The following is a 72,089-nucleotide window of genomic DNA, read 5'->3' as shown; positions in this document are numbered from 1 at the left end:
AGTCCGGCATTCCGACGACACTACAGATCTTTCTGTGTTTCTTCCTGTGCTAAGGCAGACTGTCGCGGAACCTAAGGAAACGCTCGTCGCTCAACAGCACTCATTATCTCGGCTCTTCAAGAAGCCGTCAGAGAACTCTTCCATATTACCAGCGCCACCATACAGACTGTCCAAGATTACACGCATGACTAATATCACCTTTGCAACTTCGAATGCTGCAAGAATATTCTACAAACTGAAAGAGTTTGAACTTTTCCTGCACGCCAAGAATGTTGACATTTGTGTGGTCAATGAGACTCACCTGAAGACGGGATTAAGGGTCAATATTGCGAACTATACGTGCTACCGCGCATATCGCCTTACTATGGCCGGTTGGACGGTCGTCTGTGTACGGAATTCGCACTTGCAGCCACGTAGTGTGTAATCCACCTCTGTTACAGTGGAAACGATCCACGACGTCGTGACATTTGCCTATAGACAACCCAAAGGACACCTCCATGAAGAGGACACTGTAAATCTCATCTGGCATGGGGAAAGGCATATTACTGCTGGATACCTCAGTGTCAAACACGTGACACAGAATTCCTTTGAGATAAACAACAGTGGTCGGACCCTATTCCAGGTAGCTGACTGCTTCCAAGCCCACGAGCCAGACGTTCTGGACCTCTGCATAGTCAAGAGCATCCCAGTAGTCATCAGAACTGAAGCCGTCCATGTGCTCTCTTCAGATGCTCGGGGCAACTTATGCCCATCGCCAGCCGGTTTAGCACTACCAAGACTGACTGGAGCGACTATGGTCGGAGACTATACCGTACCCTCACAACACATCAATTACCAGCCGACGCTGATGTTTGTGCTGCCGCTAACTACATCACAGTGGCCATCACAGAAGCCATCACTCTACCCACACTTCACCCGCCCACGGTGGACGCAGGCCGCCTCCCGCAAAACTACCCCATGAGGTCCTTCTTCTTATACGAGAAAAGAACCATTTGATTAAAAAACAGATGAACAATTTGGGATTCGTGACGGGCATTCCATCCCTCTCCAGCTGTTATGGGCGGTAGAGAACGTCATCCAGGCTTACAACAATGAGGAAATCTGCGGCATGATTCTCCTGGATGTCTCATGAGTTTTGACAGCGTGTGACACCGAGCTGATTCGTAAGGTTTTCACGTATGGCTTGTCGAGCCACTTAGTGCACCTACTTGCTAGTTATCTGTATGGTAGGACCTTCGTTGTGTGAGATGGAGATGCCACCTCCGCGAGTCGCCATGTCCTTGCCAGAGTCCCGCAGGGCTCGGTGTTGGGCACAGTCCTATACAATGTTTGCACTATGGATTTACGTAACTCACCTCGAGTTGAAAAATATATCTACGCTGACGACACTGTCCTGATCTGTCGTCTCCGAAGTCCAGAGGCGGCTCATCGCCGTCTCCAGGCTGTCTGCAGCGACATCGAGGAAAGGGGTTATAGCTGGAGGACTTCGTTTAATGCTGCTAAGAGCCAGGCAATACTTCTTACGAGACGGCGGCTTGTGGTAGTGGACAACATCACATTATGCGACACCCCCATTCCTTGGACACCGAAAACCAAATACCTCGCGAGTCACCCTGTTCGGCAGTCGACCTGGAAGCATCATCGCCGGCAGCTGGAAGTAGGCGTCAGCTGCTCTCGTAGCTCTTTACACCCTGCTAAATGAACGGTCCACATTGTCGGTGCAGTGTTGCCTTCGAATATACAGAGCGTCCATCCGAACTATCAAAGACTATGCCTACCCAGTGTGGAGGATAGCTGCCAACAAACATATAGCGAAATAGCACCATTTACACAATAAAACACTTCGGCGGATTTTCCATGAACCACATAACTTCCCAGTCTGTTATCTTCAGCAGGCAGTGAAGGAACCAACTGCATTCGCGCAAAGCTGTATCAGAAGGCACAATTACCCTCATGCGAAGATACCGTTTTACGCGGCCCATGGTCCTACTTGATAGACAACAGGGCCATGTGAGTTTATTGGCACAATTAATACCTTTTTAAGGCACCCGTGAAGAAAACCAATATCTCTAGGAGCCCCTTCTACTTACCGTCATAGATCACATACGGCACACATATCTTCGGGTAATTTACTGCACACTCAAACTACCAATGCGAGCAATCTATTCAGAGCTGTCACTTGTAATCAGGTGATTTATGAGAAAAGGTTTCCGATGTGATTATGGCCGCACAACGGGAACTAACTGACTTTGAATGGGGAATGGTAGCTGGAGCTAGTCCATTTCGGAAGCCGTTAGGGAAATCGATATTCCGACGCTGAAAGGCCGCACATGGCGAGGGAGTACAGTGTCACAGTAACGATGACGGGTGAGTGTACTGTGCTCAAAGATGTGGAGGTCAGTACGCCTGTGCATCATTATGCCTCCCCCACACCATCACACCTGGACCATCAAGATGATCATGTTCGGAAATGTTCTTGGGTGCGTGAATGCATTACGTGTTCTCACCTCTCGCAATATGAAACTACGTCCAACACCCCTGCAAGGTGTAAGGGAGAACACGAAAACGTATAGATCTCTGTGTAAGCACGCTGGTGCACATACAGTTCTGCTGGACACACAGTTTTTATATAAGGACTGAAATATAAAGTACACTTTTCTGACCTAGGGCTACAGACTTTAAGGACAAACTGTACGTGCAACCTCTGGACAAGCGCATAACGCTATCTTTATCCCTTGCAAATGTCGATCACGCTTTTACCTTTTCCAGAAAATGGTGCATTTCAGGCAACATAGTGGGAATTCGTCTTGAATGGGTAACAATACTAACTTAACACAACAATAATTATTGCTATAGATCACAAGTAAGCCAAATATACTGAGAGACGAAAAAAGTCAGCCACCCAGAATTTGAGGAGGAAAAGAAATGGCATTTCAAGGGTTGAAAGGGTACCTAATTTTTTTCGGTGATTACAAAATCGAACCAAATTTACGAATAACTTGGAAGTATGAGCGCATTTATCGGAGTGACGCTGCGCCTCCTCTGTCCTGCACGCATACACTTATTCGATTGCGAAGCGTGTCGGTTCTGGGCGCTTCAGTCCGGAACCGCGCTGCTGCTACGGCCGCAAGTTCGAATCCTGCCTCGGGCATGGATGTGTGTTATGTCCTTAGGTTAGTTAGGTTTAAGTAGTTCTAATTCTAGGGGACTGGTGACCTCAGATGTTAAGTCCCATAGTGCGTAGAACCATTTGAACCATTTTTGAAGTGTGTCGTAAGGCAACTGCACGCTCTCTTGATGCATGCTGGCCCACAACTGCTGTACGTTGATATCCTCGGTCGGAGATGGTCCCACGCATGTTCTATCGGAGACAGATCTGGGAATCTTGCTGGCCACGGGAGTACCTCAACAACGGGCGAACAGTTCATAGAGACCCGTGCCACGGGTAGAGGAGCGTTGTCATGGTGAAAAATGGCACCATGGTACTCTCGCACGGGAGGTACCACATGAGAACACAGGATGTGCACGATGTACCGCTGTGCCGTAAGAGATCCCTTAGTCACTGCCATCCGTGAGCTGAAGTAGTACCCGATAGCTTCTGACGTCCTCCAAAACAGTGGAAGTATGGGACGTCTCGCCAGGTCACAGCCGTACTCGCTCGCTTCAACGTCTGACTCTGTTAATGCCACTTATGTACGCTACCAGGCCTGGTAACAACAGTAAACACCGACAACATTAATGCACACTGGTATCCATTCCATTGGTAAGAGAAAATTGCAATCATTTACACACCGACTATGGTGGGTAAGTGTGTGAAGTTTGATTGATATCCCACCAACTCTTGCAAGCGCTTAACTTTTTTTTCAGTCAATGTAGACGAAAATCGTAATACGAGTATTAAGGAAAAAGTAATCATTATTGCGGATATTCAAAGATAAGGCCGTGGGTATCCTCTAAATTAATTACTACTGCGTATATCAACATCCGTGCAGACGTCTACAACCAAGCATCTGCGTTAAATCAACTGCGGAACCCTAAAGCTGAGTTGTCGGATGGCGATTTCCGCCACGGTCCACGCCAATGAGAGTCCAGTGTCTTGTCAGTGTGCCTCCTCGCTCTTCGCCACTGCGTGTCATGCAAAGATTTACAGCCCGGAGCGCAGAAGGTTGGCTGCAGCCGTGTGACTACGGCCGGCCGCCCACGGAGGAGACGTCGCGTGGGACGCGCGCGTGGCGGCAGCTCAGGCGGGCGCACAGGTAGGTAGGCAGGCGGGCCTGTGGTGGAGGCGTACGCAGATCAATACGACCCCAGCCGGCCGCAGGCGGCGCCGGCTGCGGCCCGGGGCGCGCGGCCGTGGGACCGCCTCTGGTACGCGGCGGGGAGTCCCCGTCTCCAGGTGACAAAAGCAAGCTTACGAAGTGCTAGCGACACCGTCAGTGCAAACGGTAATGAGGGCTCGTGTCTCGAGAAGCCTAAAAACTAATCCATGTCGTTCTCATGAAGTATGACTCATAAGACCCTCCAGAAGATTTCTTACATGCTGAGCTAGAAAATTGCACAGCGTGAATTCAACAGTAGTCATATTAGCATGAAGTATACACAATGCCACTTCTGACGCCAGCTGTTAATGCGTCAGGATTGGATAAAGTAAACGGCCACCCTATGGACCGAACGGTGGGAACGGATCCCACTTCTGACACAAAATGTAAAAGAGTTCGTGCCGGGATGGTGGGATATAATTGATACACCCCACTTCTGACACCAAATGTAAAAGAGTACGTGTACTTCTGGTCACCAATTGTAAAAGTCTACGTGGTTTGGGGATGGGGAGAGAAACTTCTGACTCCAATGTTAATGTGTAAAATGGCAGGGAAGGGGGAAGAAGGCTGTTAAATATGCCTCGTTGCGGCGGTGTCCAGGAGGTCGATCGGACAGGATTAGAGTGTGAGCTGCCGCTAAACGACAAAACAGGAAATTAAGGACGTAGTTCGATAGGCAGAGTACAAAAGGTGCGCCTATGGTCGGAAGTTAGCAGTTTTAGGCCAATCTAGGAGGTCGAACAATTAATTAAATGGGCAACGGAAGGAGAAGCGGTTCATGTTAACTTACGTTGGTGGCCGGTCGCCAAGAGCAGAGCCAAAGGCTCTGCCTTTCAAAAAGACGTCTGTTCTGCTCGAGGTCTAGATTACAAGAGAGAGAAGCAAGTGTATTCTGCTCCGCAGGACGGTCCACCGTCCACACACGTGATCTGTATCCCGCGCACGCTATTGGCTAAAATCAATGGCGTGAATTTGCTAGCAGTTTCAGCAGAGGGCTCAGGGTGTCTCCTGTCAGCAGCTTTAACTGGACAGATTCGCCTCGGTTTTGAAAGGCAAGCGACTTGTGTCACGTAGACACGGCGAGAATTACTCTGGGAGAAAACTTGTAAAGATTCCACTGGACCTTTGAAATAAATTTTTTAAACTAATTCCCTAAAATATTCCTTGACTGTACAGTATGCAAATGATCTTTCACAAAATCGAAGTAAATTCTACTCGTATGTAAAGGCTGTTAGTGGTAGCAAAGGTAGTGTCCAGTCACTACTCACGGATGAGACAAGAACTAAATTGAGAGTAGCAAAGCAAAGACTTAACTCTGTTTTCAAATATTCCTTTGCAAACGACAATCCAGGGGAATGGCCTCAATTTAATTCGCATACCACTGAGAACATTAGTGAAATAGGTACCAGCGCCAGCGGCGTTGAGAAACGACTGATATCGTTAAAATTGCGCAAAGCCTCTGGGCCAGATGGTGTCCCTGTCGAATTGTGTATCCAATTTGCGTTGATATAGCCCATCTGTTAACTAATGTATAATCAAACTTACATCCCTCGGACAAAAACCCCTGCCCAGCAGCTGGAAAAAAGCACAGGTCACACATGGCAGCAGGAGTGATCTACGAAACTTCCGTCCAATATCCTTGACGTCAATTTTTTGTAGAATCTTAGAACGTATTCTGAGCATAAATATAATGAGGCACCTCGAACAGAATGATCTCCTCCATGCCAGTCAGTATAGATTTCCGAAACATCGATCATATGAAACCCAATTAGCAATTTTTGCAGGTGACAGAGAGAAAACCATGAATCGAGAAGATCAGGTAAATGCAGTCTTTGTCGACTTAATGAAAATCATTTGATTCATTACCACACCTACGCTTGTTTTCAGAAGTATGATCGTACAGTGTGACTGCGCTGACGATCTTTCTGTAGAGAAGATACAGCATGTTACTTTGGCTGGAGAGTCATCGACAGATGTAGAAGTAACTCCGGGTGAGCCCCAGGGAAACATGTTGGGACCCTTGTTGTTAATGTATTTTAATGATGTTCATCTGAAGTGAAGTACAATACAATCTGAAAGAAGCAGCACAAATATTCACTCAGAACTTGATACGATTTCGAATTGGTGGAAAGATCGCAACTTGCTTTAAATGTTTGAAAATGTAATACTGTGCACTTCACAAAACGGAAAAACGCAGTATCCTATGACTACAGTTGCAATCGGTATATTCATACAAATACCTAGGTGTAACAGTTTGTAGAGACATCAAATGGAATGATAACAAAGGCTCAGTTTTGGGTAAACCAGCCAGCAGTGTTAGAACACTAGGGGGGTTTGGGTTGTTTGGGGGAGGAGACCAGACAACGAGGTCATCGGTCTCATCGGATTAGGGAAGGACGGGGAAGGAAGTCGGCCGTGCCCTTTCAAAGGAACCATCCCGGCACTTGCCTGAAGCGATTTAGGGAAATCACGGAAATTCTAAATCGAGATGGCCGACGCGGGATTGAACCGTCGTCCTCCCGAATGCGAGTCCAGTGTGCTAGCCACTGCGCCACCTCGCTCGGTAGAACACTAGGGAAACGCTGTTAGTCTACCATGGAGACTGCTTACAAGTCACTACCGCGACCGATCACAGAACAGTGCTCAAGAGTCCTGTGTCCCTACCAATTAGGAATGTGAACTTTGACAGTTTATGAGAAGATATCGTGTAAGCAGGAGAAAAGACTAATAGTCCGTTTCGGAGTTCGACACCAACAGGATCCGTTTCCTGTGCTGCTCGCATTGGTGGGGATCCCACTATTGTCATGCGAACAGGAATCGAAGGATTCAGGAGTGTCGTACTGGAAGAAATTAGCTTATTGAACATATACACAGAAGAGAAGCCCGTACGGTCGCAGGTTTGTGTGACACGCTGGAGATTGTCACACAGACTTTAAAAGAACTGAACTGGCACACACTTGATGTTAGAAGAAAAGTAACTTGCAAAGTTTCAGGAACTGACTGGGTAAATGATGACTCTAGGCATATACCACAACGCCTTATATATCGCTTCCACAGGACTGATGAGGCAAGATTAGATTAACTACTGCACGCACAGAGGCAAGTAATCATTCATTCTTCCCACGCTCCATAGGTAAATGAAAAAAAAAAACTGGTACAATGGGACGTGATTTGCAGAGCATTGATGTAGACGCAACTGTGCATAAGCATTTCGAGCGCACCACAAAAAGTAGATAGTCACCATTCATGCGGAAAGGCCACGCAGTAGGTTTCTATTTGAGAAACAGAATTTGAGGTAATTTCCAAAACTGTTTGCCTGTCGAAGCCGAGGGCTGCAAACGATATATATCGAACGTGGGATTCTAAATCGATCACGCGACTGATGTGGCGGGCGTTATGATAAATTATTTGTGAGATGCTAGGAAAACCCAAACGATTTATGACGGTAGTGAGTGGGATGTCTGGTACTGCAGACGCTTTTTCTGTCGATTGCCTCACGTGGAAGAATCTAATTCCGTGCTTATGCAATGTAGAATATTGTTTGAATTTTTGGCAGAAATGTGGCACTCTACCAATATTTTTGCGTGACATTGGCAGAGTCTACCCAGGCTACGATGATAAGGGAATGCTTCCCGTAGCATATACATCAAATGGACTTTCTCATGACGACAAAGTCGACGACGAGTGAGGTAAGTCGTTTCCTTTGTAATTATAGCTATTTTAGTAACGCTCTACTTTTTTCGTTGCAGTAGTGATTACTATAAACGTGCTCATAACTGCTGTCATCACAGGCGTTTGATAGATTTAGAATCGCACGTTCGATATCTATCGCTTGGAGACCGCGGCTTCGATAGGCAAACATTCTTGAAAATTACCGAATTTGAAATTTGACTGTTTATAATAAAATCACATGTAAGGAGGAGAAACGCCTAATAGCCCGTGTCGGAGTTCGACGGCAACAGGATCCGTGTTCTGTGCTGCTCTCGTTATTGGGGATCCCACGATTGTCATGGGAACAGGAATCGAAGGATTCAGAAGTGTCATACTGGAGGAACTTAGCTGAGCTTACGACTAGCACCCAAGAAGATAGATACGAGGGTCGTTCAGTAAGTAATGCCCCGCATTTTTCTCCTATTGCTCCGCATATTTATTGTTAAGAGTCAGAATATGGTGACAGTATACATCAACATGTCTTGTCCATGTCCTATTTTTCTACGTAGTCTCCATCACGTTCTACGGCTGTACGCCAACGTTGTGGAAGAGCATGTATTCCCTGCGAGTAAAAGCTCTTGTCCTGTAGGCGTAGCAATGTTTTCATTGCATGACTAACACTCTCGTCATCTTCAAAGTGTGTTCCCCGCAGAGAATCTTTAAGCGGCCCAAAGAGACGGAAGTACGAGGGTGCCAGGTCTGGACTGTAGGGTGGATGAGGCAATGATATTCAACCCAATTTGGCGATGTGCTCCCCGGTTCTCAGACTTGTGTGTGGGTCTGCATTATCGTGTTGGAGCACGATTTCGGATGAATTCTTGTCCGTTCGAACACGTCGGAAACGGTTCTTGAGTTTATTCAGAGTCTTCAGTATGCATCTGAATTGACGATTGACTCTCTTGGCATTACATCCACGAGAATGACGCCATCACAATCCCAGAAGACTGTCACCATGACTTTTCCAGCAGAGGGGGTTGTCTTGAATTTCTTCTTTTATGGTGAATGAGGATGATGCCACTCCATGGACTACCTTTTTGTTTCTGGGGGAAAGTGGTGCAACCAGATTTCGTGCCCCGTAACGATCCGTGACAGAAACGCCTCTCCGTCGGTCTTAAAACGTTCCAACAATTCAGATGAAATGGCCTTTCCTTTTGTGGTCCACTGTGAGCATTCGTGGAACCCATAGTGAGCATCTCTTTGAATATCCGAGAGTCTCGATCACTGCAGACGCACTTCCAATTCTGACCGACAACTGTAGGGCCAATTGCCGAGATGCGATGCGCCGGTTGGCACGAATAATGGCATCCGCACGATTCAGCATGTCTGGAGCACTGGCTGTGACAGGACGTCCCGAGCGTGGCTGATCATGACGCTCTGTTTCTGCATTTCCTGAGACTGTAACTTTCTTTACCCATCGGCCAACTGTACTTCTATCAACTGGATCATCGCTGTACGTTGCACGCAAACGTTTATGGATGTTCACCAATGTTTCTTTTTCTGCACACAAGAATTCAATAACAGCACACTGCTTGTAACGTGAGTCGTACGTAGACGGCATTTTGACGCTCTACTACGGTTCTGCCATCTGCCAGAACAGCTCGAAACTTCACCGGCGCACAGAAAAAGCATCAAATGTGAAACAACAACAAGGGATTTGTCTATGTTTATTAATTTCTTTATATATATAAAAAATGAAGGGTATTACTTATTGAACGACCCTCGTAAATACAAGGCGCAGCATAGCTGAAGGATCACTTCTGCGAAACCTCGTAATGTTTTCCTACTTAGATGCATAAGTTTGAAATTTGGCTCAAAAATGCCTACAGCATTCCTCTGTAACGGTGCGGAAGCGTGGCTCCCAGCGACGTCACTTGCGGTCTCGACGGCGCTTCAAACTGCAAGGTGGAGACATATGCGAAGAAAAGCCAGTGCTCAGAAGTTCATGTGACGTGAAAGGTTGGTTAATGATGTCACACTGGCACCAAATTTCACCACAATTGTGCCCAACGCCATTGTGGACGTTTTACGCGATGAGAATGTCGTCACACTCCATCTTATCTATATTCCACCACTTCTTATGACACCTCTTTGACAGAGGTCAAAACCGCTACACCCAGAGTCGAAATTACACCGTTTTCTATGGGTGGCCAAGGAAAACATTTTAGACACACCAGTGCTCAGAATCGACACGAAAAGACCGCAAGAGTTAGCACAAAGTGCGACAATGAAACCACCCCTTTCCTTGGGGCGTAAATTCTCACACATTTCCTCCTCTGGACGCATCTGGGATCGGAGGAATGTCAATGGGTTGCTTGCCTGCAGCCGACTTTGACTACTTGACAGGTTGTCTCAGTGCAGGTACCTATATTTTTAAAATTCTCTGTAAATGTGGACGGAGGCCATCGAGGGTGTTGCCGAAGTGGGAGGTATCTTAGAGGGACCCTTTTGCTGCTTTATTCTCGCATAAGTAAATGTCGCAGTTCCTCGTGATCACGCCTTAAGAGGGTTCGAAGCAGGAGGGCTGAAAATGCATAAGCACCCTTTGCTGCTTCGGACCGCGTTCATATTTCGTCTAATGGTTGTGAACGGTCCCCAGTGCTTCCAACCTCTACACCAGAGCAAAAATTGCTTTGGTGCACTCCAAAGCGATCCAATCACGATGAATGGGGTTTTTGGCCCACGATATCCCCAGAGAAGGGTTGAAGAGTTCGGTAGTGTCAGCAGTGTCGAAAATTGTCTAGAACGTCGTCCTGCTGCTCACCGCATTGTGAGCTGTCGTTCCGACCTCGAAATGTGTGTGACTCAACGACCCAAGGAAAGTGGTGGCATCATAGAAGCCCTTTATATCGCTCCGTGGGGCCTTTTTTGTGTCTATTCTGAGCGTCGCTGTGTCTGAAATGTTTTCCTCGGCTACTTATAAGTAAGCTGTGTGATTTCAACGCTGGAAAAGAAGGGGTGGAATGTGGGTAAGAGGGGATGCGAAGGTCTCCCTATCGCGTGACACGTCAACGGTGATGCTGGGTAGAATTGTGGCAAAATTTGGTGACAATCTGTCGCCATTAACCTATCTAACACATGAACTACTCAGCTCTGGCCTTTTTTTTCGATGTGTCGACTCCTTGTAGTTTGAAGCTTCGTCGAGCTCAAGGGTATCTTCGCAGGACGCCACGCTTTCGAACAATCAAGGAGGACGATTGAGCCAAATTACAAACTTTTGCGTTGCAATAGTCAACAATTAGGGGGTTCAAGAAAGTGATCCTTTTCTTGTGTTGCAGTGCTGTTTCCTCAGCCGGACAGCTTCGTACAGTCACGTCACGTGGCTTGAGTCGTAACATGGGCATGGGTACGGCAACCATTATTGTGCCCGCAGGAAGAAAAGCGACGACAGTGTTGTGCCAAGACAACAACCAATGTCTCCTATTGTATGATCATAGATGTGTCCTTTTCTGGAAGCTCCGACGAGTACCAATCGCGTCAGCCCGCCCGGCTAGCCGCGCCGTCTAACGCGCTGCTTCCCGAGTGGGAAGGCGTGCCGGCGTCGGCACGAATCTGCCCGGCGGATTAGTGGCGAGGTCCGGTGTGCCTGCCAACCTGTGCATGGTTTTTAAGGCGTTTTTCCATATGCCTCGGCGAATGCGGGCTGGTTCTTCTTATTCCGCCTCAGTTACACCATGTCGGCGATTGGTGCGCAAACACTGTCTCCATGTACGCGTATACCATACTTACTCTACCACGCAAACACTGTCTCCATGTACGCGTATACCATACTTACTCTACCACGCAAACATCTGCGATTACACTCGTCTGGTATGAGACGTTCCCGGGGGGGGGGGGGGGGGGGGGGGCAGGGGTCCACTGCTGTGGTCTGTTGTAGGCTTGTGAACCACTGAGGATGAGGACTACGGTGGGACGAAGCCTCTCTGTCGTTTCTAGGTCCCCGATTCAATACACAATACACCAGTTGCGTCAGTCATCGTCATCCGGGTGAATGTATGCAGTGCCATTGAGCATGCAGTACAATCATGTCCGGTCCCCAGTTTCGACAGCAGGCGTTACATTTCTGACGTGTTAAGGCCACTGACTGTGCCGTGTTTTTGAGGTCTCTGTGTAGATTCCACCTCGGTTATGATCAAAACAGGGGCAGGCAATACTGGTATTAGTAGATTTCTGCTTGTTATAGTGAGATGAACATCAACAGAAGCAAAATGAGGATAATACAATGTAGTCGAATTAAGTCGGGTGATGCTGAGGGAATTAGACTAGGAAATGAGAGGCTTGAAGTAGTAAATGAATTTTGCTATTTCGGGAGCAAAATAAGTGATGATGGTCGAAGTAGAGAGGATATAAAATGTAAACTGGCTATGGCAAGGGGAGCGTTTCTGAAGAAGAGACATTTGTTAACATCGGGTATATATTTAAGTTTCAGGAAGTCTTTTCTGGAAGTATTTGTATGGAGTGTACCCATGTATACCCATGTGTGGAAGTGAAACATGGACGATAAATAGTTTAGACAAGAAGAGAATAGAAGCTTTCGAAATGTGGTGCTACAGAAGAATACTGAAGATCAGATGGGTAGATCAGATAACTAATGAGGAGATACTGAACAAAACTGGGGAGAAGAGCAATTTGTAGCACAACTTGACTAGAAGAAGGGATCGTTTGGTAGGACGCGTTCTGGGGCATCAAGGGATCACCAATTTAGTATTGGAGGGCAGAGTGGAGGGTAAAAATCGTAGAGGGAGACCAAGAGATGAAAACACGTAGCAGATTCAGAAGTATGTAGATTGCAGTTGGTACTTGGAGATGAAGAGGCTTGCACAGAGTAGAGTAGCGTGGAGAGCTGTATCAAACCAGTCTCTGGACTGAAGACCACAACAACAAATAACATATGCACGCCACGCTTATCTTTCCATCACAGAGCCACGAGTTATTACGGCTTCGCTACAAACATTCTCCATTCTTTAAAAATTGTTTTTGAATATTTTTTGGCATACTATGCATTTTGCTGCGTACTATTCCAATAACATCTGTATTTTTCTAGTATAATTTTAAAAAAGGGACTGGGTGAGGAAAACCAGTTGTCAAGAAACCAAGTACGTATATCCGTTATTCAGTAACTTATTTTGACAATACCATACAACATTCTCCGATGCACTACATATTATTGCGGTCACTTTTGAAACCGCAACAAAAACCAATACTTGCCTCACACAGTTATTTTTAATCCTAATCTCGCTCATTTCCGACCGATTAAATTGTTCACATGCTGTATGTTCTTTATATTTGATTAAGGGTTTGCAGTACTGATATTTTCATTCGGTGTGTTAATTTCTTTCAGTTTTTCACGTCGAAGGTTGATGATTATTTGAGGGCTGCCAGTACTGTCAATGGTTTCATTATTACAAAAATGTAAGAATCTCGGAATTTGTTTAAGTGATTTAAAATGGATTCCTTGTTTAAATACTGGCGTTTCTACTACTGGTCTTTTAGATCAACACATTTGGATATTTGGTTTTCAGACTTGGGCCATCAAAATGCACAGTCCATTGTAGACTATCATTTCGTCGAAAGTAACAGGGTACTAAGGGTCGTCCATTTTCCGCTTTCTCCATTCCTTGTCTGATCTCTGACGTGCGAAGGGAATTATTGTTGCCGTAACAATTATTTCCCCAAAATTTGTCATGAAACATAATAGAAAATAGTTTTAATAGTTCTAAGTATACACTTAAATGGTTCGGAACAGATGCTTTTATGCCACAAGCCTCAGAATACTTCCTAATGATTGGTGTGTTTTCGCTTGCTGCCAAATCCACGACACACAAGATTTAGGTATTGAATTTTTGCCTCTTCACTGTCGTAATCTATTATGAAACTTCTGCACGCTTTCTGTTTTGCAGAATAACGTCTCTATCACCAGATTCTCCATCGTTACGTCCATGTAAATGCCCCTCAAAAATTTTATATAAGGGTTTATGAAAGTTTTCTTCAAAAACAAAATTACAAGACCACTAACACGCTTGTTTTGTAATGTAGATTGAAGGAATTGTGATTATCTCTCGAGGCGTAATGATAAGAACTAAACCACGTTTGTAACTGACAAGTAATAGCTTGATCATGTTGAGCGCCATTGCTGACACTAATGTTAACGATTAATTAAAAACCACCTCAGATGTATCACTACAGGTATTAACATAGCTTAGATACTTTTTATTAATCATTAGCTTATTGATAATTGTTAATTGTTTACCTCTTGGTTAGATGCGCGATGTTTACATCTGGCCCGACCCGCGTCTTGTTTACGTTTGGTCTGCATTTTTTTCCACGAGTCTGGCTCGAGATATTCATGTTTGGTCCTGAATTGTTATCACGAGACACACGCATCAAAGTACGACAAGGGATCAGTGATGCCACATTGGCACCAAATTTCACCGCAAAGCTGCCCAACGCCATCGTAAACGTGTCACACCACGGGATGGATTTCACATCCCTTCTTAGCCACACTTCTTGAAGATTAAAAAGAGCGTCAATGAAACCACCCCTTCCTTGGAGCTTTGATTCCCACACATTTCTTTCTATCTTTCGCAGTGCTATGAACAACAGTAAGACGTTCTTGCCTACATTCGACACTGCTGACACCCGCCGGACGATTCAACCCTGCTCTAAGTACATCGTAGGGCTGCAAGCCCGTTAAACATAGTCTGACTCCTTTAGAGTATAGTGCAACCGCAGTTTTTGCTGTGATATAAGGTGGAGCCACTAGATCTCTAGGTACCGTTCAAAACCATTCGACGCAATTTGAACGTGATCCAAAGTATTAAAGAGTGTTTATGCCTTTACAACCCTCCTGTAGCAATTTGAACGTGATCCGAATCAGAAAAGGGTGTTTACGCCTTTTCAGCCATCCTGTAGCATGATTACCAGGGGGGAGGGGGGCGGGGGCGGTAAAATTTCTGTGTGTGCTCTGTGAATAAAAAGGGAGAGGGTCCCTCTAAGACGGCCCTTTTCGGCGGTACTGTCGGGGCCACTCACGCACCACTGTTGATCACTTTAAAATTTATCTGACTTTAGTAAGATTTCAGATGAGTAGTGCACTGCTGCTGCTCTAGCGCCTGAGAGCAGGCAACCCTGCGAGGAGAGCTTCTGTAAAGTTTCGAAGGTAGGAGACGAGGTACTGTCAGAAGTACAGCTGTGAGTCGTGCTTGGGTAGCTCAGATGGTAGAGCACTTGCCCGCGAAAGGCGTAGGTCCCGAGCTCGAGTCCGGCACACAGTTTTAATCTGCCAGGAAGTTTCATATCAGCGCACACTCCGCTGCAGAGTGAAAATCTCGTTCTGGAAATGAGAAACTGCTTGCGACCACAAGCACAAAATCTGAAACTAAAACTGCCTATATAGTGTCAAACCAAAGGGTTTGTACTACGCTGGAAAAAATCATATGAGACTTGTATATAATTTTCATGGAAAGGAATGCTTTTAATGCATACTGATTGGTGCCAAGAAGATATCACAGGACTTGCAATATTTCACGAACGTCACAGGAAACCAACTGTAATGTAGATGCGGACTCAATCAACTCGTACGGCATGATAAAGAAGGAATACAAATATGCAAACGCAACAAAAAAATGTTCAAATGTGTGTGAAATCTTATGGGACTTAACTGCTAAGGTCATCAGTCCCTAAGCTTACACACTACTTAGCCTAAATTATTCTAAGGACAAACACACACACCCATGCCCGAGGGAGGACTCGAACCTCCACCGGGACCAGCCGCAAATGCATCATTCCAGTACGAAATTCATTTGTAGTGTTCTTGTCTATGGTTTTTATCATACGATACAAGCGCATGGCCGAAGTTCGCACGTTATGTCCGTCCGTTACTTTCATCGGCACGAGCTGCTACATAACGACTCGACGCGTCTTGCCAGACTTGAGTGCGAACAAACGCAGTACGACAAACTGGAGCGTACGTTTCTTTAAAGCTATTGCTCAGAATTACGTCGTATCGCACGACACCTTTTGAGCACACTGCCACCCATGAACTGCGGCTGCCAAAATTCTTGAAATCACCAGCCGAATGTCATCTTCTAACTCTTCGGGTGTGTGGTGTTTTGTTTGTGAACACCTGATCGGCTAACATCCACAAAAATAAAAATCACTCATATTCTAATCGTGAGAACGAGGAGGCCTCTGAACTTCCTATCACAAAGAACATCTCAGAATATTGTGTTACACGATTATTCCAGAGTACAATCAGATATTAGCTAGTGCCCTCCAACCCCCCTTTCCCCCTCACCCCCCCCCCACCCCCACTTCGCCGCCACAAGGAAAAAGAATTTCCTTTGAACACTTCTTTTAAAATTATGAAAGATAAATGATATTTAGTCTGTGTAGGCGCTTCATTAAACCACGAAATATTGAGTCATTAAGACAATTGATACTGCCTCTTTTTATATTTCAGTTATCCTCAGTCAGTGCACATTATAAATCATGCTACGAATTTTTGTTTTCATTGCTATCTTCGTACAAAATCTACTTTAACATCTATAAAGCTTGAATGTCTCATTTCTTTTCCATGTGCAGTGGTCGAGTATTGAGCGCGCGCGCGCCTGTGTGTGTGTGTGTGTGTGTGTGTGTGTGTGCGTGTGTGTGTGTGTGTGTGGCGAGGGCGGGGGGAGAGGGGGGGGGGGCTGCGCGCAATATGACTAATTAAGCAAATTACCAGTGCATCACGAGTACTGCCTACAACTTCCTCCCAGTAAGAATAGATCCTTGTTACAAAACATGCCTCTCCTGCACTACTCCTCTCCCTAACAAAACTTGCTTCACCCGCACACTGCACCATATTTTAAAACCAACTAGGTTAAAACGCGTGTAATATACATACTGTTTGTAAATCACTCGATTGCTGTGCTTCTGCTCCTGCAGTGGCAGAGACTGGAACACTTCAAGCTTTGTATCTAACAACTCTAATAATGTGCACAGCACTACAGTCGTCCTTATTTAGTCACTTTTGTTTTGTGCTGTCAATTATTTTATTTATCTTTTACGGTGTGAATAATGAAGCAATTTCTGGTGTACTACACAAACTGTCTAGAAATTAGAAAAGACATTTTGCATGAGATATTTAGTGTTTGTAAAATGTACGCCTCACTTTTACTGTCATCGACGTTTTATAACGTTCTGTCAGGGCGGAAGTTAATATTAGTAGGGATCTGCCCTCGATTTTAGCCGATGACGAGGCGAGTGTCAAGAAAGTTCTGAGGTACTGTGATGTTTCTGGGCTTCAGCCTAAAATTTTAGGTTGAAATCTTTAGTGTGTTGGCGAGTGGCTGACCACTCCTTTTTATTCTTGTAATAATCCAGTTCCAAACATGTGCTATGTGTTTCATTTTAACCCCTTCCCCTACGTTCTCTTGCAGTTCTCCTCTTCACATGCTGCTTTCCACTTTGCTAATGTTGACGTGCACAGTGCCTATGTAGACTGTCACCTTTAATTTTAGTCTTATTTTTGCACTTGCTGCATTTTAGTGACACTCGTGCGTTATTGTTTCCGTTCGGGCGCTAAAGACTACACTGTTGAGCGCCCATAACACCATATCCATCCATCCATGTCATCGACGTATGGTACGAAGTATGTGTACAGTGAATGGATACGTGAAGAACTAGTAACCTCCACCGCATTGATGCTATTAATGAGTAAAAAGTAATTACAGGCAACGTACTTAATCAGTATTACAGACGTTACAAAATTATGATGATAGTAATGGTCTTTTAAAAATAAATGTTTCACGACTGAAGCCCAATCAGACATTTTTCTTTACTATTCCTTGGAAAATTTCATTTTACCCCTAAGGCGGTAATTACCCACAATTGAGAAAAACTCTGTTAGACGCATTGACTATGTGTCGTGTGCTCTGGAACTGTCCCACGTGAAATAACCGCAACTCTTTCCGTTATACGTTAGGCCTACATAAGAGGTTGCTGTATGTTAGTCAAATAGTATCAGAAGTTATATTTGGGTGAAAGACAAGGACGGTGCAACAGTTCCTGTTGCACTAATTGTACGACGCACTCCTGTTTTCACACCATCCTGAAGCTCTTTTTGTAACTGATGAGATTTCTCAGAATGCCAAAGTCGTATGTTGTGCGCGTTTACGTACGGCGATAAATGATATACCGCAGACAATAAGCATTTCAGGATCAGCCTCCTCATCATGCACAGACTGCGGTAGATACCTGTAGTACTCACTTTGAGCATTAGTATCTGAGCTTGCCAGTCAGCAGATGCTGTCGAAACCCGAATCTTCAGCGCTGAAGGCCGCGATAGTTTCCCCCCACTTCCTTCCTGCGCTATTCCTAACTCTTCTATTTTACTCTCGGTTAAAACTAACGATTTTAAAAACAGTGGTTTTGTTTGATGCAAATCGAGCGTCTAGAAATTTTTGACTGATCAACGCATCGTCAAATTATGGGAACGGATGCACTGGAAAATTTTCGTGTAACGGCAAGCCAACATTTCTCATTCGCTATCATTTTATTCACGATGGTCTAAGAATCCTGAGTCTGTTCTTGTAAACATCACTGAAGCAAAAACTGCAACCAGCCACACTATTTTTCAATTAGATCCTAGGTCGATCCGTTAGACAGCACTGAAGATTTTTCTTACACATACCATTTTTAGGGTTGCGGCCTCAATCTATAAAAACGGGACATCTTGTTGTCCGTCTGTCTGTCCGTCCGACGATTAGGAACTCCTTTTCTCAGGAAAGGATAGACTTATAAAATTCAAATTTATTTTACTTTCGGAGGTCTATGGCCCCTTGGAGATGCAAAAGCCGTAAGTTTCTAAGTTGCTTGAGTCGAAAGATAAGGCCATTTATGTCATATTATGATATTCGAAATCTGACTCATCAAAATAGAGTTGACATCTAATAATTAATAATAAATAATTAAATTTCGCAGGTTTCAAGGTTTTACATTACAAGTATAGGAAAAACTAAGAAAATAGTTCATTTGTAACTTGAGGATATGAAAAAAAATTTTCGTCACTTTTTAGCCCTCTGTCGATCTTTTCGCACCGCCTGCGGTGACCGAGCGGCTCTAGGCACTTCAGTCCGGCACCGCGTGACCGCTACGGTCGCAGGTTCGAATCCTGCCTCGGGCATGGATGTGTATGATGTCCCTAGGTTAGTTAGGTTTAAGCAGTTCTAAGTTCTAGGGGTCTGATGACCTCAGATGTTAAGTCCCACAGTGCTCAGAGCCATTTGAACCATTTGATCTTTTCACGTCTTGAGACCAATTTTCTCAGTAACAGTATGACGTATCGAGTTCTGATTTATGTCACACACTAAGGTCTAGAATCCCTTGGGTGTGTGAAAATAGTAAGCTTCTAAGACAATTCAGTCAAAAGATACGGTAGTTTATATCACATATTTTGACACTCGGAAATTGGTTCAAATGGCTCTGAGCACTATGCGACTTAACTTCTGAGGTCATCAGTCCCTTAGAACTTAGAACTACTTAAACCTAACTAACCTAAGGACATCACACACATCCATGCCCGAGGCAGGATTCGAACCTGTGACCGTAGCGGTCGCGCGGTTCCAGACTGTAGTGCCTAGAACCGCTCGGCCACTCTGGCCGGCCAATCGGAAATTCAGTCATCGGAACTTACTGAGTACTTCCCGCCGACCAAGAAACACGAAATTCGGCAAGAACCAAGGTTTCACAGTAAAAGTAAAGTAAAAAATCTGAAACTTGTTAATCTGTAATTATATCACGTCAGAAAATCTTGCCAGAATCGACATCGATAACAGGTAAAAATCGTTGATTCCCGGGATGGATGAACTATCTGTATACATAATCAAGTTTGTACGGAATCCTCGGTGTGCGAGTCCTACTCTCACTTGGAAAACTTTTTTGCTTGCGGCAAGATTCTACTTTACAGAGTACAGCACAGAGCTCAGCTTCATATGTGATGTGCGAAATCATGCTGTAATGTATAGAGCTCTACTTTTTCTTCAGACAAAAAACGTGAAATTATACGAGGAAACATCTTTATTTAAATGTGTGTGTCTGTATTTAAATTGCTGAATGACTGAGAAGATGAAACTTTTACGTTATTTGATTCTGAAACAGCTGAGTAAAACTGAACGTACTGAGACTACTTTCTCTTTACTTTCTTTTATCATGTCAACACTGTCCCACAATATTCTAGCGCAACGCAATCTGACTGCTCAAAAAAATTATAACCTGACTTCAAATAATTAGTTCAAAAGAATGACCCTGACTAAAAAGAAATCTTAACAATAACTTATACATTTCATTAAGCACTTACCTCACAACAATCTTCATTATGCGAACTATTGCAATACAGCGAGCGTCAATACTGCCAGCTAAATAAAAGATTCTAACTACTAAAGCCACTTACTACTAAGAGGCATGTGGTTAGCAAAGGAAATATTTTGTTGCAAACCAATCGGACGTATGTTTTGTATAATAGGTGCGAACAATGTAATTTCGGCTTTATTAATGTGAAAAACCAAAAGACTGTATCGTACATAAAAATATGAGAAAAAATTACCTAAAAAAATTCTACAACAAAAATCTTCAAATTTATCTAGTTCAAACAAACCATGAGGACCTGCTGTGAGATTTACAGCTTCAAGAATCAGAACCCTAGACAAGAAGAACTGGAGCCATCTCAACGTGACAAGCTAAGTAAACCTGAAAGTTTATTGTAATCGTCGCTTCTCTCAGAATCTTCATAAAGACTTTGCTTATTAATTGCTTGGACTGGGCATTGTTTAACGTGGACAAAAGCTAGAAGATGGAAGGAGCGGATAGATTATGAACAGTAGCAGAAGATCAGTAGGCCTAAAAAGTACCTAAGTGACACGGACCAGAGGCGAGTATCACAACTTATCAATTGCAATTGTCTTCAAATCAGACAGTAATTATTGCTGTTCGTGAATGCAAAATTGTGTCAACCAAGTTTCGAGCCATCATGGTGAAGCGAAATGCACCTAATGAACACCTCGCAAAAGGCCCTCGACCACAGTGGCAGATAAAGCCGCAGTTCTTGAATGGACCAAGCAACAGAGATACTAGGCATCTGCCACTTAGAAGCATGTAGTGTGACGCCACGAGTCGCTATTTAGCTCTTTCAAATGATGCAATGCGTCGACTACCACCGACAACGCAATGAGGTGTTTAATTATGCTGTTTTGTGGAGAATGTGGTTCACTCCAGAGGAGATTCTGTGATGTTCTGTGGAAGTTTCTCGTATCATGGTTTAGACCTACTCATTCAGTTTACCGTTAGCACGAACCACGATGTTTATTTCGACAATATTTGCGAGCAACTGTTGTTGTTTCTTCTACATCTTTAAGCTGAGTAATCCGTAGACATTCCGGTCTTCCAGAATGACAATAGTAGTGGTGATAGAGCTGTACACACACACGCAGCGGACAGAAATACGGAGATACCACAAACACAAGGCATTAACTTGCCTAATACGGCGTAGGGAATGAGCTGGCATGAAAACCAGCTTTCAGTCGTCTCAGAATGGATAAATACAGGTCCTGAATGGTTTTCAAAGGGCTCTTACAACGTTCTTCCTGCAAAATAGTGTAAGTTCATGTAACAATTACGGAGGTGGATAACGACCACGCACCTTCTCCGCAACGTACACCACAATGGCTAAATACACTACTGGCCACTAAAATTGCTACACCACGAAGATGACGTGCTACAGACGCGAAATTTAACCGCCAGGAAGAAGATGCTGTGATATGCAAATGATTAGCTTTTCAGGGCATTCACACAAGGCTGCCGCCGGTGGCGACACCTACATGAGGAAAGTTTCCAACAGATTTCTCATACACAAACAGCAGTTGACCGGCGTTGCCTGGTGAAACGTTGTTGTCATGCCTCGTGTAAGGAGGAGAAATGCGCGCCATCACGTTTCCGACTTTGATAAAGGTCTGATTGTAGCCTATTGCGATTGCGGTTTATCGAATCGCGACATTGCTGCTCGCGTTGGTCGAGATCCAATGACTGTTGGCAGAATATGGAATCGGTGGGTTCAGGAGGGTAATACGGAACGCCGTGCTGGATCCCAACGGCCTCGTATCACTAGCAGTCGAGATGACAGGCATCTTATCCGCATGGCTGTAACGGATCGTGCACCACGTCTCGATCCCTGAGTCAACAGATGGCGACGTTTGCAAGACAACAACTATCTGCACGAACAGTTGGACGACGTTTGCAGCAGCATGGACTATGGCAGCGGTTACCCTTGACGTTACATCACAGACAGGAGCGCCTGCGATGGTGTACTCAACGACGAACCTGGGTGCACGAATGGCAAAACGTCATTGTTTTGGATGAATCCAATATGTTTACAGCATCATGATGGTCGCATCCGTGTTTGGCGGCATCGCGGTGAACGCACATTGGAGGCGTGTATTCGTCATCGCCATACTGGCGTATCACCCGGCGTGCTGGTATGAGTTGCCATTGGTTACACGTCTCGGTCACCTCTTGTTCGCATTGACGGCACTTTGAACAGTGGACGTTACATTTCAGATGTGTTACGACCCGTGGCTCTACCGTTCATTCGATCCCTGCGAAACCCTACATCTCAGCAGGATAATGCACGACCGCATGTTGCAGGTCCTGTACGGGCTTTTCTGGATACAGAAAATGTTCGACTGCTGCCCTGGCCAGCACATTCTCCAGATCTCTCACCAATTGAAAACGTCTGGTCAATAGTGGCCGAGCAACTGGTTCGGCACTACTCTTGATGAAATGTGGTATCGTGTTGAAGCTGCATGGGCAGCTGTACCTGTACACGTCATCCAAGCTCTGTTTGACTTAATGCCCATGCGTATCAAGGCCGTTATTACGGCCAGAGGTGGTTGTCCTGGGTACTGATTTCTCAGGATCTATGCACCCAAACTGCGTGGAAATGTAATCACACGTCAGTTCTAGTATAATATATTTGTCCAATGAATATCCGTTTATCATATGCATTTCTTCTTGGTGTAGCAATTTTAATGACCAGTAGTGTAATATTGAGTTCTGGTGACTGTGGTGTGCATGAGAGGTGCGACAGTTCAATCTCGAGCTCACGAAGGCAGTCCTGGACGATGTGATCTGTCTGAGCAGGGGTCCTTTCGTCCTGGAACACGGCGTCGTCACTGGGAAACAAACGTTGTACCACAGGATGAACCTGATCGGCCAAAATGGTCACGTACTCCTTGGCAGTAATGCGACCTTGCAGAGTAACCATGGCGTCCATGGAATACCTCGATACGGCTGCCAATATCATTACTGAACCTCCGCCATGTTTCACTCTTGGCAACAAGGAGTCTGCATCGCAGTGTTCTGGCGGCGTACGCCAGACTTAAAGTCGGCCAGGAGTTGAAAACAGCGTACAACAAGACTGACCCGAGCAAATGACTTTCTTTCTTTGAGCCACAGTCCAGGTTTTACGACGTCGATACCACGTTTTACTCTTGCGGGAATTTACATTACTGATGTGTAGTTCTGGAAATTCAGTGGCTGGCTCTGAGCACTATGGGACTTAACATCGATGGTCATCAGTCCCCTAGAACTAAGAACTACTTAAACCTAGCTAACCTAAGAACAGCACACAACACCCAGTCATCACGAGGCAGAGAAAATCTCTGACCCCGCCGGGAATCGAACCCGGGAACCCGGGCGTGGGAGGAAATTCAGTTCGCCCTGCTATTCGCAGCTTATGAAAGTCCATTCGCATTGCTTAGGTGCTGACAGGTTACGCGAGTGTGACATTCATTTCTGCAGTGACTTTTGTACCTGTTGTCCTCTTATTTTTCGTCACAGTCCTCTCCAATGCCCGTCTATCACGATCACTCAACACTCTTTCGCCCGCGTTGTGACTTACCGGTAGATGTTTTTCCTCTTTTCCTGTATACGGTGCATATCCTCAGCACGGTGCCTCTTGAAACGCCAAACACATCGGCTATCTTGATTACGAAAGCAGTTTCCGTACGAGCTCCAACAATTTCCCCACGTTCCAATTCACTTAGCTCCCACGTAATGAACTCACAACTACACAGAACACTGCTCTTAAGGAGACTGGCTCTTGCAACGTGTTGAGATCACCGTACATGTGCAGCACAACGTGCAGGTTTGGCTAGCATCTATATTTATGTTCAAGCTTACATTTCTGGTGATGTTTCGCCAACCGCTGTATCCCCTACTTTGACCAACACTCACCGATAAAAACACACCTCGCCTGTCCTGCTAGGTCACTGTATCTTACTCTCATAGAAAACTCCTAATACTGTTCCGAACAGTGAATAAAACTGTAAAAATAGCATCCCCTGTAATTTGGTTTCTCTACGGATTTAGCTGTGTACGGTATACCTGAAGAAACGTACTACTCGCCGAATTGATTCTAGTATCAAGGCTAAAGTAAGTAGTAAATGGTTCAGCGTGATGTTTCGTGGGGTTGGGTGGTTGATTGCCTGGTGAGCTTATTAGTTGTTCAACTTTACTCACAGAGGAAGTTAGCTGAGTGATGAAGGCTGAAACCCGGATCAGTTATCGGTCGGTGAAAAACAAATGTCTCGTGACGACCGGAAGCACAAAAGCACATCATCAGATATCCCATATTCGGCAAAGGAATCGATTAAAAATACTTACAGACGGCCTGCACGCCATAGTCGATATGAAAACCACAATGTGATGACTCTCGTTTCAATCGAACTAATTTAAGTCAGATCGCTGTAACCGAATTCAAAACTAATTCCATTGGAAGAATGCTTTCACATTAATTACAGCGACTGCGAATTATTAATATCAATAAATTCGAGAAATAGTGCATCCTCAACCAGTTGTTGTTGCGAGTTGTTGTACTGCGAGAAACATAAAATGACATGTATGTTGCTTGATGTATTTTTCAGTTTCCCCACACGCTCCAGTTTAACTACCTCCCTTCTCATATAGTTTCGAAACGTATCATTAGCAAAAGTGGGTACTATGTCAAAGTGTTTTCTGTTGCGGCGCTTCCATTTAATCTGTTCCATTCGCCATGGTCACTCATCTCATCTGAGTGCCCTGCATGTTGCGGCGTACTTTAATCCATTAAAATCTCCTGATTACTAGTTTCTGAGACCTAAACCACAATCCACGCTTACGAATTTGCACTCAATTTCCTGAAAAACGACGTCATTCAGGGTTTTAGTACTTCGAGTAAATATAATAGTGCGGGGTAAAAGCTAAAGGTTTCGTCAACATGGAAGTGGCAGTATAGGGAGGGAACATTGTTTCTAGCAGACAACGGTGAGGAAGGAAATCGGTTTTTACCGATTGAACGAATCTTATCAGCATTCACATAGAGCTAAAAAAATCCATGGAAGATTTAGGTCAGGGTGACACTAAATAACCTATAGCGCCACTCCTATTGAGTACGGGTCCAATTTTTTAATCACTGCAGAATCTCACTCGTCATAAATGCTGCATATTGACAATTTTATGTGAAACGTGACATGCATATTACGGATATTAAAATACAGAGAAATGTAAAGAGGCAGAAAGCGGCGCTGCCGCCGCCAACGCCTATATAGGACAACAAGTGTCTGGCGTAGTTCTTAGATCGGTTACTGCTGTTACAGCTGCTGGTTATCAAGATTTAAGTGAGTTTGAACGTGGTTTTACAGTCGGCGCACGAGCGGTGAGACACAGTATCTCCGAGGTAGCGATGAAGTGGGGATTTTACCGTACGACCATTTCACGAGTTTACAGTGAATATCAGCAATCCTGTAAAACATCAAATTTCTGACATCGCTGCGGCCGGAAAAAGATCCTGCAAGAACGGGACCAACGGCTACTGAAGAGAAACGTTCAACGCGACAGAAGTGCAATCATTCCGAAATTGCGGCAGATTTCAATGCTGGTCCATCACAAAGTGTCAGATTGCGAGCCACTCAACGAAACTTCATCGATATGGTCTTTGGAGCCAAAAGGCCACTCGTGTACCCTTGATGACTGCACAACACAAAGCTTTACGCCTCGCCTGGGCCCGTCAACACTAACAGTGGACTGTTGGAATCATGTTGCCTGGTTTGACGAGTCTCGTTTCACGTGGTATCGAGCGGACGGACGTGTACGGCTATGGAGACATCCTCATGAATCCATGGACCCTGCATGTCAGCAAGGGACTGTTCAAGCTGTTGGAGGCCCTGTAATGGGGTGGGGCGTGTGGAGTTGGAGTGATATGGGACCCCTGATACGTCTAGATACGAGTCTGACAGGTGACACGTACGTAAGCCTCCTATTTGATCACCTGTATCCCTTCACGTCCATTGTGCATTCCGACGGACTTGGAAAATTCAAGTGGGACTGCGCGATACCCGCACGTCCGGAATTGCTACAGTGTGGCTCCAGGAATACTTTTCTGAGTTTAAACACTTCCACTGGCCCTTAAGCCACGCGGGCTGAGCCGCCTTGTCACGGTCCGTGCGGCTCCCCCCGTCGGAGGTTCGAGTCCTCTCTCGGGCATGGGTGTGTGTGTTGTCCATAGCGCAAGTTAGTTTAAGTTAGATTAAGTAGTGTGTAGGCCTAGGGACCGATGACCTCAGTAGTTTGGTCCCATAAGACTTTATCACAAATTTCCAAAATTTTTTACTGACCACTAAACTTCCCAGACATGAACATTAATAACCATGAAACTTCCTGGCAGATTAAAACTGTGTGCCCGACCGAGACTCGAACTCGGGACCTTTGCCTTTCGCGGGCAAGTGTTCTACCATCTGAGCTACCGAAGCACGACTCACGCCCGGTACCCACAGCTTTACTTCTGCCAGTATCTCGCAGGAGAGCTTCTGTAAAGTTTGGAAGGTAGGAGACGAGATACTGGCAGAAGTAAAGCTGTGGGTACCGGGCGTGAGTCGTGCTTCGGTAGTTCAGATGGTAGAGCACTTGCCCGCGAAAGGCAAAGGTCCTGAGTTCGAGTCTCGGTCGGGCACACAGTTTTAATCTGCCAGGAAGTTTCATATCAGCGCACACTCCGCTGCAGAGTGAAAATCTCATTCTGGAAACATCCCCCAGGCTGTGGCTAAGCCATGTCTCCGCAATACCCTTTCTTTCAGGAGTGTTAGTTCTGCAAGGTTCGCAGGAGAGCTTGTGTAAAATTTGGAAGGTAGGAGACGAGATACTGGCAGAAGTAAAGCTGTGGGTACCGGTCGTTAGTCGTGCTTCGGTAGCCCAGATGGTAGAGCACTTGCCCGTGAAAGGCAAAGGTCCCGAGTTCGAGTCTCGGTCGGGCACACAGTTTTAATCTGCCAGGAAGTTTCATATCAGCGCACACTCCGCTGCAGAGTGAAAATCTCATTCTGGAAACATCCCCCAGGCTGTGGCTAAGCCATGTCTCCGCAATACCCTTTCTTTCAGGAGTGTTAGTTCTGCAAGGTTCGCAGGAGAGCTTGTGTAAAATTTGGAAGGTAGGAGACGAGATACTGGCAGAAGTAAAGCTGTGGGTACCGGTCGTTAGTCGTGCTTCGGTAGCCCAGATGGTAGAGCACTTGCCCGTGAAAGGCAAAGGTCCCGAGTTCGAGTCTCGGTCGGGCACACAGTTTTAATCTGCCAGGAAGTTTCATATCAGAGCACACTCCGCTGCAGAGTGAAAATCTAATTCTGGATTAATAACCATATCTGGAATGCCCTGCAACGTGCTGTTCAGAAGAGATTTCCACCCCTCGTACTCTTACGGATTTATGGACAGCCCTGCAGGATTCATTGTGTCAGTTTCCTCCAGCACTACTTCAGACATTAGTCGAGTCCATGGCACTTTTACGTGCTCACGGGGTCCCTACACGACATTAGGCAGGTGTACCAGGTACTTGATGTATAAACGCTAGTGTATCGCAGATTATCGCTGGGGCCAGCAGCAGCTGACATTACCTAAGTACACCGGACAAAAGAATTTATCTTCTCCAAGAGTAATCACACTAATGCCGTATGACACCGCCTCTAGGCTTCATAATGATATTAATTTGGCGAAGAAGGGAGTCCACAAGTTTCTTCTTCAGGCAAGCCACCTTCGGATGAAGCCAAGGATCAGAGGCCGTTCAGTTACCAAATTACGGAAATGTTGGTTGCTAAGTTTCTCCCGTTGATACAGTTAGTTCCAAACATTTGCAGTGGGGTTGAGATCGCCTGATTAAGCGAGCCAGTCGAGAAACAGTAGGGTGCTAGAGAGTCCGTAAAATAAGAAACAAAGTTTGGGGATGCGGTAAAATTAGTCCTTTACTCTCTTTGTAATCTGAAATGTTTTATAGTCTTATGCGACTTTTGGATACCACAGCCTTTTACAAGGGCGTGAAAACTATTTATGTGGACAGCCAGAATGCGATGGAGAACGTACTGTCCATAGTATTCATTCCACTGGTCCACTTCTCAGCTCGACTACGCTGAAATAAAAAGATCTAATTCTCGAAGTACAATGCTAAGGTTTTACGAACCACGACGACAAATAAAGTTCTACTGTCGTTTAACGAAACTGTATTGTCGTAAATATACATCGAAATAAGCAGCAATCAGTTGCATAAAAGAAATTTAATTTTGTGAACCTGTTTCATGCGCTTAGTGCTCTTCTCAGAAGGATGCGGTTCGTAGTGTCTGCACAGGCGCTATGAATCACATCGTTCTGAAGAAGGCCACTAAGTCCCTGAAACCGGTTCAAAAATTAAATTTCTTTCATGCAAGTGGTTGCTGATTACTTCTGTATGTACAACCATAGTTGCTGAATATAGATTAAGTACTAAAATTATGATAAATGTTCACACCCTCAAGAGTAAGTATGAACATCATTTAAGCTTGTCTTAATGTTCTCAGCAGTTCAGTGATGATATCTACTCTTTGTTGCCATTTAGAAAAAGTTAATTGCTCACACTGAAAGTGGAGAATAATCTCGGACACTTGCCACGGAGTTTTCTATAATATAACATACGGCACACGAAACGTAACACGGAGAACCGAACACGCGCTTTCCATATAAATTCATAGTCGAAGTAGGTTCTCTTTCACACCGTTTCGTCAATTATTAGGATAAATGAGTCGACCTGAACACAGTAATATCAGCCATTATTAACGCACTCCATGGCTTGGGCGGACGGACACAGGTTCAAAGCGGAGTGTAGCGCGTTCTCGTTTGACTGACAGCGATCGAACCACCTCCCAGGTGCTGTCGCCTCGTTATATGTACATGCTCGCTGAGGACGGCGAAGGCAACACGTGCTCCAAAACTACTTCCAGTGGTGGCAGAAGTGCCCAGGTAGCACCGTTTATCACTACAAAATGATTTATGTCATTTTTAGTTAAAGACTAACAACGATCACAATTTTTCTATAAGTATCTCGGCATTTTATTTAGGTTTCAAACAATCTGTAGCCCGATAACTCTTAAATTTTGAGCTCCACTAGTTTCCAAAGGGAACCAAAGGTAAATGTTAGCGTCTGAACTGTCTCTGTTTTTATTATTTACGTTTTAAACTTTACAATATCATATCGAAACTTGGACTGGAATACCCACTTTCAAATTCTGAAGGCGTCAGGGGTAAAATACAGGGTGCGAAAGGCTATTTACAATTTGTACAGAAACCAGATGGCAGTTATAAGAGCCGAGGGGTATGAAAGGGAAGCAGTGGTTGGGAAGGGAGTGAGACAGGGTTGTAGCCTATCCCCGATGTTATTCAATCTGTATATTGAGCAAGCAGTAAAGGAAACAAAAGAAAAATTCGGAGTAGGAATTAAAATCCATGGAGAAGAAATAAAAACTTTGAGGTTCGCCGATGACATTGTAATTCTGTCAGAGACAGCAAAGGATCTGGAGGAACAGCTGAACGGAGTGGACAGTGTGTTGAGAGGAGGACATAAGGTGAACATCAACAAAAGCAAAACGAGGATAATGGAATGTAGTCGATTTAAATCGTGTGATGCAGAGGGTATTAGATTAGGGAATGAGACGCTTAAAGTAGTAAACGAGTTTTGCTATTTGGGGAGCAAAATAACTGATGATGGTCGAAGTAGAGAGGATATAAAATGTAGACTCGCAATGGCAAGCAAACCGTTTCTGAAGAAGAGAAATTTGTTAACATCGAGTATAGATTTAAGTGTCAGGAGGTCTTTTCTGAAAGTATTTGTATGGAGTGTAGCCATGTATGGAAGTGAAACGTGGACGATAAATAGTTTAGACAAAAAGAGAATAGAAGCTTTCGAAATGTGGTGCTACAGAAGAATGCTGAAGATGAGATGGGTAGATCACATAACTAATGAGGAGGTATTGAACAGAATTGGGGAGAAGAGAAATTTGTGGCACACCTTGACTAGAAGAAGGGATCGGTTGGTAGGACATATTCTGAGGCATCAAGGGATCACCAATTTAGTATTAGAGGGCAGCGCGTAGGGAGCCCAAGAGATGATTACACTAAACAGATTCAGAAGGATGTAGGTTGCAGGAGGTACTGAAGATGATGAAGAAGCGTGCACAGGATAGAGTAGCACGGAGAGCTGTATCAAACCAGTTTCTCACAACATCGAAACTTGGTATAGCTTCATTATTAGAAATAATAAATACAGTCCTGGCATTTTGGCTTTGTATCTCAATAACAAAGTTTAATTAATCCATCTCGCTTTATACAATTTAGATACGAAAACTGATTTTTCCTTAATAATTAAAAAATTAGAGAGGTATCTTCATGGAAACTTCTGCCATACGTTTTTATAATAAACTGAATCTAATACCAGAAGTTGAACTTTGTAACTTATGTATTGTGTGCCTCTTAGCATTTTACAAAAAGGGGATTTTTGAAGCAGCCAATTAATGAACAATGTTGAGATTCACAATATTTAACCTTTTCAAAGTCATACATATCCTTACCAAGTTTTGAAACAATATTTAAACATTTTATGTTATATAAGTACACGGTCCAACCTCTTTGTTAGTAGCGCACAGCATGCATCAAGCACTCTGTCGGACTGACCTCGGCTGAGCGGCTAGGAAAAATTAATACTTTACTAGCTTCAGAAGAGCTGGCTTGCTTCCCTACCAACTACACACGCAGCCATGTGAAGACGGCTGTTGACATCATGAGGGAATGGAGGGTCTACAGCGTACTCATTATGAAAATGTAGAGAAAATGGCTATGTTTTGGTCACTGAGCATCCTAAAATAAACATCGTTGTTCACGTTCACGGTACCTGAATGTATATTTGCAAATCATGCCAAAACAGCAGAGAACCACACCCAGGCTCAACTTCACCCTCCACATGTGTGGCTCAAACGCCTCACTGGGCTGTCCATACCTCGTATAGTTTTATAACCGCGACTCGTCGGGCCGCACTCTACGCCTTCTGTCAGCTACTATCCATTTTCTGTGATCTGACCCACTGAAGCCATGCAGGTCTAAGCACCGCTGTGAGCAATGGCCTTTTGCCTGCACTCGACTCCAAATGTCCATTTCTTGCGGTTCCCCACACAGTGTTCGAGTGGAATGGACCTGCATTCAGTAACTGTCGGCTTTGAGACCGATTGTCATTTGTAACGTTCTCTGGCAACAAGCATCTAAAGTGAAAGTTAAAAGAACATTTCGATGTATAATGCTCACTGTAACAAATAATTTATATGTATTTCTGCTAATTGAATTTCAAAAGGACACTTAATTTTGTGAGGAAAAAGATAATAATGAATTTTGCTATTATAAATGATTATTCAAAGAGTGTGAAATACTATATGGCGGAGGATGTGAAAACCGCCACAGAAGAAACGATATGTAATTAAAAATGACAAAGACTGCACAAGAATTAGTGAAGATATAAATAGGCAATATATTGTAACAGAATCGCTTGTCTTCCGCACGGACTGAATGGGAGATGAACCCGTGACGTTGCATGAAGCTCTTAGGTAGTCTTCATTTGTCGTAAGTCGATGATCGACGCCATTTGTAGCTGGGATTGTAAAAGGTGTGTAAAGATTTTAATTGTTTCTGTTAAAATATATTTATCTAGTAAAATCTGTTTGTCACAATTACTGCAAAGTTCGCACCGGGCATTACCCATTTTATTTAAGAAATTTCAGCATTTTAATGGATATCGCTGGCGGTGCGGAGCTGCGCCGCGAGCGAGCAGTCTGCAGCAGCGGCAGATTTAAATATACGATCGCAGTAACGACCACATCCTAAAAAGGGTACAGGTAGAGGTGAAGGAAAATAATAAAGTGTTTCTTTTCACAGTATTCCAGACGCAGAATAAAAAGAGACAGTAGATTTTATCTTGTGCATCACAGGTGAATACAAGCTGAAGCTTTTGTAAATTTTCATTCAAAAAAGTGATAAATTCTGAACATATCGTAAAGTGTATTTAAAAGTGGAAAATTTTCATGAGAGCTTAGCAATATAAAAAAAGGAAAACATTTTCATATAGTAACGATAGTCTCATGCTTCAAAGCTAGTCGGGGTATATCCAGTTAAACAAAAATCCACTGCAACGTGAAAATGTTTGCAAAGTTCGATGGACAATATTTTCATTCTTGCACAAACAGCTTTAGTACTTGAATAAAAGTAAAACTTGAATCATTGTTTTGGAATATTCAAAGAAATTCATTTTTATTAATCTGCAACAGAATATTTCATACTTAAAATAACAATCACAGATGAAAAATTTATTGCAACCTTTCTTGTCTCATGTCCATCTATGTATATATTAAGTTAAACTCAAAGGTTTCCAATCAAATTAAACGCAAAAGCAAAGATAGTTTAAAACCAGACGGTCAACTCCAGAATAATTAAAACAGACAGAATCGCATTAAACATTGACAAAGTCAGACACTCGTTACCGATCCATGTCGGTTATAATCTTTCTGCGACCACTGTTCCTACGCCATGTTAAGCGGCTGCGACTGCTGCACCATCGCTTGTACCACATTCATACACCACCATATCGCGCATGTGGTCATGGGAATGTCCAAAGCCCAAAGACCATTTCCGCCGAAATTCTCTAAAATCTCAAGTCGATCCATCTTTTCGCGCTAAATTAATGTAATTGAGTGACACGTAATACCATTTCCTTGCCATTGCCATCACTTACGCCGCGGGCATCAGTCTTCGGGGGGGGGGGGGGGGGCTTTTTCTCGCCGATAACACCACGGCTCATTCTTCACAGGACGCACCACACAAGCTGCTTCTTTAGGTTATCAAATGTTGTCTCCCCTCATCCTTTTGGTATTTTCCAGAAATGGAATGCAGCTACTTCTTCCTCTTTCCTCGGCTGTAGTGAAAGGTAAATCACATGGTATGATTGGCTGCGAGACCCTGAAGTGCAGGTTCAGTCTCCTGAGTTCGAAAGGTGTTTTTTGTCCTTTGCTCCTGTAGGACCCTTTCCTGCGGGAAGTGAGGGCACTGTGTGTTGTTTAATTGTAACATTTAACAGTATACGATTGAGATGAGTATGTGTAGTATGGCGTCATCTACACTGTCCAGTCAAATTAACGTGACCACCGGTCCAAAGCCTGAATAATCACCTTTTGTAGTGCGGTCATGCTGGAGGAGGGTCAGTGAGATTTTGGAAGGTACCGACAGAGATGTGGAGCGATGCTGATTCTACTGCCGTGACCAGGAGCGCTAGGTTTTTAGGTTGAGGATCCATGGTGAGAATAGCCTTATCGAGCTTGTCTCACAGAAACTCAAATGGGTTTAAATCCTTTGGTGATCACGTGAGTACGTCAAACGTGTCGTGGTGGTTTTCAAAACACACACGTACACTGTGAGCTGTGTAGCACGTTCCATTCTCATACCGAGGAGAAAACAAAGTGCATACAGGGCTAGACACGGTCAACTAAGATAGATGCATATTTGAGATGAACCATTGTGCCTTCCAGAATTATGAGATAACACAGGGAATGCCACGAAAATATTCCCCAAACCATAACACTCTCTCCTCCCCTGGACCGTTACGACAATATTGCTGCAGGGCGTTTGCCGTCTGTCCGATGGTGCATAAAACGTGATTAATCTGAAAAGGCAACCCATCGCCACTGAGTGCACATCCAGTTACGCTACTGGCATGCAAGTTACAGCTTTCGTCGCCGATGAACAGCAATCAGCATGGGTGCACGAACCAAGCGACCACCGCGGAGGCCCAAAAGCAGCAACGTTTGTTGAACGGTCGTTGAAGAGACGCTGTTGGTAGCTCCTTGGTTCATCTGGGCGGTCAAGTGGTCAACAATTCCTCGCCTATTCTCCCGTACACGTCCCCGCAGCTATCGTTGACACATGTCACCCATGGCCCGTGGTGCATAACACTTGCGTAGGGGCTGGTTTTGGATACCGTCATTTTGCCATGCATGGTATACTTTAACGTTTGTGGCACGCGAACAGTGTACAAAGTTAGCCATTTCGGAAATGCTTCCACCCTTGGTCCGAAAGTCAATGATCATGCTGTTTTGCACTCCGGATAGATCACTCTTTCCCGCATTACGAAAACGACATCACTGTTCCCTGCGCCTCGACCGACACGCTTTATATACCCTCCACTGTTAGTGCTGCCACATACGTCTGAGAGTGGTTACAGCACGTTGACGGCGAACATAGGCGGGGGTCACATTAATGTGACTTGACCGTGTATCCTACTCCACTCCACTAACACCAAGGGAGCCACCGAGCTTAGTGTCAATGTCAACAATGTCGCTTGGCCTCACTTTATGAGACACTGAGGAGAGGCTTGAAATTTAACCCAGGCGACTGGCGCAAAATCTGGTGATCAGGGACTTTACGCTACCGCCCCCTCCTGTGCCCTCTGTCGTAAAGGCAAATGGAAGACTGTTACAACCACGCGAAATACCCGACATACTGGCCACACCAGACGTTGCTTAAATTCGGTGGTTTTACGGAAACCGGCATATCGACTTTCGCACCGACCACTGACTGGTTGTATGAAGAAACCCTTGCTAATGGGTGGGGGAGCGGCTCATAAAAAGCAACTTTCGCATCGTAACCCAAGTCCGTATCCCTTAGCGTTCAGCCCTAGAGGTCATTATCAGCGCCGCACACCGCCAGAAACGTAGGTGTACGACCTGGCATACAAGTCGACATGGTATCAAATCTGCAGTGTGTCATGAAAGTAAAAAAGAGGTGGGATTGACGTTACATGACCTTCATTTGCAAACAGTTACAAAAACTGCTCGAAATTACGCCCTCCTGCTTGAATGTACGCCGTGCAACGATTCCTGAATGTTTATGTCACCTTTTCAAACACCACTGGCAAAATGAAGATAGCCCCAGAGGCTATCAGTTCTTCATCCGTCTCCATAGTGCGTGTCTGTCCTTTCCTCCCACTAAAAGCACTCCTTTTTCCATTCGTTCCGCACAGTACCAGAATGAATCGTGGCGAATCAGACTCTGCAGGTGCACAGGTGACACCCGCTGTGAGACATGGTATCAAATAGGCGTTTGCACTGCCAAACGCAATGCGTTCCCGTCCCAGAAAATGCTGGAAGAAATTCCGTGGTGTCGTCCTGCCTGGAATACCTGCTACCACTTCAACCTGGATGCAGGGCTGTATGCCTACCTTCCAGGCGACGCGCGAAAATTTGCTTGTCATGAGCAATTCTAATAGAGCTGTCACTTTTTACACTCATTTTAGAGACACACACTATAAAACTTCATGACCACCTCTCGTGCAGGGTCCATCTGCAGTGCTCGTAAGTAAGACACACATTAGCCACATTCAGATTAGTCCTGCACAGGGAACTTGGATGACTCACATGGTTAAAGTCATCGCTCACCGTAGACCCTGGTTTGAAGGGTGATCTGAATATCAAGAAATACTTGGTCAACCCGAGGTGAGGAAGCTACTGTCTTCTGAGTATCAGGTACGAAAAGAGCAAGCTGGGTTTCACAAGATCGGTGCTCACGGAAACAGGGTTGATTCCTACGTAGGAGCTGTTCAGTTTCCAGGAAGGTCATCACTGACAAGCGCAATGTACAGGGAGATTCCGCTAAGCAGGTCACCTCAAATATTTCCAGAACCTTTTAAGATACCGTAAGTCTGTATTCACCGAGATGCATTGCGGTTAAGTCCTCACTAAAGGAAGTATAACGTGAAATGATAATTAAATAGACACCCTAGCTGCAAGCAGGCGTTGATATACTTTATTGGGGACATGTTGAAAATGTGTGCCCCGACCGGGACTCGAACCCGGGATCTCCTGCTTACATGGCAGACGCTCTATCCATCTGAGCCACCGCGGGCACAGAGGATAGTGCGTCTGCAGGGACTTATCCCTTGCACGCTCCCCGTGAGATCCACATTCCCAACATGTCCACAACACTACATTCGTAGTTCGCCTAATAGATGTTTGTCCATCATACTCATTACTCGTGGCAGATTAATCTACCAAGTCCCGTACGAGTTCGGGCATAGCGTGTGCGTTCGCACAAGAAGGTCAAAGGCCGGGAACCCATATTTTTAACTATATATATGACGGTAGTATCTGTTCTGGGCAAACATCTATTAGGCGAACTACGAATGTAGTGTTGTGGACATGTTGGGAATGTCTATCTCACGGGGAGCGTGCAAAGGATAAGTCCCTGCAGACGCACTATCCTCTGTGCCCGCGGTGGCTCAGATGGATAGAGCGTCTGCCATGTAAGCAGGAGATCCCGGGTTCGAGTCCCGGTCGGGGCACACATTTTCAACATGTCCCCAATAAAGTATATCAACGTCTGCTTGCAGCTAGGTTGTCTATTTAATTATCATTTCATTTCTAGCAAAGCTGCATGGTCATTGACGGTAACTGTTCTTTCGGGAACAGATACTACCGTCATATATATAGTTAGAAGTATAACGTGTTTTCCTGGCTATATTAGTTACAGAGATATTGTATCAATATCATTTTTGCAAATGGAACTATAGTGATTTCTGCTGCTAGTATCGTAGTCGTAACGGAGACGAATTCAAAGTAGTTTCACTCTTAAAACCCCGATTACTCATTCCGGTTGCTCTCAAGCCCAGCAACCTAAATAAATTATCTTTCAATATTTACTTGGCCCAACACGGAAATACGGAGGTACGTTTAGAAGAAAACTTAGAAACATTACATTTTGCGGAAAAAGAGTGCAAACGAATTTGACACAAGAATTGGAAATATACGACCACGTTCACAATAAACCTGACTGCGTCCTAAGTGATCAACTGGAATTAAGAAACCAAATGTACCTCCAAAAGTTCATACAACTCTTATAATCTGAAATTATAGAAATAAAAATTGGTGGGGAAAATGTTCATCGGCCATTACCGGAAGCTTTCAAACATGAATAATTAAATGTGTAGCTTTAAAATGATCTATGTTACGAAGAAGCATCTTGGTAATAGCTCCAAAAGTATGCCATATCTATGCACATACCATGTTCTTTGACACATCAAACAGGAGCCCAGGTAAACAAATGTATCCGCCTCTGCCTTCTGTTTAGTTCACCTCATGACTCAGTATGGATCCAAAAAGAGAATCAACCCTCTCTCGCAGAATATGTACAGAAGTACAGTATATAGAGCTTATATATAAAGTAAAATCCTTTGTGAACTATGTAATAACAAAAATTTGTTATATTTTAGGACACAAATGTACAACTTGCCAAGAAATAAACACAGTCGTCTGACGTTGTGGTTTTCGTGTACCAGTAATGTTATGATGCTATTTGGAGAGTCTCCTAACATTCGGTTTACATATATTTCTGTTTACATATATTTCATGTTGTAATGATTTATTGTAGGATCACATTTCTTAACAATTCCTGTGTTTGATTGACTGAATAAATCGGGTCGTTCACTTTAAATATTTTAGTTTCTTTTGCATCAGTTACTCACGAGAATAATGCACTTTTATCATTATTACTATTATGAAATTATTTCATAATTTGTGTTTCATGCCAAAACTTAGATAATTACACTGCATGATCACAGGTATGACTATTTTGCAGCGAGTTTAACTGCTGGGCATGAAAACAAAAGTGTTAATCAGGACCCTATGACCATACCGAGCCACAGTGGTTAATAGAGCCGTGCGCTATCTAAGTACCTCCACATAAAGGCTAGTCGCATATAGTTTTCACGTCTGGGATTTGGATTTGAATTCAATCCATAGGGACGTCGCAGGTTGTGTGGTACGAAGACCCTGGCCAATGTGATCGAGGCTGCCATTTTAACAAAAATGAACACGGTGAAGCAGCGTACGCTCTTCGAATACCGCTTATTCCAATAGACCTCTCACCTCCACCTTTCACAGACTGCAGTTTCCCGTATGGATGGTGCAGAGTGTTTCAAAAAGGACTTTACAATTTTGAAAATTCATATAAATTCATTCATAGTATCTACAGAGGTGATTGTAGGGTCAAACTGTAGCGAAATACAAGTTTTGTCTCGCGTAGTTTGCTAGTGCCGAATTGCACCGTAAGGAGCGTTAGCGACAGCTGCGTTAAAGATGGCTGCCTTCACTGGACACAAGCGTGCTAGCTGTGTGTGTTAGTTTGAAGAATCGAATTCGGCGACAACAGTTCAGAGTAATTTCCGTACCAAGAACGCTGAAGATCCTCCTAGTAGACCTACAGTTTATGAGTGGCATAAATGTTTTGTAGAAAAAAGGTGCTTGGTAAGACGCGAAATCATCAGGTCGTCCAAGCACATCTGACGACGTCGTTGAGCGAGCGAGACAACGTTTTGTCAACAGCATGCATCTCACTAACTGCAAATTTCACATACGACTATTTGTCGTGTGTTGAGACACACCAAACCACACCACACCAAACCAAACCAAAACACGCAGCTAGCACGTTCAGGCCCTGTGAAGGTGGCCATCTTTAACGCAACTACCGCTAGAGGTCCTATCGGTGCGATTAGGCACTAGCGAACTATGCGAGACAAAACTTGATGTATTTCCCTACAAATTAACATTACAGTCACCTCTGTAGGTACTATGTATGAATTTATATGAATTTTTGAAGTACTTTTTGGAACACCCTGTATTTTCAGTTATCATAAATAAGGCAAAGGATCGATCTAGTGCGTACTGCTTCTCCCACGGACATCTATACGTCGGTTGCTCTCAGATGAATATGTTACTTTCCTTAATGTGGGTGATGCACCTACAGATGTGCTACCAGACTGTTGCCGTGTGTTTTGCGCCTGTCTACTTCTTCATACGCATCATCACCGCAGTGTGTTTATATTTTAAATTGCACACCTTAACGCCATTTTACAGTTACAATGTCACCGTTTTATCGCCTGTTTTTCTTGTTTGTTTCTATTCTCATTACGTTTTTTAACTTTTCTGTAGGCTGTAGAGCAGCATATTACGCTGCTGCCAGCCCGCTCTCCCCTCTGGGGGAGGAGGGGGTGGGGGAAATTGAAATCCAATAAGGGAAAATAAACTGCAGATGTGCTCTTCAGTTCGCATAATTTCCTCTAGGGATAGTTCGTAATTTCTACAATACGATTTCTATTACATGGGAATGGCATTTACTCGATATGTCACTGCAAAGGCAGTTCACAGTATTTCATTAACAATTAAAGACTGGAATAAATAAACACTCACATCCCTGCACACAGCGACGGGTCGAGGAGGAGGAAGAGGAGAAAGTGGTGGACTTAGAGAAGGGGGAGGAGGGCGAGATGTTTGCAGTATATGTGTGGAGCGCATACGTGGGTGAAGTAGTGAGGAAGAGAATAGTACACACAGGGTGTTTGGAAATTCCCGTTACAAGCTCTTAGGATTTGTAGAGGGGTGTGAGTACATAATATTTTGTATAGAAACCCCTGTCCGGAAACGTACCGTTTCTGTGCTACAGCCGTTTGAAAACGTGTTAGCTAGGTAGGTATGCAGCAGGGTGGTCATGGGGGGGGGGGGGGGAGGGGGTTAGTTGGATCGTCTGATGTCGTTTAAGGCCTATCCTGTCTCTCTGACCTGGTTCGAGTCGCATCCACCTCTGTGAGTCTTAGAGCAACATTTTTGACGATAGCAACATGACCTTCTGAACTGCAACTCTCACGGTAAGAGCTGCTTATCGCCTTTATCAAGACTGTTCTCCACAACGTTCGACTCCATTGCACACCCTTTTCGCCACAATTACACTGCAGCTTTGGGAAAGGGTACCTTCACCGTCAGCAGACGTGACTGCGGTGCTCCAAGGAGATAGCGCACACTGGAATTGGAAGAGGTCGTACTGCATCACGTTGAAGTGAACCCATCAACGAGTGCACGAGCAGTTTTTTTGCTATTAATGAACAGAACTGTAAAACAAGTGATGTGCTGGGTAACGCCTGATCTGTTGTTTATAAAAGTGTCGTCTTACAAACATGTTTTGGCCGAGCGGTTCTAGGCGCTTCAGTCTGGAACCGCGTGACCGCTACGGTCGCAGGTTCGAATCCTGCCTCGGGCATGGATGTTTATGATGTCCTTTAGTTAGGTTTAAGTAGTTCTCAGTTGTAGAGGACTAATCACCTCAGATGTTAAGTCCCATAGTGCTCAGAGCAAACATGTTTTCAAATGGTTGTAGCATGAAAACGCTACGTTGCCTGACACGGGTTCCAGTTTAAAATATTACGCACCCACTCTCCTCTACAAGTCCTCCAGGTTTATCATGGGAATTTCCGAACATCCTGTATATACGTCCGTACGAGCACAATCGGGCGTTCGCGTTCGCGTTTGTGTGTGTTTGTGTGTGTGTGTGTGTGTGTGTGTGAGAGAGAGAGAGAGAGAGAGAGAGAGAGAGAGAGAGAGAGAGAACGAGGGGGGAGAGGAAGAGAGAGAGAGAGAGAGAGAGAGAATATTTTTGACAGAAACGCCACTAATGTCCTGTGTAATTTCCTCAGTTGAGCGATTTAAGCAGTTTTGCAGTTCAGCTCTCACTCATTTCAATATCGGTGGTTTTCTTATCCGAGGATCGGTCGATCGTAAGAATTTCCTCAATAACTTCAGTGAAGGTTTCTAGAAATACAGAAAATACAGAAATACAGAAAATACAGAATTCGGTCATAATTCTGTCATCATTTCGGTGCCGTTATGGTCGAAGAGCATTTCGCAGACGACGTGTTCCATTAACTGGTTTCGAGAAGGAGCTTTTTCACATTTCTGAGGTACAATCTAGCTTTTGAATTCATTAAAATGCTCTTGCGCAACTGTCCTTATGCCAGTTTAGTCGCCCTTCAGCTTTTACGCGTCAGTAATGGTAGAGCTCCGCTTTAATCTGCAATGCAATGTCATTCAACTGCAGATTCACTATTGGCAGAGACGTTTAACTTACGACTATTTCACTTCATATCATTGTATTTTATTGATTTCATCCTCACTGATTCCTCTCGTTTTATTTAATGTAGTAAAAATCATTATATACTGAAAAGTATCAATGTAATGCTTACTAATTTCCTACATGGTGGAGTAATTGCAGGGCAGCCACTTCTGCTAATCCCTCAACGAAAAATGGGCTAAAGTTGCCTATTTCACGGTTTTTATTTACTCAGTGACTAGTTTCGGGCCAGGACACATTTTCAAATCATCGTGCCAGTCAGTGAAAACGGTATTTATAAAAATAGAAATCCATGTCAAAACATAGTCATATTATGTAGCCCAAATGAATAGTTATAGCCCACACAGATTGCATGCGCTGTAATTGTTCATTTGCACTTCATAATATCAGTATATTTGGCGTAGTTTTGTGTTTTTGGAAATACCGGTTTGACTATCTGACACGATGATTTGAAAATGGGTCCTGGCCCGAAACAAGTCATCGAGTAAAAAAAACACATGAAATATGTAAGTTTGGCTGGTTTTTTGTTATACTAAATACAATAATTTTTTCAAGTTGTATTTCTGAGCTTTGTCACAATGAACGAAGTTGTTAATTTAGAAGATAATTTTATTTGTGCTCTTAGTTTCTGCCAATGAGTATCAACTAACTCACCTGCAGAGACACCAAAAAAACATTGTGACACATCATAAAACTAGTCCTAAGAGGAATGACGTACAGACAGACGTAAAAGAATCTACAAACGTCTCAAACAAAAACATGTAATAGTAGCAAATATATAAAGTCATGATTTTCCTTTCTATCAGACAGTGTACGGTCCAGGTTTGTACTCTAAATTTAAAAAAAAGGAATAATACCCTGCCATACCCTACACTTTCACGTGTAATTTTGAATTACCGTACAATGCATATGGTCAAATCGTGTTATTTAATCCTTATTTTTCAAAATACTCAAAACACTCACCTGCGTGGACACGTCTACCTGGGTCGTCTGCGGACCCCTGCCGCCGGCACCTGCAACACAAACAGCAGAGCATCAGTCTGGAGTCCGCTCTCGAGTATACAGAAAGCTGTAGCGAGAGGCACGAGAGTACTAAAGCGATGTTGTTACAGCTTTGATGTACGAGTCACGTGTTGCTCGCTTGAGGTGCATCAGCAAAAGCTCATCACAAATGAGCCCTTCAAAATGAGAACTGTTTTGTTATTTTATTTCCCACAATACATCACTGAGTAGTAGTGTAGAGGCACAGAGATCCAACACGTTATATCTTCCACTAACGTTAGGTTGCTACTCCAGGGCTTTCTTAAAGGGTGGTGGGCCATGCATTTAATTCAGAGAAATGGACAGTTTAAAGCCTTTCATGGTATTTTTACAAATAATTGTTGTGAAATGTAGAAAAAAATCAAAAAATCAGGTTCGTCATAGCGGCAGGCATATGAAAAAAATAATCATTTAATTTGGATACTGATTAACATGGTAATTTGTTAATTTACTCAAAATGATGCCCAAAGTTCTGGACTGAAAAAACTGTAAAAAAATACGTAACTTCACATGGAGACTGGCGCATTAACATAAACATGATGTATGAAATCGGTAGCCCCTTACTGACTAAACAGGCAGTTTTGATATGTCATAAGGGATCCAAAACAACAAGGGCAAACAAAGATATCAATTCAAATAAAGTCTATGTCGTTAACAATATAAACGATGATTTTTTCCGCTATGTACAAGCTCTAGGGAATGGTCGATGAGAGGATACGGAACAGAAAAAATGTTTAATGAACTTGTATCCGGAAATGCATGGTTTCCATGCTAGGGATCATTTATTCAATCATACATTGTTACAGAGACTGCGATCTAATACGTGCTGTACCATGCAGCCAAAGTTACAGTATTTGTTGAAAATGGTTTCAACATGCTTCAACGCATCCGTGTAGGCTCCTTACATGTTCTGTCTCACAAGTCAACATTGCCCAGGTTGCATATGAACAGTGTCAAAAGCAGCACGAATACGCTGCTCCAGGGAATGGGCTCTGCACACACGATACTTTTAAGATGGCCCCATAACCAGAAATCGTACGGCTTGAGATCCGGTGAACAAGCAGTTCATGCAACTGGACTACCTAGTCTGATCCATCGAGCAGAGGAGACACTATTGAGATGCGTCCGGACGTTAACGGCGAAGTGGGCTGCAGCACCGTAGCAGCTACATGACCCTTCGAATCATCAGTGACACTTCTTCCAGCAGGAGAGGAAAAAATCATCCGCAAGAAAGGCCGATAGTTCTGGCCTGTTAGGCGACGAGGAAGGAAGACTGGTCCCAGAATACGGTCGACCCACACATTCCGGCTGCACCGATGCTAATATACCATGGGGGTTCTGAATACTATCCCACAGATGACTGTTATGAATGTTGAAGATACCACTCCGCGTAAAGGTGGCAGGGTCTGTGAATAGGATGGCTGACACAAACCCGGGATCGTGGTTGCCTGGTGAAGAAACCAGTGACAAAACCGCTCCCGATGTGGAAAGTCTGTCGCTAGTAAGCCCTGCACACACTTTAAGTGATAAGCTAGTAACAATTGTCGTGGAGAATATTCCACACGGTCGTCTGGCTTACCCTGTACTGTCGGGCCAAAAAAAAAAAAAAATGGTTCAAATGGCTCTGAGCACTATGGGACTCAACTGCTGTGGTCATCAGTCCCCTAGAACTTAGAACTACTTAAACCTAACTAACCTAAGGACATCACACACACCCATGCCCGAGGCAGGAGTCGAACCTGCGACCGTAGCAGCAGCGCGGCTCCGGACTGGAGCGCCTAGAACCGCACGGCCACCGCGGCCGCTGGCGGACCAACTGCCTGCGACTGACACAGCGGTCGCCTTCCAAAATGTCAACATTTTCCCCCGAGTCTGGTGTCCGAGCATCTGATTTCCTGCTTCCTTAAACGACCCTGTCTCAGACAAACGGCGAAACACTACTGCAAACATTGAATACTGTGTCTGTTGTCGGCGGGGATAGGTCTCTTGATACAACCTTGCCGCCCGCCGCCCGCCACCCCTTGCCATTTGCCTTTCCGTAGGTAAACACCATGTCGGCAAGCTCTCAATTCGAATACGGAACTATTGTGTACAACGCTGTCTCACATCCACTACAAGGTGAGTCAGCAAGAGAAGTGAACTGGACACAACGTAACTAATTACTTTGGCAGGAGAGGGCGCTAGGGCAGGACGTATTAGGAACAGTACCACTCTCCAGGAGGAAACCATTCATGCTATAACTGTGGCTGCACGGTACAGCGCGTATTAGACTGCAGTCTCTGTAACAAAGTACGATTGAAGAAATAGTCTCTAGCATATAAACCATGCATTTTCGGACTTAAATTCATTAGGCCTTTTTTGTCCCGTATCCCTTCATCGATAAAACACTAGAGTTTGTACACGATGGAAAAATCACCCTATATAAAGGGAAAGGAGTCATATATGAAGAATACTGGGCCTCTTAGGCAATATTTTTCCAAATATCGAAGTCAAAAGCACGTATGAAAAATTATTCCATACTGTAGACTTAAATTTTTTAAATATAAGAAGCACGAAAATTGCAAACGTAGCCTATGGCGAAGTGAATATAGGAAACGCGGATAAAGTCCTGCCACACCCAGAAATATCTTGTTTCCTTTGAAGTGCGCCGTACACAGCAGAAGGTCGTAATATTGTTATCGATGATTATAAAACTATGTAGAAGAAGGAACAACTTGCTACCTAAAATTCACAGTATAGGTGCTAATTCATCTACTGAAAATGGGATTCAAAAGCCTGACTGTCAGCGCTACGAAAGTGTTTCGTTTGTCACTTTCCTCATTCGTACAGAATTCTTTCTTCAAAGTTCTCTCATTCTGCCGATTGAGCTGTAAGTTCTGCAAACATCTTCGACAGCGAAATTACCATCTGAACGAACCACGTTTTCTTTCAGCAGCCATCATAACATGGCCACTGGACCAGTATTCGAGAATGCCGCGATTCGAATCCGTGCCTGCCATCCACACTAAGCATCTGTCATTTGCATACCCTGCTTTAAGCGGATGCCTGGCCGTTTCTTTTCAAAAGAACATGGCAGAATTCCTTCCGCACTGTTGACGAGTGATCGTCCGCGGGACCGTAAACCAAGGTCTTACATCTTTCCTTTTTTCCTTCAAGAGGAGGGGATGTTTCTTTTCCGAAAATTCGTGGATAAACAACAGCGACCAAACTTTAAATTGCTAGTCTTTAAAAAAAATCTCCGATCGCGTATTCTAAAGCTAGTTGCAGGAGATGAAAAGCTTTCGGATTTGCGGTCGGGTGGCAGTACTGAAATACATGATGTTGTACAAAATTTCCTCAAGATCGAATTTTGCACACAAATAGTTACGAGTGCTGAAATACCGCTAGGTGTCACCCCCATATACCCTTTTTGAAACAGCGAGGCAAGTGGCTACAAAGTGAGTACTTCTATTAGTTGACTGAGAGCTTATTCCATTAAATTCCGTGAGTTTGTGGCTTGCCATGGTGGACCTAAGAGAACAGTATGTCTGTATAAAGCTTTGGTTTAAACGCTGAAAAACTGCTAAGGAAACGCACCAAACTTTGCTGGAAGGTTTTTGGAACCTTCAGGCTAGACAGGGCTCAAATTGGTATAAGGTTTTCAAAAACGGATGAAAATCGACTGATGATGATGATCTTTCTGTCCGGCCTTCAAATTGCTTCATTTCTGAAATTGGTCAGAAAGTGAGGGAACTGATTCTGAAAGATCTTAGCCATATCTTCCAATACCTCTGCATCACATTGGGAATCAGTTATGGCTCATGCGAACGTAATGTCAGAATAATTTAATATGAGGAGGCCTGTGATGTTTGTGCCACGATTAAGATGATTAGAAGCAATATTGACAAATCGTATCAATTCAGAAAATATGGTTCTTCTGAGATATAAATCAATTCCATACTTTTATATTTCCAGAAGGCTTGTGACACCGTCCCTCACAAGCGACTTCTATCAGATTGCGTGAATACAGAGTATGGCCTCAGTCGTGCCAATGCATTCGTGAGTTCTCATCAGGAAGTTTATAGTTCGTAGTAACCGATGGCATGTCATCGAGAAAAACCCAATCAAGGGTACAAGAGCGGGCCTTCCGCAATGAGAGCCCATATCGATGATGTTTCGTTGAATGGTTCGCAAGCTGACCTTGTTGATGTCCCAGCATTGAAATTTGCAGCAATTCGCGGAAGGGTTGCACTACTGTCAAGTCGAACGATTCTCTTCAGTCGTCGTTGGTCCCATTCCTGCAGCATCTTTTTCCGACCCCAGCGCTGTCGGAGATTTGATGTTTTACCGGATTTCTGAGATTCACAATACACTCGTGAAATGGTCGTATGGGGAAGTCCCCAGTTCATCGTTATCTCGGAGCTGCTGTGTTCCATCGCTCGTGCGCCGACTGTAACACCACTTTCAAACTCACTTAAATCTTGATAACCTGCCATTGCAGCAGCAACAGCCGATCTAACAACTACACCAGACACTTGTCTTATATAGGCGTTGCAGACCGCAGCGCCGTATTCTGCCAGCTTACATACCTCTGTATTTGAATACGCATGCCTATACGAATTTCTTTAGCGCTTCAGTGTAGTTTCTCTTTTGAAATGTATGGAGCTAGTGGATGTACGTCGGCATTGCGTAACTGCAGTAACATTTCGATCTGGAGAGTAGGACCTCTGTAGGTAGTACGTCATAGCAGTGTGGGATGGCAGGGGGGGTGGAGGGGGGCGGCACACAATTGAGCACCAGCTGGTGCCTGGTGCATTAGGCCGGACACGTTACAGAGTCAGTTCTGGCACCAATGAACAGATTATATCGTTGCCCCACTATATCTTACTGCCCTCCCTCCATCCATCTTTTCGATATCACTTCCTCTCCTTCACTCAATACATTGCGATAATTACGTTGAGGGTTAAAATGTAAACAAAATTAAGAATCGGTTATTCGCAGTTGGGTCATCATCGATGAAAATGTGTGACTTATTTAATTTTATAGTGCAAAGTGGCCTAAAGCAATGGCTATGGATACATCTAATTAGGAAGGTGATAAATTCGGCGACTGACCAAAAGTATCTGTAATGAAAGTTCGTGTTCCTGTCACCCTCTAATATATATGGGTGATTCAGCTGACGCTACCGATAGGTCTTACGTGAGCCGCAACGCTTCAAAACCCACACGCGACCTTTTCATATTTTCTTGCTCTCTGCATCTAAACTATGAGCCCTACAAAAAAAAGGGGGCAAAAACTTTCTATAGGAAATTTAATTAAGTTAAATTTTGTACTGGGATACATTTTTGCTGGAGGCCACTCTTTTCGAGCTATTAAAGAAAAATGCGTTTGAAAGTCACTTACCCCCCATTTTTTTTTTTTTTTTTTTTTTATAATTTGAAAGTTCGGCCTCTAGCGAAAACGTATTCCAGTACAAAATTTAACTACATTAAATATCCAACAAAAATGTCCTGTTCATTTTTTCTGTATGACTAACAGTTTGCGCGTAGCGAGTGCAAGAATATGAATGTCTTCCACGTGGTATTTGAAAATGTTGTGGGTTGCATGAAACCCATGAGAAAGGGCAGCTGAATTACCTTGTATGTAAATAACTAACGCTGGAATGATATGTGGCGGCCAAAATGGCCACCAGAATCTATTTGTGTTCCTGGCATATGCCAACATTATTTAGTGTGTAAGGCTTTGGAGAAATCATAATTACATAAACAAATGAAAAGAAAATAATTATAAACGACCAATAAGTTAAACAAAGGGAAAACAAAGATCCATGTCCAGATTTTCCAGCTACTCAACTGGTTTGGAATTGGCCTCATGTAGACTCCCCAGGAACCTGATGAAAGCACATCAGGAACAGTCCTGAACGGTATGTGGCATCACTACAGTCACAGACTGGAGACTCTCGCAATCCCTAGCTGTGGAGAGTAACAACTATTCTTCCTGCCTCCATCTGATTTTACTGAGTTGTCATCAAGTATCGCAAGGAAGATCGAAGCTTAAGAGATTGTTAGTTCCCGAGAAATCTTGCTGGAGTGGAGATAACCACTCCGATTTTCTGGGAGTCGTAGGACTGAAAGCTCGTAGTGGTTCTGCGGGCTACTTGACGAAATTTGAGTTGTACTGCAGAACGTCGTCGGAGGAGATCATGTATGGGGAGAGACTGGTTCATCTAAATTCTTGTCTGTAACTGAACGAGAGCTCGCCGTTTTCTTATATGAGATGGAGTGAAGGAAAGGTGCCAAAGTTCGCGAAGAAGGAAAACCATCCCACAGGGGTCTAAAGGCGCCCATTCACAACCCGACTGGTTGGTCAACGCCCAGCCATAATGGTGACTCTCTAACTGTACGTACGTACTAGCGACTGCTTGGTGGATCCTACCTACAATGGCGATGTGTTGGCTGGCCGGTAGGGGCTTGGGTAAGCATTAAGTGACTCAGCAGTGGAACTGACACTCCTGAACCATGGACCTCACTGCAAGTCCATCGTCCACAAATACACGAAATAGAGCTGCCTGTTGGATCATGGCCTGCATCTCCATAGGAGATTTTCCGAGGCTCTCACAGAATTTGATGGTCATACACTGTTCGATAGAATGTTGTATTTTTAAGCTTCGATCAACCACATGGACAGGTGTATACTAAAACAACGAATGAACTATACAGAAACTCATAGGTGAACGAAATAAGGTAAAAGTTTGAAGGTAATTTGCTCCTCTATCCAACCCGCTTCGAGTGGAAGGCTGCCATGTACTTCCTAGTCACAAAAAATAAGACTCTTTACTTTCTATACAGATCCTGCCTTTGAAACTTCCAACAGCATTTTCCTTTAAGCTTTTGCGTTTCCTTTGAGGAGGTACCGTAGTTTACGTCCCTGCAATGTGTGAGAGGCACTGTGAAATATTAGCCCAATGATGGTTGAAGTAAAAGCCTTGTCACATGCTGTCCCAATGTCGTCACACAGAAAGCAGGCACTGCAGAGTGACCCTCACCTCGCTCGCCTGCTTCGCCTCTCCTGGGCTCGTGTCTGTATCGGTTTGAACCTAGACTGGAAAACCCTGGCCTAGGTCAGAAGAGTCTCGATTCCAGTTGGTAAGAGCTGATGGTAGGGTTCGAGTGTGACGCAGAACCCACAAAACAATGGACCCAGGTTTGAAAGGCACTGTGGAAAATGTTGGTAGCTCCATAATAGTGCGGGCTGTGTTTTACGTGGAATAGAGTGGGTCCTCTGGTCCAATTGAACGGATCATTGACAGGAAATGGTTATGTTCAACTACTTGGAGACCATTTGTAGCCATTCATGGCCTTCACGTTCCCAAACAACGACGGAATTTTCATGAATGACAAAGCTCCGTGTCAAACGGGTCACATTTGTTCGAAACTGGCTTGAAGAACATTGTGAACATTTCGAGCGAATGAACTGCCCACCTATGTTACCTGACGTCAATCCCATCGAACATTTATGGGACGTAATCGAGAGGTCAGTTCATGTACAAAATCCTGCACCAGCAACACTTCTGCTAGTATATACTACTTCCAAAAACTTGTCAGACCATTCTGCACTACGCCAGGCAAAAGGAAGTCCGACCTGATATTAAAATGTATGCCATGACTATTTTCACCTCAGTATATATTTAAATGACAGACATAACAACTTGTCTGTGACAGCCAAAATGGCCACCAGAGTGTATTAGTGTTCCTGACATACCTATACAATACTATTAGTTTAGCGTTTGATACTTTTTGCCTAACACAAATATATTAACAAATGAAAGCAAAAGAATTATAAACAACCAATAAAAAGAACAAAAGCAAAAAAACAGATCAATAACCAGATTTTTCCAGCTACTCAACTGGTTGACAGCTGGCATCATAGTCTTCGCAGGGAACTGGTAAAAGCGCATAAGTAGCGCTCATGAATGGTATGTGGCGTTACTACAGCCACAGATTGGAGAGCCCAGCTGTGGACAGTAGCAACTATTCTGCCTGTCCCCACTCTTATCCAATTCAGCTGTCATCAAGTAGCACGAGGAAGGTCGAAGCTTGGGAGTTTGCTAGTGGTCGAGAAATCTTGCTGGAGTGAAGATAACCACTTGATTTTCACACAGCTGTAGGATTATAAAACGCTATTTTTCCCCATGTTCCTAGCACAAATAAGAACCGAATTACATTTGATAACTTGCTACACTGAGATTTTAATTTTTAAATTCTAGTGAGCCGTGGTAAAAATTGCTGTTTGAAGAGCGCGCCGTAGCGCGTAGTGTGAAGCAGTCGCCCTCCGTTTCTGGCGGTGGCGCCGCTGTGGCAGTTGCAGCTTTGGTGTCTCCCTCTGGTGGGAAAGGGGAAAGGTTGCCTGTTCACGTGCATTTAAGGGGCACTATGAGCTCGTCAGTGGGTCGGTCTCTCGTCCGCATTTGTGAGGCAGTTAGAGTCTGTGTGTCGTTCGGAGTGTTAGTATGTCTGTCGTTAGGAGTCAACCCGGTTGATCGGTCGCGCACATCTGAGTCTGCGCGTTAGGCCGCCTGTCTGCTCGAGTTTGGTCAGACATTGGTCATTGGCGGTTCGATCGATCGGTTGGTCGGTCGCGCAGTGAGACACAAGATGACTTGTCCGCCTTGACCGTCGGCGCATGTGAGGTCGCCACGTGAGTCCAGTGGGCCGCGCCGTATAGCGAGGGGTAGTGGCGTCGCGGCCGACACGAGAGTAACAGGAGTCAACCCACGACATAGGTCTGGGCAGCGCGAGCTGCGACGCCATGAGACTGGAGATCGGCGCGCCATCCTGCGTGCGTTGAAACGGCTGGCAGCGGACGGTTCGGGAGAGCGTTTTGGGGGTGCTGCGCCAGGTCTTCGCCAGAAATCGCAGTTTATTGGAAGTTAAGTGATTGGTGATACGTTGTTTCATGTACTTGCTAAATTCTACTTGTTTTCTTGATGAGGTCACCAGCCGCATTATTTTGGGGTCGTCCCATCATTCTTGTCCACCCGCGGGAAGGTGGTTATTTATGAATTGGGTGGTCCGTTTTTCCCTTGTGGAGTAGGGGCGGGTTAGAGCAACCTGCGGTTCGGGTTGTTCGGTAATCGCAATATCAATCTCCCGTACGTTAATAGTTGCCTCTGTCATGTTTGTAGGATTCGGTGTGTTAACAAATTTATTGCTTGAAGTGCAATGGCCTAATTCCTGAAATATATTTTTGTACTGTGTAATGTGTACTGTAGAGCATGTTTGGCCAATTTTGTATAATTTTATGTAAGATTCCATTTCATAGGCTTTTATTTAAATGGCATTTTGGTATATAAAGTTGCCACCCTTCCACCATAAGACATTTCTTAGAAGTTAAAATCAAGTTGCACCGTCGGTGACAAGTTAATCTTTTAATTTTAGTGTTTTGTACCATTTCCATCCCTCCTACGGGGTGCATAGTTTGTGTGCTTGTGTGAATTGTTAAAGCTTTTACTTAAGGTAATCTCGTGTGTTGCAGATTTGCACCTGTGCAGTCTTTCAGAGGTTGTTGTGAGCGGTCGTGACTACAGCCGTGTCAAAAGGGAACGGCAAGGTTCTCAACCCGAAAGCTCATACACTCAAAAATTTGTTTCTTTCTGCCTCTGAATAAATTGTAACTTGATATTTACAAGGTGCTTTGTGCTTATAATTGTAAATCTGTTTCTTTAAAAAAAAAAGGCTTGTAGGAATAAAATTCCCATTTGTTAAGGGCAATTTCATTTTGATTTCATCAGTTACTCCCAGGCAACTACTTCGACGCTCACATAGTGTGATTAACTGTGTTAATGTTCTTGATGAATCGCTAGTACATAAAGTAAATTCGTAAGAAAGAGTTTTGAAAGTAAATTCAGGGTTGATCTAGTATACTTATGGATATATGAAATAATGTTTCAGTTGTATCAACATTATATAACATTACACTGTGTTGACATGTCTCCCGTTTTTTCTGTCTTGGAGGGTGGCAAGCGGGATACATAACAGTGAGACATTTCTAACTTTTACTGTGGAGACGTGTTCTACCCAATGGGAAGCAGACGTAGTTACCTAAGAAAGAGGAACGAGAACGGACGGGAGTGTCCTGCGGTTCGTGGCCGTACGCTACAGCCTGCGTCCGACTCCAGCAGCGACTCGACGGAAAATCTGTGCCAGGGACGGCGGTGGCGCGACGAGCGCGCTCCTTTCGGCAGTGGGTGCGCTCTCTGCTGATTAAACTCTTTGTGCAGACGGCTGCACGTCAGCTGCAGACGTCCAGCCGGCGGTCTGCCGTCCCTCTCAGAGATCGCCGGCGGAGAAAGATTCCAACGGAATCCCCCGGGGTTGAGGGGGGGGGGGCGGGGGAGGGTGGGAGCGGAACTGGAGCCGGCGAGTGGCGCTCCGGTGTCTGCTAATGGCGGACACTGGACACCGCCCCCATGCACGCCACGCCATGCCGTGCCGTGCCACGCCGGCGGTCACCAGCCACTCTGGTCTGTCTCTCGCAACCGCCTCCCTTCCTCCACAACGGACTATTCCGCAACTTGCTCTCCGGCACACAATAGTGGCATGCCTATTCCCAGCAGAGCCAGATACACTAGAGGTGAAGTCTTTTTCTGGTCTGTGCAATAAAAATTTGCCACTGAACAACGACAAGAACATTCCAACAGAATTTTTTTCAGGTAAATTAAATGTCGGACAACCAACACACCATTAAAAAAGGACAAGTGCGAGTACGACTCGGGCTCTGTGCTTTACTTACAAACATAATCATGTATTTAGATGATAATAATCAATTTAGAGAGATCCACCTAAATTGTACAGATGAGGCTCGTTGATACACTGACAAAAAACGGTTCAAATGGCTTTGAGCACTATGCGACTTAACATCTGAGGTCATCAGTCCCCTAGAACTTAGAACTACTTAAACCTAACTAACCTAAGGAAATCACATACACCCATACCCGAGGCACGATTCGAACCTGCGACCGTAGCGGTCGCGCGGTTCCAGACTGTAGCGCCTAGAACCGCTCGGCCACACCGGTCGGTGATACACTCATATGCAGGTTCCGTTTTCATAATAAATTTGAACAATAGTACCAACACCAATCTCAGCTGCGACGAAATAGACTTGCTAAACAGGGGCCTGCCTTACAATACGAACTCCACTTTTGATTATAGAACTGCAGCTACTCTAGTGGCTTATACTACTGCTCTCCTTGACAAATCTAAGTGCGATGCTTCGAACAGAAATTACGTTATCTTTAAACAAAATAAGGCCACTGACAGTGAATTTTCTAAACAAAATGTACAGGTTAGTAGTAGTATGTGAATACGAAGGCCACTTGTTTCCCAAAAAGACCAGATGATATTTCGGAACGTCAGTAAGAAACTCAGAGATAAACAGGCTCTTATCAAACCAGTTGATAAAGGCCGCATCTGTGTTATTATTTATGAGGCCGATTACATACAGAAAGCCCATGAATTTCTTTAGGGTAGCAATAAACTAACATGCCTCTTTAATCTAAAGTCCAAATTCGTCACTGAAATCAAAAATACATTCAGGAACATACATAAGGTTTTGACACCATTCCCCTCCCCCTCCCCCACCTCCTCCCAAACAAAGTCATTAATACCAATGAATGCGAAATCTCCGGCACTAATAAGTTCACTTTAGGTTCATAAACCAGTTTCTTCTGTAAGAGTGACCGTGAACTCCATCGAGTTCCTTGATTATTGGCTAGCTGAAGAGTGGAATAGTTTTCTCTGCAAACACCGCCAGTTTCCTACTACGTGCACTTGAGCTCACTGGCCACTTACATGAGGTTGTTATTACGAGTGACACTTATCTAGCAAGACTAGACGTTGCTAACATGTATACCAATGTAGCAACGAAGGATGTGGTCCCCATCGTTGAGAATAATCTAAAACCGCTAACTAATCTTGACCGCCAAGCTACAGACAAATTGGGAACACTTCTCAATCTAGTATTCAGTCATAGTTATTTCTAGTTTAATAATGTATTTTATAGCAAATTGAGTGGCTGACTACGGGCTCCCATTCAGCGAGTAGAATCGCCAGTGTTTTCGTTAGCCATGTTGAGCATCAGTTTATAGCGCAACTCATAATTAATATCTACAAGTACTGTTTCAGAAAGGTTATTACTTTATTCGGATAAAGCCTGAATCAATTCCCTATAAGAAACGAAGCTCTTATAAAACATAGAACACAAATATAACGAAGAATAAACCCCATTCTCTGCTTTCTTTCGTGGAATAAACAACAACGTGCATTCTGCGCTCAATCTAGTGAAGACGATTCAAATAAAGCCCCCCCCCCCGGCCCCCTCACGGTAGAGCAGAGCTTCGGGGACGCAGGGATAGTCGTATTCCGACGCTGACGGGTTCGCTGAGGGTAGTGAGCTTTCTACCCTCGTCATCTCTTCTCCTCGGCGTTCCAGCGGTGAAGGGCCGTCTCTATCTGTCGTTGCTGTGCCTCTCCCGCGGGCAAGAGTATGTGGGCAGGTTCCACTCGGTCTTTGGAGACGATATTTGGTTTTTGCGGCGCTCAACTGTGCGGTCATCAGCGCCCGTACAAAGTCCCAATTTTACACAGTCCAATTTTTTTACCCAATCCAATCTAGCCACTGTCGTGAATGATGATGATGATGATGATGAAATGAGAGGACAACACCAACACCCAGTTCCCGGGTAGAGAAAACCACCAAGCCAGCCGGGAATCGAAGCCGAGACCCCGTGATCCAGAGGCAGCAACGCTCGCCACTAGACCACGAGCTGTGGACTTCTATGGAGACGGTTTTCGGCTTTCTGTTAAACTCTATCTTCATCATGTGGTTGTCTAAAAAAAGTTCAAATCTGTCTGAAATCTTAAGGGACTTAACTGCGAAGGTCATCAGTCCTTAAGCTTACACTCTATTTAACCTAAATTATCCTAAGGACAAACACACACACCCATGCCCGAGGGAGGACTCGAACCTCCGCCGGGACCAGCCGCGGAGTCCACGACTGCAGCGCCTTAGACCACTCGGCTAATCCCGCGCGGCCATGCGGGTGTCTCTTGCTAATGTCTTGTACGGAGTGGAGTAAGGCTGTTGTAGGGGCGGTCGTATTACATCTGTCGGTAATCAAACTTGGGAACAGTGCCCCAGGTCTTTCACCTACATCTATATCTACATGATTGCTATTCACAATAAAGTGCTTGGTAGAGGGTTTGTATACAAACTGGGTACCCTCTCCTTGCCGACTGCCCGATGCTTGACGTAATTTGGAAATGCGTTCTCGCACTTGCTGCAGAACATAGGGCATGTCTCTCGCCATTGCTTCCGATGGTGCGACAAAACGTTCTGCTGGTAGGCGTAGGGCTTCCCCATAAACAAGCTCTGCTGTGGAAGCTCCTAAATCTGGTTTGCACGTAGTCCGTGATCTCAACAATACCACTGGTAAAGCTGAAGTCCAACTCTCGACATGGCACATCAAGGCGGCCTTCAAAGTCCTGTGCCAATGCTCGACCATGCCATTACTTTCAGGGTAGCAGACTGTCGCATGGTGATACCGGAATCCACCCAATTTTGCCAGCTCTAAAAACATGGTCAATTCAAATTGGCGGCCCTGGTCTTTGATCACCTGTAGGGGACAACCGAAACGAGCGATTCATGTTGCCAATAACACATGTCTCCGCAGATATTTCAGCCAATGGCACTGCTTAGACCCACTGTGTGAACCGATCTACAGTATAAACCAATAACGGTACCCTTCTGAGGGCGGCAGCGGTCCTACGATGTGTAGGTGAACGTGTGCGAACTGTCCGTATATGGTGGAAACTCTCCTACGGGTTTGTGCTCTTTCCATCCGACCTTGAATTTTTGGCATGGCATGCACTTTTTTGCCCACCTACGGCAATCTCTATCAATGCTTGCCCACACAAAACGGCCCGTCAGCACTTTTACAGTACTTTTCGCACTGGGTGCACCAGCCCGTGGATGCTGTCGAAGGTCGCTTTCCGCAACTTTTGTGGAAAAAAAAGGTCGAGGTTTGTCTCGTGACGGGCATTGGTGTGTATGTTGTCGTTAGCGTTAAGTTAAGTTTAAGTTAGATTAAGTTGTGTGCAAGCCTAGGGATCGATGACCTTAGCAGTTTGGTCCCATAGGAACTTACCACAAATTACAAAATTGTCTAGTGACATGTCGCACTAAATGCTAACCTTCGTCCCCGCCGGCCTCACTTGCTGAACTTTCAGTCCAGTAGTGACGTCCTGCCGGTACTCTCGCAGCTGGGGGTCCGTGGCCTGTACAGCTGCCAACTGTTCGTAATTGGTTGTCTGTGAGATGATATTGACCCTTGACCATAAATCTGCCAGCACGTTTTCAGCTCCCTCAATATGAAGCAAATCTAATGTGAACCGGGCAATGAACTCTAGTTGTCGGGCTTGCGGCGGAGAACTGTCGTCATTAGATTTGCTGAATGTGAATTTAATAGTTTTGTGGTCAGTATAAATAGTGAATGCTCTGGTCTCAGTGTAGGGACGAAAATACTCCACGGCTTCATACATTGCCGGAAGTTGTCTGTCATAAATATTCAATTTGACCTGCACTGCTGTGAGTTTGCGTGAAAAGAAATCTAGAGGCAGCCAGTGGTTTTCCACAAATTGGTGGAGGGCTGCCCCTATTGCCTGTTGACTTGTGTCGACCACCATGGTGCATGCAGTACTGGGTGTACCAAGAGAACCACTTTCTTCAGATCTGCTTTCACTTGGTGAAACGCCTTTTGCATATCTGGGATCCACTTCAGGGGCCGCTTGCCAGTCGTGTTTTTTTCTCGCCACTGCCGCTCTCGATGGTACCTGAACCTCGGCTGCCCATGGGAGGTGTTGACGGTAGAAATTTACTGTCCCTAAAAATCTTTCAAGTTTTTGGTAATCGGTTGGTTGAGGTATTTCTTCGACACCGTGTGACCCAAAAAGTCACCTGCTGCTGTCAGAAGGTGCATTTGTCCTCGTTGATAATTGTTCCACATTGCTCAGTTCTTTCGAAAACAGACCTGAGGTGTTCTTCATGCAACTGTTTTGTCTCTCCAGTAGACCAATGTATCATCTAGATACGCGAAACAACGCTTTAAACCCCGTAGCACATCGACCATAAACCTCTGCCACGTCTGCGCCATGTTTTTAAGGCCGCAAGGCATTCAGACGTACTCTAACGACCTGAAAGGTGTTGTGACTGCCGTCTTTGGTGTATCCGCCTCTGCGGCTGGTATCTGACGGCATGCCTTCTTCCAGTTAATCACGTTTAAGACTGAAACTTCCTGGCAGATTAAAACTGTGTGCCCGACCGAGACGCGAACTCGGGACCTTTGCCTTTCGCGGGAGAGTGCTCTACCAACTGAGCTACCGAAGCACGACTCACGCCCGGTACTCACAGCTTTACTTCTGCCAGTACCTCGTCTCCTACCTTCCAAACTTTACAGAAGCTCTCCTGCAAACCTTGCAGAACTAGCACTCCTGAAAGAAAGGATATTGCGGAGACATGGCTTAGCCACAGCCTGGGGGATGATTCCAGAATGAGATTTTCACTCTGCAGCGGAGTGTGCGCTGATATGAAACTTCCTGGCAGATTAAAACTGTGTGCCCGACCGAGACTCGAACTCGGGACCTTTGCCTTTCGCGGGCAAGTGCTCTACCAACTGAGCTACCGAAGCACGACTCACTCCCGGTACTCACAGCTTTACTTCTGCCAGTACCTCGTCTCCTACCTTCCAAACTTTACAGAAGCTCTCCTGCAAACCTTGCAGAACTAGCACTCCTGAAAGAAAGGATATTGCGGAGACATGGCTTAGCCACAGCCTGGGGGATGTTTCCAGAATGAGATTTTCACTCTGCAGCGGAGTGTGCGCTGATATGAAACTTCCTGGCAGATTAAAACTGTGTGCCCGACCGAGACTCGAACTCGGGACCTTTGCCTTTCGCGGGCAAGTGCTCTACCAACTGAGCTACCGAAGCACGACTCACGCCCGGTACTCACAGCTTTACTTCTGCCAGTACCTCGTCTCCTACCTTCCAAACTTTACAGAAGCTCTCCTGCAAACCTTGCAGAACTAGCACTCCTGAAAGAAAGGATGTTGCGGAGACACGGCTTAGCCACAGCCTGGGGGATGTTTCCAGAATGAGATTTTCACTCTGCAGCGGAGTGTGCGCTGATATGAAACTTCCTGGCATATTAAAACTGTGTGCCCGACCGAGACTCGAACTCGGGACCTTTGCCTTTCGCGGGCAAGTGCTCTACCAACTGAGCTACCGAAGCACGACTCACGCCCGGTACTCACAGCTTTACTTCTGCCAGTACCTCGTCTCCTACCTTCCAAACTTTACAGAAGCTCTCCTGCAAACCTTGCAGAACTAGCACTCCTCAAAAAAGGATATTGCGGAGACATGGCTTAGCCACAGCCTGGGGGATGTTTCCAGAATGAGATATTCACTCTGCAGCGGAGTGTGCGCTGATATGAAACTTCCTGGCAGATTAAAACTGTGTGCCCGACCGAGACTCGAACTCGGGACCTTTGCCTTTCGCGGCAAGTGCTCTACCAACTGAGCTACCGAAGCACGACTCACGCCCGGTACTCACAGCTTTACTTCTGCCAGTACCTCGTCTCCTACCTTCCAAACTTTACAGAAGCTCTCCTGCAAACCTTGCAGAACTAGCACTCCTGAAAGAAAGGATATTGCGGAGACATGGCTTAGCCACAGCCTGGGGGATGTTTCCAGAATGAGATTTTCACTCTGCAGCGGAGTGTGCGCTGATATGAAACTTCCTGGCAGATTAAAACTGTGTGCCCGACCGAGACTCGAACTCGGGACCTTTGCCTTTCGCGGGCAAGTGCTCTACCAACTGAGCTACCGAAGCACGACTCACGCCCGGTACTCACAGCTTTACTTCTGCCAGTACCTCGTCTCCTACCTTCCAAACTTTACAGAAGCTCTCCTGCAAACCTTGCAGAACTAGCATTCCTGAAAGAAAGGATATTGCGGAGACATGGCTTAGCCACAGCCTGGGGGATGTTTCCAGAATGAGATTTTCACTCTGCAGCGGAGTGTGCGCTGATATGAAACTTCCTGGCAGATTAAAACTGTGTGCCCGACCGAGACTCGAACTCGGGACCTTTGCCTTTCGCGGGCAAGTGCTCTACCAACTGAGCTACCGAAGCACGACTCACGCCCGGTACTCACAGCTTTACTTCTGCCAGTGCCTCGTCTCCTACCTTCCAAACTTTACAGTACCGGGCGTGAGTCGTGCTTCGGTAGCTCAGTTGGTAGAGCACTTGCCCGCGAAAGGCAAAGGTCCCGAGTTCGAGTCCGGGCGGGCACACAGTTTTAATCTGCCATGAAGTTTCATATCAGCGCACACTCCGCTGCAGAGTGAAAATCTCATTCTGGAAACATCCCCCTAGGCTGTGGCTAAGCCATGTCTCCGCAACATCCTTTCTTTCAGGAATGCTAGTTCTGCAAGGTTTGCAGGAGAGCTTCTGTAAAGTTTGGAAGGTAGGAGACGAGGTACTGGCAGAAGTAAAGCTGTGAGTACCGGGCGTGAGTCGTGCTTCGGTAGCTCAGTTGGTAGAGCACTTGCCCGCGAAAGGCAAAGGTCCCGAGTTCGAGTCAAGGTCGGGCACACAGTTTTAATCTGCCAGGAAGTTTCATATCAGCGCACACTCCGCTGCAGAGTGAATATCTCATTCTGGAAACATCCCCCAGGCTGTGGCTAAGCCGTGTCTCCGCAATATCCTTTTTTGAGGAGTGCTAGTTCTGCAACGTTTGCAGGAGAGCTTCTGTAAAGTTTGGAAGGTAGGAACGAGGTACTGGCAGAAGTAAAGCTGTGAGTACCGGGCGTGAGTCGTGCTTCGGTAGCTCAGTTGGTAGAGCACTTGCCCGCGAAAGGCAAAGGTCCCGTGTTCGAGTCCCGGTCGGGCACACAGTTTTAATCTGCCAGGAAGTTTCATATCAGTGCACACTCCGCTGCAGAGTGAAAATCTCATTCTGGAAACATCCCCCAGGCTGTGGCTAAGCCATGTCTCCGCAATATCCTTTCTTTCAGGAGTGCTAGTTCTGCAAGGTTTGCAGGAGAGCTTCTGTAAAGTTTGGAAGGTAGGAGACGAGGTACTGGCAGAAGTAAAGCTGTGAGTACCGGGCGTGAGTCGTGCTTCGGTAGCTCAGTTGGTAGAGCACTTGCCCGCGAAAGGCAAAGGTCCCGAGTTCGAGTCTCGGTCGGGCACACAGTTTTAATCTGCCAGGAAGTTTCATATCAGCGCACACTCCGCTGCAGAGTGAAAATCTCATTCTGGACGTTTAAGACTATCAGTCCTGGACATTACTAAAATATCTAAGATTCGGTACCGGTTAATGGTGTGAAACTGTGCGAGCGTTTAACTTCCGATAGTCACCACAAGGTCTCCATGTACCATCCTTCTTTTTTACTAAGTCTAACGGCGATGCCCATGGGCTACGTAGCACACCCACCTTTAACAAACCCTTGAATTCGGCCTCTGCTGCTATAAAGCGATCTGGGGCTAATCTTCTTGGTGTTGTGATACTGACTGAGCGGGCGTGGTTCTAATGTGTTGCACTGTGTTACGTGACACCGTAGGGTGGAGTGTGCTTGTGCAGCCATTTTCGCCATGTGCCACCTCTTTCTGCAAGCAGTCTGTGGTGCTACGTATGCCTCGTTCAAAGTGCCTCTGATGAATTCTCGTCTCTTTTAATCTGAGCAGCACTGATATTTATCTCTATTCTCATATTACATCGGAAGTCTGCACATAATATGGCCTCTGACACCTCTGATGGAGCAATGTTCCAGTGACAACCCTGTCTAAATCCTAAATCCACATCCTTTTCGTAGGTCCAGTGAATCGTTATCGATGACGCATTTGCCGCCGTGAGGTGCACCTGTGAGGTTGTGGTGGCAGTCTGATAGTTCTTGAATGGCAAATGCTGACATCTGACCCCGAGCCAATCAGATAGTGACAACATGTCTTTAACATGTAACCTCTGTGAAGAGGTGGACAACGTTGACAAAATACTCACCATCCTGCTGGGAAGAGGGTCTTCGTGCTCACCTCCTTGGTTCCCGCAGCCTGCCGAGCCTGTTGCCAGCCGCCGACACCGTTTGGGTACGCTCACGGTCTTGGACATCTTGTTGCCTTGTCGCCGAACCGCCGGTAGTACCAAAACATATTGTCCTAGTGGCTGCCGCGGTTAGTCCCGTTGTTATCTTTCTTTTGACCATGCGAGCTCTTCCTGTACTGTAACAACTGCGGCACTTGTCATTGTAACGCGTCAGCTTGGCCCATAAGTTCTTGTAGCTGTCTGGCCAAATCCCCATGCTGCCTCTTCCGTATAGCTGCGCTCTCTTGTTGCGCACAACCTTATGCATCCAGTATCATACATGCCGTATACGTATTGTTCATTGTCACGTAAACTTTATTTCCTATCGTTATCATCGTCTCGACGTCGTCTTTTTTGCGCAGGTAAGTACAGGCGCCTTGACAGCACCGGCCATCTGTGCCAGCCAGATGTGCGACAGTCTCGTGTCTGGTACGACTTCCTGTCCGACGACGCCCAGTAGGTGTCGCCATCCTGTTCATTCAACACCTGTTGTATGCGTTGTTCAAGTGGTTTAAACATTCGGCCGATAAATAACTTCTTTAAAAATGTATACTGCCGTCTCGTCCGCGGCTATAGTAGCAGCTCTGGTGTCTAATGCCTTTACAGCCACCACAAGCCTAATGTATTCATCAGTTATTTTATTTTGCTCGAATGTCAGTTCAAGCATCGCGATCCAAAATTCCTGTTTTTCCGGCAGAACTGTTCGTACTTCCATTTGCGGCTTGCTCGTAGTTGCACATCTGGCGCTAACTGGCGTCCGTGGACTCATCTCTGGAGTAATTGGCTCTTCTATTGCCGATTGGAAGTCCCTGATTTGCCTTTGTAGCTCGTCTTGAATATCTACTAACTGTTCTTGCGTGTACGTTCACTTCATCCTCGGACCCGACGACATCGACCGACTCTGTATTTTCCCATGCGTATTTCTCTTGTTTGCGGGGTCACCACTTTATAGCGCTCTTCATTATACATGTAATTAATTTCTACAAATACTGTTTCAGGAAAGCTTTAACTTTATTCCCAAAGGCTGAATCAATTCCCTATAAGGAGCGACGTTTTTGAAAAACAAAGAATACAACTATAACAAAGAATAAACAACATTCACTGTTTTCATTCACGGAGTAAACAACAATGTGCACTCAGTCTGGTAACGGCGATTGCCGCAAGTTCTTTTCGTCCCACCTGAATCATTTACGCAACGTAGCGTGTTCCTACGTTATGATGACGCCGTCGCAGTAAGTGTGTCCGACAACAAGATCTTAATAACAAGAATCCGAATAGACAATTTACACTCGAAAAGCACAGCTTCTCCTTGCCTTATTTGGCTCTCATTGTTACCTTAAAAGACAGTAAAATTATGTACAGCATTTATAGCGAAGAAAAAACTACTAATAGTATCAGCCACACTACGCGCAACCACTCTCACAACTATAAGATGGTGGAAATACGGGTTATGCTGCAGTGAGCCAACAAAGAACTGTTCAGCTCACAAGATTATCAAAAAGAATGAAAATTATTATATATGTAGCACATACAAATAAATATTCTATACAAACAACATACATGCTTCACAATCAGATATAGCGTAAGAGGCAAAAAGATAATAATCATGGCATCACTCTCACATCTCTCGCCAAGGATACTCTATGCAACGTGTATTATAAAATACCATACATAGGAATCATTTCTGACAAAGTGGGCAAATGATTAAATTAAACAGGTATACGTACCGAATCATCCTACAGTTCAGATGACACGAAACCCGTAGCCACAAAGGACACGCACTGTCAGGTTTTTGTCAGATTAATTGTAATGACTGCTAATGCCTTTATGTTGGATAAAGAAGACGTACACTATGTGATCAAAAGTATCCAGACACCCCCAAAAACAAACGTTTTTCATATTAGGTGCATTGTGCTGCCACCTACTGCCAGGTACCCCGTATCAGCGACCTCAGTAGTCATTAGACATCGTGAGAGAGCAGAGTGGGGCGCTCCGCGGAATTCAGGGTCTTCGAACGTGGTGAGGTATTGGGTGTCACTTTTGTCATACGTCCCTACACGAGATCTCCGCACTCCTAAACATCCGTGAGTCGACTGTTTCTGATGTGATAGCTGTGGTGTCACCGCCAGACACCACACTTGCGAGGTGGTAGCTTTAAATCGGCCGCGGTCCATTAGTACATGTCGGACCCGCGTGTCGCCACTGTCAGTAATTGCAGACCGAGCGCCACCACACGGCAGGTCTAGAGAGACGTACTAGCACTCGGCCCAGTTGTACGAAGACTTTGCTAGCGACTACACTGACGATGCCTTTCTCTCATTTGCCGGGAGACAGTTAGAATAGCCTTCAGCTAAGTCCATGACTACGACCTAGCAAGGCGCCATTAACCATTTCTAGAGAGAGTCTCACTTGTATCATCAAGAATGCTGTATACAAATGATGGATTAAAGTTAAGTATTACAGAAGCTACGTACTTTTCTTTATAGCATTCATTACGTATCCCTGTTTCAGACCTCACGCCAGCAGGCGTGTGTAAACGCGTGCATTTCGGCTACTTCCGAGTGGCGTGGCTGTCTTGTTACGCCACAACAATAGCGAAGTGGAAACGTGAAGGGATACGTACAGCACAAAAACGTACATGCCTACCTCTTCTGTTGACTGCCGGAAACCGCCCACAGTTGAAGAGGGTCGTAATGTGTAATAGTCAGACATCTATCCAACCATCACACAGGAATTCCAAATTACATCAAGATCCATTCCAAGTACTACGGCATATAGCTGTGAGGTGAGAAAACTTGGATTTCATGGTCGATCGGATGCCCATAAATCACACATCTCGCCGGTAAATGCCAAATGAAGCCTCGCTTGCTGTAAGGAGCGTAAACATTGGACGACTGAACAGTGGGAAACCATCGTGTGGAGGACGAATCACGGTACACAATGTGGCGATCCTATGGCAGGGTGTGGGTGTGGCGAATGCCGGTGTACGTCATCTGCCAGCGTGTGTAGTGCCAACAGTAGAATTCGGAGTTTATGGTGTGGCCGTGTTTTTCATGGAGGGGGCTTGCACCCCTTGTTGTTTTGCGTGGCACTATCACAGCTACCACAGCATAGGCCTACATTGATGTTTTAAACACCTTCTTGCTTCCCACTGTTGAAAAGCAAATCGGGGTTGGCGACTGCATATTTGAAGACGATCGATCACCTGTTCGTAATGCACGACCTGTAATGGACTGGCCAGCACAAAGACCTGACCTGAATCGTATAGAATGCCTCTGGATGTTTTGGAACGCCTGCTTCGTACCAGGCCTCACCAACCGAAATCGATACCTCTCCTCACTTCAGCACTCCATCAAGAATGGGCTACCATTCTCCAAGAAACCTTCCAGCACCGGAATGAACATATGCCTGCGAGAGTGGAAGCTTTCACCAAGGCTAAGGATGGGCCAACACCATACTGAATTCCAGCATTACCGATGTAAGGCGCCACCAACATGTAAGTCATTTTCAGCCAGGTGTCCGGATACTTTTTATCACATAGTCTACTTCCGCAATTCGGGGCAAAGAACACCAGGACTTAAAAAATTTCAGATCGCCGTAATTAATCACCTACAGGCAAACAAGCACTACATCCCTGAAAGAGGTAATAACATAAGTATTCTCCTCATACAGTCGAAAGGTCTAGTTCTTAACTTACCGGAAGTGAAATTTTACACAGTTTGCACTAGAATTCACCTTTTTGAGTCGTCAGTCTTCCGAGTGGTTTGATGCGGCCGATCACGAATTCCTCTCCTGTACCAACATCATCTTCTCCGAGTAGCATTTGCAACCTACGTCCTCAATAATTTGGTGGATGTATTGCAATCCTCTGTATACACTATATCAGCAAACCATATTGAAACATATGGTTCTATTGAATAACTACAAGTTTCTAAAATAATGTCACAAGGTCAGGCCTATTTCTCTAAACTGCCATTCGTTTATTAATTGTTTTACATTAATCACCTTTCCGACCATGTTGATTTGCCATTTCGCTCCTAGCATCACTACACTGGCATTTTAGAATTTTTATGATGGTTTTTACATTTATACACTTTTGGGTGCCCAACATATATGTATATGATCTATATATTACCCCACATCCTTGAGCGTTACTTACCCCATCGGCATACCACAGCTCGTTCACATTCTGCTATTCCTTAAATGAAGTATTGCAAGCGATAGGAGCAGGCAGCCCTAATTTTCTATAGCTTCGCTGGTAACGTCAGTTTACTTGCATCCAGTCCGTTGGCGTCTGCGTCGCACCGTGCATCCAACCGCTGGCGTGGCCCTCCACTCAGTCACGGTTGGCGTTGCTACCATGCGATGGAGAGTGTGAGCACAATGTTTGTTCTCTGTTTGTGTTTACTTCATCCCACTCGCCCGGATGCTACAGTTTTACTTGAATAATGATAACAAGACCAGCACCTGGATTTGAATTCAACGTCGTTTATTCCTTTTAAAACACGTTACCGGTTTCGACAGCAAATAGTGTCATCTTCAGCCCCCAGGTTTAATCTGCCATCCACAACCATTTTCATGTGCAATGAACAGAACCGTATGCAGTGGGCCAAAATTAACAGGATTCCGTACCTTCACGTGGCAATAACAAGCTCAGCATGAGGAGACGACAACAACCTGAATACATAAACCGATTCAGTTCGGAAGGGTGTCATAAGTCGTCGTATCCCAAGGCAAACTGTTAATATCAGATGACTCCGCACTACACGAAGCCGGAGTAACACCACCGTGCCTCTCCGAAACAAAGGACGAACAGGACCTCTCCATAGATCAAAGTCATAGTCACCAACGATGGTCATCGGGAGTACTAAAGACCCTCGACTGATCTTTGAATACAACGCGACGTCATTCATCAACAGTCCACGTTTCTCAGTCACGAAACGAGTTCAAAAGCTGCTGTTTGTGTGGAGGTGTTAACGGCAGGATATTCATACCACGTTAATAGCCCAGTCCTGACTGGTGCTAGTCTCCGACCAATGGTGCTGGACGACAAAGGCTGTTGCAGGGAGTACATTACCTGATCTCGGTAACAAGAACATATGCGAAGAGGTTACAATGTGCTTGGTGAAAAATACGACGATACTCCGTTTTGGTGGTGAAACATAGTGGAACGGTACCTTGATGACGAGTACGCCAGTCCTCAGGTTCCCATGCAGTCCAACATCGTGCCACTGTCACATCCGATGCCCCGAAATCCTGGATATTGGACAGTTCGACCAGCTGGCCAAATGGAGACTCACAATGAGGCCATCTTCAAATTCTGTCAGGTGCTATAAATGCTGTCTCAAACGCACCCTGCATCTCCGTGACCTCCACAATGATCAACCAAAATCTGACCCCGTGCACGCTGGTCAATGGTTGTACAGCATAGAGACAGAAGTGATAACACTTTCTGCAGGATCTGTCATCCATTTTGCAGGACAATGCTCAAGCACGTACAGTGCAAGCTGTTAGTGATTTGTTTGACTGATGGGGCTGCTAAGTCCCATACCACCTACTGCACTCCCCTGACTTAAGCCATCGTGAGTTCAAGTCGATTTCTAAACTGAAGGAAACACCACACGGCATTCGCTTCAGAATTGCTGCAGATTCGTCGGACAATAGACCGCGCCCCTCGAACTGTCAACACAACTGGCACTGCTAAGAGTATACTACGACTTCCACATCGCTGGCAACGGGTTATACACAATGCTGGTGGCTACTATGGAGGACAGCAAAACTTTGAAACACGTATATATTTCTTACGAGCTGTAAATAATTGTTGCCACTATTAAAGTTCCAACCCTCGCACATATTCCGCAAGCTACCGTATAGTGAATGGCGGTGTATACCTTGTACCACTATTGTTAATTTACTTTCCTATTCCACTAGCAAACTGTCTCTATGCCTCCGTACGAGTCCTAATTTCTGTTATCTTTGTGGTCCTTTGCCTGTTGTCCTACATACATGGTTCGCAAGATGGCACGTGAGGAAAATCTGAGTTTCAGTCGAGCGACGTTTTCTAAAACCGTGCTAAATTGTGGACGTAAGCCTTTCCGTCACAAGATTATCCATTATATTCGAAATAAGAAAATATTCAATAATTCTACAGCAAACCCATGTTAAGGATCTACATCTACATCTACATCCATACTGCGCAAGCCACCTGACGGTGTGTGGCAGAGGGTACTTTGAGTACGTCTATCGGTTCTCCTTTCTATTCCAGTCTCATATTGTTCGTGGAAAGAATGATTGTTGGTATGCCTCTGTGTGGGCTCTAATCTCTCTGATTTTATCCTCATGGTCTCTTCGCGAGATATACATAGGAGAGAGCAACATACAGCTTGACTCCTCGGTGAAGGTATGTTCTCGAAATTACAACAAATTCCCGTACCCAGCTACTGAGTGTCTCTCTTGCACAGTATTCCACTGAAGATTATCTATCATCTCCGTAACGCTTTCGAGATTACTAAATGATCCTGTAACGAAGCGCGCTGCTTTCCGTTGGATCTTCTCTATCAACCCTATTTGGTACGGATCCCACACCGGTGAGCAGTATTCAAGTAGTGGGCGAACAAGTTTACTGTAACCTACTTCCTTTGTTTTCCGTCAGCATTTCCTTAGGATTCTTCCAATGAATCTCAGTCTGGCATCTGCTTTACCGACGATTAATTTTATATGGTCATTCCATTTTAAATCACTCCTAATGCCTACTCCCAGATAATTTATACAATTAACTACTTCCAGTTGCTGACCTGCTATATTGTAGCTAAATGATAAAGGATCTTTCTTTCTATGTTTCCACAGCACATTACGCTTGTCTACATTGAGATTGAGTTGCCATTCCCTGCATCATTCTTCAATTCGTTGCAGATCCTCCTGCATTTCAGTACAATTTTCCATTGTTGCAACCTCCCGATATACTACAGCAAAAAGCCTCAGTGAACTTCCAATGTTATCCACAAGGTCATTTATATATTTTATGAATAGCAACGGTCCTACGACACTCCCCTGCGGCACACCTGAAATCACTCTTACTTCAGAAGACTTCTCTCCATTGAGAATGACATGCTGCGTTCTGTTATCTAGGAACTCTTCAAACCTGTCACACAATTGGTCTGATAGTCCATATGCTCTTACTTTGTTCATTAAACGACTGTGGGGAACTGTATCAAACGCCTTGCGGAAGTCAAGAAACACGGCATCTACCTGGGAACCCGTGTCTATGGCCCTCGTGGGCGAATAGCGCGAGCTGGGTTTCACACGACCGTCTTTTTCGAAACCCATGCTGATTCCTACAGAGTAGATTTCTAGTCTCCAGAAAAGTCATTATACTCGAACACAATACGTGTTCCAAAATTCTACAACTGATCGACGTTAGAGATATAGGTCTATAGTTCTGCACATCTGTTCGACGTCCCTTCTTGAAAACGGGGATGACCTGTCCCCTTTTCCAATGTTTTGGAACGCTACGCTCTTCTAGAGAACTACGGTACACCGCTGCAGGAAGGGGGACAAGTTCCTTCGCGTACTCTGTGTAAAATCGAACTGGTATCCCAGCAGGTCCAGCGGCCTTTCCTCTTTTGAGCGATTTTAATTGTTTTTCTATCCTTCTGTCATCTATTTCGATATCTACCATTTTGTTATCTGTCCGACAATCTAGAGAAGGAGCTAAAGGATATTAGTCTCCAGTCTGCCGCGCCTTTCTATTATACTTCTTATTTCCAGTCGCTTGGGACTTTACACTGGGCGAGTCAACTGCGCTAAATTCAAGCCATGCTGTGGACCATTCAAACGCGTAGGGAATAAATAAGTAAATAAATAAAAAAAGTGTGACTGATGCAGAAATCGGTTATATTTATGTTTATCAGCAATCGCAACCTTCATAATGCCGTCCGTTATTGATGAAGTTTTCATTTTTCAAAACCCTCTACATTGCTTACGACAGTGGAAGAGAGAGATGATAAATATCATGTTAATGCGATTCATTTCTGCGCCATGAAAATATGTTAACACAATTTCAAGTTAAAAGCAAGTTTAGATGTAAATCTTGTCACAAAAAAAAAAAACAAAAAAAATATTCAAATGTTATGAGACTTAACTGCTAAGGTCATCAGTCCCTAAGTTTACACACTACTTAACCTAAATTATCCTAAGGACAAACACACACACCCATGCCCGAGGGAGGACTCGAACCTCCGCCGGGACCAGGCGCACAGTGCATGACTGCAGCGCCTTTGACCGCTCGGCTTCCAGTCACAACAATTTTATCACGTCTTGCACTACTACATGAACAGCTCTCTGCATTTTTCGGTAGCAAAGTAATTACTTTTGGAAAGCTGCTTAAAGTAAAGAATAAGGCTATCAGCCGCGGAGTGATTTCTTTCAGGAACATACGGTTCAGCATTTTATATTGTGCAGTAAAGCAGAATAGAGCAGAGCTGCGTTGTCCGTTGTGCAGGTAAGAACGTGTCGTAGGGACAAACGAATTTTTAAAGCTAGAGTTAGGAAACTGTATTGATTGGCGAGCTTTTTGTATAATTCAAGAGTGACATTTTTTATTAGAAGAGACAGACTCAGTACCTGACAGTGTAATTTTTTGGTGAGGAAAGCCTTCTGTGTATTATTGATAACCATTCTCTGCATTCAGCTTCATTTATATATTTTCAGATTAACTGAGTAGTTGGCGTCATATACCTGGAATGCAGTTTACTTATTTATGTTCACATTTAAAAGTAGTGTAACAAAAGTATTCGTAAGCAGAATACGTAGGCGACACTGTCATCGGAATTTAGAGCACCTGCTTCCACACTGCTAGTAATACGTTGAGACACCGTATTCTTGTAGAAACGTAAAATATCATGCTACTGCTAAAATGTACAAGTTGTGTAGTAATGGTGATAAGAAACATTCGTAAGTAAGAGTTTTTTCACACAGTTTTCAAATTTTAGCATGAAAGTTTCAAATACAACATTTATTGATGAGCATTGAATTCCATACTGTATAAATTCAAAGAATGTTATGATCTGTTTTCCAAGATCAAGAAGAGTCCTCCATAAAATGCAAATAAAGTGCACTGTTTTACCTGCAATATGGTGATGAGCCTCGGTTGAGCGTGTCACTTCTTTCTTGTTGTTGATTTGTGGGGAAGTGATTAAATGAACGAAGAGATCCACACTCCTACGTTTTTAAATATGGATTATTATTTCCCCGATGCTAACTGTTATCATACAAAGCTAGTACCTACCAAATAACACTGATTAAGCAAGTCCGATATCTTATTGAAGAAATCTTGTTCCATTATTTCACATGCACGCTCGAAATTCTACGCTCGACCGCCAGGTCCTTTGACTGCTAGCGCCCGCTTCGCCCTCCGGCAGCACTCTGGCGTCCCTTCGGCCCACCTGCGTCACACGCCGTGTTTACGCAAACAGCCCGCAAGGGGTGACAACAACAGAACTTGCGCCTTGCACGTGTTCGTCAGAGAAGCGCAATACTCTTCTGCGGAAATGCTTTTCGTTTGCTGTGCGTTCATAATCAAACAGCTTCATCAAAAAGGATAATGAGTTCAGGGGCGAATTTATATATTCATTTACATCTAACGAAATTTAATTACCTGTACATTAATCAAAATGTGAGGAGATATCTGGAGTCTCCGAGAATACGGCAACTTTACAACATGTGCCAGACAAAAATGGTTCAAATATCTCCAAGCACTATGGGACTTAACATCTGAGGTCATCAGTCCCCTAGACTTAGAACTACGTAAACCTAATTAACCTAAGGACATCACACACATCCATGACCGAGGCAGGATTCGAACCTGCGACCGCAGCAGAAGTGTGGTTCCGGACTGAAGTGCCAAGAACCGCTCGGCCACAGCGGCCGCCGTATGTGCCACACAAATAGGTAAGAGATGAATCTGGAAAGTTTCAAGATGGAAAAAAAACAGTGGTGACGTTCTAATGTGAAGTATTTTCATTGTATTAGGAAGCATGCAAGGATAACGTGGCTTTATACCATTCCAGGCTGTCGCTCATGGTACAGTCTACAGAAGTCCATTGCGTGATTCTTCACACATCACAAAACGTTTTGCATCATCCCGGTTCCCAGAACTCCTGAAGACAGACGTCGACTGTGGATATAGTATCACAGACACAGTCCCTTTGACTCTTCAATGATGTCACTAAACCCGCTCAAAGATGTAAACAACAATGCATGAGCAGCGCCTATCAGACGGAGGGGGTCCGACAGCCGATCAGTTCCAGTCATTCCACCAGAAAGGAGGTACACGGCTCGTTTTGTCTGTAGTTCAACCATGACTAGACGGTCAATACCGCGGTTCGATCGCGTCCACATTGTTACTTTTTGCCAGGAAGGGCTCTCAACAAGGGAAGTGTCAGAGGTCTCGGAGTGAACCAAAGCGATGTTGTTCGGACATGGAGGAGATACAAAGAAGCA

At 44.8% G+C, this 72,089-nt stretch overlaps 2 non-coding genes across 2 annotated transcripts; one reads left to right on the top strand and one right to left on the bottom strand.

The window, feature by feature from the left end:
- Positions 1-36,250: 36,250 nt before the first annotated feature.
- Positions 36,251-36,325, bottom strand: Trnat-ugu (transfer RNA threonine (anticodon UGU)). Its single transcript has one exon. It is a non-coding gene; the product is annotated as a tRNA-Thr (tRNA).
- A 360-nt stretch (positions 36,326-36,685) lies between these two features.
- On the top strand, positions 36,686-36,760 carry Trnat-ugu (transfer RNA threonine (anticodon UGU)). The gene has a single exon. It is a non-coding gene; the product is annotated as a tRNA-Thr (tRNA).
- Positions 36,761-72,089: the final 35,329 nt, after the last annotated feature.

This window comes from Schistocerca cancellata, chromosome 2 (assembly GCF_023864275.1).
Source record: "Schistocerca cancellata isolate TAMUIC-IGC-003103 chromosome 2, iqSchCanc2.1, whole genome shotgun sequence".
Taxonomy (NCBI): Eukaryota; Metazoa; Arthropoda; class Insecta; order Orthoptera; family Acrididae; genus Schistocerca; species Schistocerca cancellata.
The sequence above is the reverse complement of the archived record's forward strand: the minus strand, read 5'-3'. Positions and strand labels throughout refer to the sequence as shown.